The following is a 72,089-nucleotide window of genomic DNA, read 5'->3' as shown; positions in this document are numbered from 1 at the left end:
TAGTTTGTGTACGTAAAGTCTCAATCAGCACCAATAGGCTAGGTCCCTCTGATAATTTAGCTCAAATGTATTTCAGAATCTTATGATCTAATTCATTTACGGGTGAAAGCAAGCACTTCATGTCCATGCTTAATGTGATGAAATATTACTTAATGAGCCAAAATTGAGTGAAGGAAAACTCAAATATCATAACAGGAAATGAGGATGTGGTTAGCATAGTTGCTGATTACCGGACGGCCCCGTTTCCAAAACATGGAAAGGGAAGTGGGCCGAGTTGTGTTTTGACATGTGCACTGAGAAAATCCCCTCAGTCTCTCACTAAACATATTCCTCTCAGACGGAGACTGAATGACTGAATCGCATATTTGAAATATGAAATGATTCATCTGGAATAATAGGGGCGACTCTGGCTCACAATTTGAAGCAGATTATGGAAATGTTCAATGACAGCTGCAAAGAAGACTGCAGGGAAGTTGGCTGAAACATTTGAGAAGTAATACACATACAGGATGACACCAGGGTTCTGCTGTAAAACCACGACAGCTCCGAGTCCGTTTCATGTCTGCTACTTCAGTGAGCTCATTCATTGTGCAGTGTGTGTGTTTTAGAAGGGGTTGAGTTGGCATATTGTGCTTGTCTGTTTCAGATTCCCATAGAGGCATTAGATATAAAAAGATGAGACCATAAATTGAGATTAGAATGACAGGCTCCACAGATATTCATTCACCCTTACATTTAGAACAAGATATAAGCTTGCATTACGTTTTTCTAGGTGTGGATTTTTGGTTTTGGTATTTAGTATTTATTTAGTATTTTATTAGGATTCCCAATTATCTGTAAAACCACGACAAGCTCCGAGTCCAAAGTTTCATGTCTGCTACTGAGTTTATCAGTCACCAGCCAACGGGGCTTGTGGAGATAACGCACAGGGCCGAGAATATACACACTTCCTATAAGATTCTCCAGTGAAACTCAAGTCTCCTCAGTTCTCTCAGACAGTCCATGGCCAAAACATATGCAAAGTAATTGATCAATCACATGTATTTAATATCATTTTATATCAGCAGTTGTCACGAAGTGCTTTACAGAAACCCAGCCTAAAACCCCAGAGAGCAATCAACGCCGAGCAGGGTCGAGGAAGAACTCTCTAGAAGGCAGAACCTAGGATAAAACCTAGAGAGGAACCAGGCTGCAAGGGGTGAAGTAAGTAACATGACTGGGAAGATACGACGAATACACTGTATTCCTAGTAAAACCATGAGAATCTCTCTATGACAAACCCATGAGAATCTCTATGACAAACCCATGAGAATCTCTATGACAAACCCATGAGAATCTCTCTATGACAAAACCATGAGAATCTCTCTATGACAAAACCATGAGAATCTCTCTATGACAAAACCATGAGAATCTCTATGACAAACCCATGAGAATCTCTATGACAAACCCATGAGAATCTCTATGACAAAACCATGAGAATCTCTATGACAAACCCATGAGAATCTCTATGACAAACCCATGAGAATCTCTATGACAAACCCATGAGAATCTCTCTATGACAAAACCCATGAGAATCTCTCTATGACAAAACCATGAGAATCTCTCTATGACAAACCCATGAGAATCTCTATGACAAAACCATGAGAATCTCTATGACAAAACCATGAGAATCTCTATGACAAAACCATGAGAATCTCTCTATGACAAAACCATGAGATTCTCTCTATGACAAACCCATGATAATCTCTCTATGACAAACCCATGAGAATCTCTATGACAAAACCATGAGAATCTCTATGACAAAACCATGAGAATCTCTATGACAAAACCATGAGAATCTCTCTATGACAAAACCATGAGAATCTCTCTATGACAAACCCATGAGAATCTCTATGACAAACCCATGAGAATCTCTATGACAAACCCATGAGAATCTCTCTATGACAAACCCATGAGAATCTCTCTATGACAAAACCATGAGAATCTCTCTATGACAAAACCATGAGAATCTCTCTATGACACTACTATGAGTATAGCTCAAGTGACACATCCTTCAATGAGTAGTTCATCTTCTATGGCTGGTACCTCAGTATCTCTCACCGGCCAATGAGGCTTGTGGGGAGTCTGGAGAACATTCTGTGGGGTTGAGGAGGTAGACAGACACTAAGGCTACTATAGAGTCTGAACTGAACAGTCAGACAGCGCTGGAGTGTCTTCATTTTCCTTCACAGCTAATGAGTCACTGTCTCAGCCTATGTGGCATCAAGAACTTTGGTTGGGTGGGGGGGGGGGGTTCCCCGGGGAAATTTTGAGGTGAGCACCGTAATTAGAGCCAAACAAGGACACTAGTGTCCTGAGACGCTACAGGTGAAACTCAAGACACGAGGGTGAGATCCTGGGATCAACATAGAGAGTTTAGGGACAGATGAAGGACCTGTGGTGTGTTTTGGGTTACAGTGCAACTCAGCGGCCCCCTTGTTAACATCAGCTGGCACTACCGCTTATTAGCATGCCGCTGGTTAGCGAGATGTATTCCTTGGCTTTGGTGGTGGATGGACGACAGAACAGAAACGTAGTAATTTCAGACGTCGAATTAATCGGTGAATGGAATATTTGATTTCCAATGCGCGAGGCTGGACAGAGAGACTCTTGTTTCGTGCTCTGCGGTTGTGTTTTTTTTTTACACTGTGTTCTCAAACGATATCAGTTTACGTCTCTAAGCTCATCAAGGGACTTTTCCCCCCTCAAAGACAACGTCCGACTCAAATGAAAGTCATTGTGAGACGATCATGCATGCAGTCAATTAGGATAATGCGGACGGGCGTAAGTGATATTAGTGAACAGCACCATGTAATCCAGCTTTGTCTTAAATAACATAGGGCATGCTCAATGGAGCAGCTGGTTCAAGTGTAAACAAAGGGGGAAGATTGGAGGGGCATTATTGGTGCCCACAGTCCTGCGTTGCCAGAATGAGATATAGTGTGCCTGTTGATTTGGCTGAGTTTCCCTGTGGCGTTTAGGGGAAACCCCCTTTATAAGAGGGCATTAACTGCTGATCCAGGTTTTAACATTTTGGGTTGCCAGCACTGACTCACTCAATAACCCACATGTGCACCCAATCAACCTCTGAAGTAGTATGGACTTGACCCCTTACGGATCCCAGGCAGAAATATGCTGGAAGGAAGGGATGTTCTCCCCTTACAGGCCCAGTCAGTCTGTGACCACTCACAGCTAAGATTGATTTAGCACTGTGATGGAGGAGGAAGAAGAGGTAGAGGAGAAGGAGGACAGGGAGAGGAGGAGGGCAGGTAGGGCCGGTCCTGATATTTTACTGCTTTAAATTGGTTTTCATTATCATGCCATGAACACAAGCAGATTGGGCAGGTGCCTCTACGGCTACAGTATAATGATGGATGTATTTTTGCTGTACAAAGATGACTCCGTTAGGCTATAAAAGAAATCTAGGTCTGAAATGTAGACCCAAAACACACACCTGAGGTGTTCCAGGGAGCTCTGATTCACTCTTTTCTGTCTGTTGTTTGTGTGAGTGTCCTGGTTACATGCACGCACACACAGTCCCTAAACCTAACCTCAAACCCTTACCTTAACCCTAACTCAAACCCTTACCTTGACTCCGTTAGGCTATAACTCACTGTAACGAGTAGAGTCGTTTTCAGTAGACAGTGAAGCATCAATAAGTTGTGTAAGGAAGCAGTAGACAATGGAAATAATGAAGAAGTCACTGACATCATCTGTCTCACACACACACACACACACACACACACACACACACACACACACACACACACACACACACACACACACACACACACACACACACACACACACACACACACACACACACACACAGAGAAATCTAGGTCTGAAATGTAGACCCAAAACACACACCTGAGGTGTTCCAGGGAGCTCTGATTCACTCTTTTCTGTCTGTTGTTTGTGTGAGTGTCCTGGTTACATGCACGCACACACAGTCCCTAAACCTAACCTCAAACCCTTACCTTAACCCTAACTCAAACCCTTACCTTAACCCTAACCTTAAACCGAAAGCCTAACCTTAACCCTAGCTCCTAACCCTAACCCTCAACCTAATTCTAACCCTAAAGCTAATTCTAACCTTAACCCTCTAGAAATAGCATTTGACCTTGTGGGGACTAACAAAATGTCCCAAATTTGTCACATCTTGGTTTGATTACTATTCTTGTGGGGACTTCCCCACAGGTATATTTACCCCCCCCCCCCACACACACACACACACACACACACACACACTCACACTCACACACACACACACAGGTCAGTCAGCAGCAGACGGGGCCAACAGCAGAGTAAAGCAGCCAGCCTCAGTGGGGTCTGATCCCCGATGACATGCCTCTGGAAAAACACACTGACTATATGAACAGGCTTGGCAGGTCAGTACAGGATGGAAAACTACACTCCCCAAGAGCTTTATCCCATGTCCACTTAGTGGGTGAAACCTACCACATGGAATTACCATCATCCCTGGCAGTCCCATCATCACTAATACTAACGTTAATATGCCAGGGGGTTTCCATATTACTGTATAGTATTCCCCTTTCATACTAAACTGGACAACGTTTCAAGTGGCAGAAATATGGAGTCAGTCAGTTCCTCCGTTGATGGAGGAAACTGTAACAGCAGCCTAAACAACAAGCTAGCAGAACTTAAACCCTGCATTTTAGGGCTCATCACCACATACATCAATATTTACAACCCCCCAAATCCCCATTTGGGTGACCCCCTGTTTAATCCCCATTTGGGTGACCCCCTGTTTATTTCTCATTTGGGTGACCCCCTGTTTATTTCTCATTTGGGTGACCCCCTGTTTAATCCCCATTTGGGTGACCCCCTGTTTATTTCTCATTTGGGTGACCCCTGTTTAATCCCCATTTGGGTGACCCTCTGTTTAATCCCCATTTGGGTGACCCCCTGTTTATTTCTCATTTGGGTAACCCCCTGTTTATTTCCCATTTGGGTGACCCCCTGTTTAATCCCTATTTGGGTGACCCCCCTGTTTAATCCCTATTTGGGGGACCCCCTGTTTAATCCCTATTTGGGTGACCCCCCTGTTTGAATCTCCAGTCATTCAGTCACCGCACCAACGCCCTGTGTTCATTGAGCCGAAGAGAGGGAGAGAGTGAGATATATGCTCAATGTCACGTACAGAGTATACAGCCGTCTTCCCCGGTGATGGTATTTCATCTGTTCCAGGACTCAGATTAGGTTAGCAGTAAACACAGGCAAGAGAGACAACGAGCAGATAAAGGAGCGTCAATACAAGAGATTGTTCCTTGTAACAAGGAGAACGATGACATGTAAATCATCTCCTCCTGATAAGTGCATGGTTAATCTGGTTTATCTCCAACACATTGGGGTTATCCGTCCTGAAATCTATTCTGCCTGCCTTGCCATGCATGGGTAATGTTGCCTGCCTCTCTCAGCTGGTGGGGAGAAGAGAGGAGGGGAAGGGGAGGGGGTGTTTTGGGTACTAAGACTGAAGTTTCCCATCCCTATTGTTTTGTCTGGACAGTGTACTGGAACTGTGAGTTCTCCAGTTAATTTGGGACAAGTTATTAAACAAACAAGAGATTATACCAATTCTTGATTATACAAGCGGCCCTGTCCAACACGTGAACAATTGTTTAGGAGTGGGTCAATGAGCAAGGCCAGGCTCCTATGATTAGGAGCTCTCCAGTGTTCTGAATTCCAGAGCAATAATGAGTCATTTTTATTAAGCTGTAAATCCCCATGAGTCATGTTGTTTTGCAGTGTTTGTACAGCTGTCCAACAAGGATAGCTACAGTAACACGTGTGTTTTCGAGTAGTGCTCAGTGGTTTCCAATCTTTACTCAAGGATCCCCACCGCCCTTTTTTTACTGCATCGCTGTCCTTTGTTCTAGTGCATCACTAACACACCTCAGTCAACTAGCCAACTGATCATCAAACCCTGGTCCTGTATGGCTCAGTTGGTAGAGCATGGCGCTTGCAATGCAAGGATTGTGGGTTCAATTCCCGGGGCCACCCATGCGTAAAATGTATACACGCGTGACTGTATGTCGCTGTGGATAAAAGCATCTGCAAAATGGCCTAGACAGGATAATAGACTCAGGCGTGCTGTTCGTCCCTGGATCGTCCCGAGGAACAGACGGGGGAAAACATCACTGGGGAAAGAATGTCAGGGCTGTCCATGGTTGTGGGAAACACAAAAAGCTCTGCTTTCAAATAACTGTGTTCGTCAGGTGCAATATAGACCTGACCTGTCCATTCATTGTGTAAGGAGAATAGATCACATGGTAATATAGGATTTTTATTGTCACAGTGAGCGGTCGCGTCCCGCGGAGACGCTTGGATAAGCACTGAAGTAACATAGAGGAGGTGTCCGGTTGCAGCCGGGGCTATTGGGAAAGAAAGGAGCGCAAAAGGCATTGTGAAAAACCATTGTTGTTCCCTCTATCTTCTATTCCGGGGGTAACTCTTCTTACAGACCGGACACAGGCCATCATTTCTCCAACAAACACAAAACAACATCCTCTAAGGCCTCCAGACAAAGGGCCAGAGAGGAGACCTGATATAATAATTGGTGCTGGTTGAGTGGTGGATGATGTTTGGCTCGGGAGTAGTCCGTGATCGACGGTGGCCTGGGGAAAAGTCTGGACTCACCGGGGCCTCTAATTGGCTGAAAGGGGCCTGTGGCCAATCACGTCAGCTGATGGTCAATGAGGTCGTGACATGAAGGAGAAACTATGAAAGTAAAGTTGAGAGAGGTCAACTTCAACCATTGTCATCACCCAGGTTACTAAGGCTAGTATCCCAGCAACTCAACTCATCCAAGGCAGAATTGGATGAATAGACCGTCTCAGACCTGAAACTGAAACTGAGCATATCAGTTTCCATTCGAGAGCAATTCTAACTGACTATCCCTCACTATCTGAATCTTTGACAAGGAGGGATCAAATGAAGTGCTACCACCAACAACTCACATCTGTGCTCGGCTGGCTATCTGAGTTTTGTGCCAAAAGAAATGCTATGTCTATGTGGCACTCGCTGGTTGTAAAAACAAGGCCCAAGAGAAGTGCAAAAAGCACAGGGTTTTTATTGGGCCTCAGCGAAATCAGCAGCATGTCGAGAACACTTAAGAGTGCACTACAATGAAAATTCCCCCTCTGAATCAGGACTTAGTCAGAGTTCAGTGCCACACCACCCACCAAGAGTTGGAAAGCAGAATCCAACTGACATTCAGTGTGGTCAAGGACTTTCGGTCGGGGCAGAAATGTACACTTGAGGCCTCTGGAACCTCTAAACCCTGTAGACATTATCATTATCGGTTTATTTCATTTTAAGAGGCAGCCGCCTCGCCACCATACAACATCGGCGGGTGGATTATGAAATTAGGGGAAAACAAGAGAGGAGGAGAGAAGAAGAACAAATGTCCTTCTTAATGTAATAATACAAGTCTCTCTTAATATAGGCCTTTGATGGGCCTAGTGAGTGGAGCAGAGGGAGCTCCCGGCTTACATCTCTGGCCACATGAAACAGGAGTTGTGCCGAAGGCCTACACTTTGTTACGGTTTCATTCTCCTGACGTTCATTTTGCTGCGGCCATCTTCCTTAATGAGTTTCTGTGGAGCGACTAGCACAGAAACATTTTGCTGTTGTTGTTCATTTGTCTTCTTATGAACAATACACATGAAAGGAGTTGTTTTGTTTCCAGTTGTATGTTTGTCGTCACTACAGACAGCAGCCTACTTAGAGGAGAGAAGAAGAGGCCATTTAAGCAATAAGGCCCGGGAGGATGTGGTATATGGCCAATATACCACGGCTAAAGGCTGTTCTTAGGCACGACTCAACGAGGAGTGGTATATTGGCCATATACCACAAACCTCCCAGGTGCCTTATTGCTATTAGAAACTGGTAACCAACGTAATTAGAGCAGTAAAAATAAATGTTTTGTCATACTCAGTTTTTGTCATAAACTGGGCTCGAAACACCCAGTTTATAAACAAGAATAACTAGATCATGGGACATTGACTTGGATGGGGAACCCCATTCTAGTAATTATATTTCTATGGGTATAATATTGAATATCTCCATTTAATCAAGCCACTAATACAATACAAGCCTTGACACTCTTGGCAAAGACTGCCATCCTGTAAACTGGTTCGGTTTCGAGTGGCCCACTTCTTCAATAAAAAGCTGCTATTTGTCACAGTCTGTGACTGCTATCCGAAAAGGAGTATGCTTTGAAGGTCACATGTTTGGTACTTGGAGACTGGAGAGTGTGACTTCGTTAGCCTGGTCACGCACCGTCAGCCCTCTGCAAGCCTCCGATTTCTCATCCCCACCCACCCTGAAAATGTCTTCCCTCGCCGGTTTGTTTTACAGCTGTTGTTCCAATCTCCATGGATACTCTCACACCGAGCCACCATCATTTATATGGTAACAAGTGTTTTGCCATATCCCTGAAAAAACTGGAGTCTTAGGGGAGTGCTACTGCTAATTTCTCATGACAGTGTAAGATCTGTTTTTTTATATAGAGGATCGTTTTACCTGCCAATGACTACATCATACCACCCATGACGGGACACAGACCTACTCTCTCTTTCCCTCTCTCTCTCTCTGATCTGGGTAAACAAATGGTGTCATTTCTGGTGCTGCTGCGCAGGTGGGATGCCTATAAGTGTCATAGGGCTGATGTAGGATCAGTTTTGCCTTTAGATCACGATGAATGACATTACATGGACATGGGGGACCTGTTCCTAGACCAGCATTCCTGCATTGACACTCTGAATACAGGATCTGCTATTCTCTGCAGTGCGGCTGGTGTCAGTGTAGCCCGAGGTGCATCTCAGCCAGACTTTAGATTGAGGGATGACCGCCTAACGTTAGCATGCTGGAGTTTGAACAGACCAGGTGTAAATAAAGGCTCCGTTTCCAATGTCCATATTAGCATGGCCAATACATTGCTTCATTGGAAGCAGTATGCCTGTGTGGACATTGGATCTGAGCCTTTGGCAGCCAGCACATCTTGATGTTCCAAAGGCATTCAAGAAGGGTCAGATATCAGACCATTCTGAAAGAAGTCAATCCAAGTGAAAGGGGATGTTCATGATGCTGGATTTCAACATAATACCACCGTACATGGTCAGAAAGAAATTCAGCATCCGTCCCCTTGAGCGACGTACGTAGGTTTAAACAAATCTAAATAATTCCACTTGATATGAGTATCTCTCCAGAAACATGATAAACGCAGACGTTTCAGAGGCTCCAGGAACGATGGATAAAGGAGGGAAAGAGAGAAGGAAGGATGAAATGTATCTAGTAGAAGACAGATGTTCTGAACATCAAGACACAGGCCAAGTCATACATGCAGAATCATTTCCTGGGCATATGTTTCTCCATTCATTCATTGTGCTATTTCTAATCTAAGATCAATATCATCTTGAAGGTCATAACAGTGTGTGTGTGTGTGTGTGTGTGTGTGTGTGTGTGTGTGTGTGTGTGTGTGTGTGTGTGTGTGTGTGTGTGTGTGTGTGTGTGTGTGTGTGTGTGTGTGTGTGTGTGTGTGTGTGTGTGTGTGTGTGTGTGTGTGTGTGTGTGATTGTCTTCCTCAAGGGATATCACTGTACTGCATGGTTTAATCTGACTTTTCATGAGCTGATGCCCAGAGAAAGCTCTCTGAAAGAGAATGATGAATTAACTCCACCAAAATAGGAGGGAGAGAATATTTTAATCAACTCCTCAGCAAAATCTTTCCAGAACTTGAGCCATTCATTCTAGCCAGCGACTAATCATTCCCTGGATGTATCGCAAATTCACCCTATTCCCCATATAGTGCACCACTTTCGACAACAGCCTTATGGGCCCAGTGCACTTTATAGGGAATAGGGTGCCATTTGAGATGTAGCCCGCGGAACAGAGATGGTGCCATTGGTTCCAGTTAATCACAGAGAAGTGAGGCAGGACGTCACCTTGAGCGCCTGTGAGGAAAGAAAAACAGTAGACCACCGATGAGTGATGGAAAACACACACACACACACACACACACACACACACACACACACACACACACACACACACACACACACACACACACACACACACACTGGTGCTGAAGAAGAGAAAGGAAAGACCAAGGTAAAGCTATCCTGTGGCAGACGCCCTGCCTGTGTGTGATGTGGCCATTGAAGTGGGAGGGAGGGGAAGATAGAGGTGGGAGGGGAGGAGGGGGGAGCAGCCCTTTTCAACGGCCAAAGAGAGGAAGGATGTCTCCTGTCTTGATGAAACTTTGGCGTCCCTTTGTTGTTTGTGAAAACAAAACACACAAAAAGGGGAAGAGGACAGAGGGAGGGAAGAAGGGAAAAAAAGAGGGGAGGGAAAGAGAGCGAGAGAGAAATAAAAAAGGACGTTTGAGCCAGTCACAGACAACAATGCATCTGCTCTCTGGCAGAGACATGATGTCACCATGAGGTCCCTGGCGTGAGGGGGCAGCCGGTGGGGGGAGGGGTGTAGGTAACTGGGTGGGGCTCTCCCTGTCCCTCCCTACCTCTCTAGTGTCTCTGTGAGGGAGGAGAGGGGTGGCCGGTGGGGTGAGGGGTGTAGGTAACTGGGTGGGGCTCTCCCTGTCCCTCCCTACCTCTCTAGTGTCTCTCTGTGAGGGAGGAGAGCGGTGGCCGGTGGGGTGAGGGGTGTAGGTAACCTCTCTAGTGTCTCTCTGTGAGGGAGGAGAGCGGTGGCCGGTGGGGTGAGGGGTGTAGGTAACCTCTCTAGTGTCTCTCTGTGAGGGAGGAGAGTGGTGGCCGGTGGGGTGACGGGTGTAGGTAACCTGTTTAGTGTCTCTAAGATTTTTGTGAATGAACGGCAGGAGGATAATAACACCAAGGCTCACAGCTCCACTTCCACAGCTCCACTTCCACAGCTCCACTTCCACACGGCCGTCATTTGAAACAGTGAGATTTCCAGGTAGCCCATTCATCCCACTTAGTTCCCCACTGAGTATGGTGGGGGTGGGGTGAGAGAGAGAGGTGGGTGGGGTGGTAGTGTGTGTGAGTCTGTGGTGTTATGTAAGGGGTAGTGGGTTGGGGAATAGCCTGGTAAAGGAAACAGGAGAGGAGGGCATATGGTCGGTAAAAGCAGGAGAAGAACGGTTATAAACAGCTCATTCTTAGAAAGTGTACACAGCAACTATAGTAAATAACTACACGGCAGAAATATAACAGAAGGCAGCAATACTGAGGCCAGGATTAAACTGCATACTACAGAAAGTAGGAAGTTTTACTGCTGTTCACCTGTTTACTCTACCCCCACCAACTGACAGAGGAACAGGTGCTAAAAGATGAAAAGAGATACCAACGGGGTATGTACACCCTTCAACCAGGTAGTATAGAAAGTATGTACACCCTTCAACCAGGTATTTAAGAAGTATGTACACCCTTCAACCAGGTAGTATAGAAAGTATGTACACCCTTCAACCAGGTATTTTAGAAGTATGTACACCCTTCAACCAGGTAGTATAGAAAGTATGTACACCCTTCAACCAGGTAGTATAGAAAGTATGTACACCCTTCAACCAGGTATTTTAGAAGTATGTACACCCTTCAACCAGGTATTTTAGAAGTATGTACACCCTTCAACCAGGTATTTTAGAAGTATGTACACCCTTCAACCAGGTAGAATAGAAAGTATGTACACCCTTCAACCAGGTATTTTAGAAGTATGTACACCCTTCAACCAGGTAGTATAGAAAGTATGTACACCCTTCAACCAGGTATTTTAGAAGTATGTACACCCTTCAACCAGGTATTTTAGAAGTATGTACACCCTTCAACCAGGTAGAATAGAAAGTATGTACACCCTTCAACCAGGTATTTTAGAAGTATGTACACCCTTCAACCAGGTAGAATAGAAAGTATGTACACCCTTCAACCAGGTAGTATAGAAAGTATGTACACCCTTCAACCAGGTATTTTAGAAGTATGTATACCCTTCAACCAGGTATTTTAGAAGTATGTACACCCTTCAACCAGGTAGTATAGAAAGTATGTACACCCTTCAACCAGGTATTTTAGAAGTATGTGCACCCTTCAACCAGGTAGTATAGAAAGTATGTATACCCTTCAACCAGGTATTTTAGAAGTATGTACACCCTTCAACCAGGTATTTTAGAAGTATGTACACCCTTCAACCAGGTAGTATAGAAAGTATGTACACCCTTCAACCAGGTAGTATAGAAAGTATGTACACCCTTCAACCAGGTAGCATAGAAAGTATGTACACCCTTCAACCAGGTAGTATAGAAAGTATGTACACCCTTCAACCAGGTAGCATAGAAAGTATGTACACCCTTCAACCAGGTATTTTAGAAGTATGTACACCCTTCAACCAGGTAGAATAGAAAGTATGTACACCCTTCAACCAGGTAGTATAGAAAGTATGTACACCCTTCAACCAGGTATTTTAGAAGTATGTATACCCTTCAACCAGGTATTTTAGAAGTATGTACACCCTTCAACCAGGTAGTATAGAAAGTATGTACACCCTTCAACCAGGTATTTTAGAAGTATGTGCACCCTTCAACCAGGTAGTATAGAAAGTATGTACACCCTTCAACCAGGTATTTTAGAAGTATGTACACCCTTCAACCAGGTAGTATAGAAAGTATGTACACCCTTCAACCAGGTTGTATAGAAAGTATGTACACCCTTCAACCAGGTAGCATAGAAAGTATGTACACCCTTCAACCAGGTAGTATAGAAAGTATGTACACCCTTCAACCAGGTAGCATAGAAAGTATGTACACCCTTCAACCAGGTAGTATAGAAAGTATGTACACCCTTCAACCAGGTAGTATAGAAAGTATGTACACCCTTCAACCAGGTAGTATAGAAAGTATGTACACCCTTCAACCAGGTATTTTAGAAGTATGTACACCCTTCAACCAGGTATTTTAGAAGTATGTACACCCTTCAACCAGGTAGTATAGAAAGTATGTACACCCTTCAACCAGGTATTTTAGAAGTATGTACACCCTTCAACCAGGTATTTTAGAAGTATGTACACCCTTCAACCAGGTAGTATAGTAAGTATGTACACCCTTCAACCAGGTATTTTAGAAGTATGTACACACATTCAACCAGGTATTTTAGAAGTATGTACACCCTTCAACCAGGTAGTATAGAAAGTGTGTACACCCTTCAACCAGGTAGAATAGAAAGTATGTACACCCTTCAACCAGGTATTTTAGAAGTATGTACACCCTTCAACCAGGTATTTTAGAAGTATGTACACCCTTCAACCAGGTAGTATAGAAAGTATGTACACCCTTCAACCAGGTAGTATAGAAAGTATGTACACCCTTCAACCAGGTAGTATAGAAAGTATGTACACCCTTCAACCAGATAGCATCCACTATTTAGATATCTACAGTATCAACAGACGTAACATACTGTAGTTCAGGCTAAAACTACAAGATACGCTACACTACAAAAGTATGTGGACATCTGCCTGTCGAACATCTCATTCCAAAATCATGGGCATTAATATGGAGTTGGTCCCTGCCATTCCAGCCTCCACTCTTCTGGGAAGGCTTTCCACTAGATGTTGGAAGAGAGCGTTAGTGAGGACTGGGCTCTGTGCAGGCCAGTCAACTTCTTCCACACCGATCTCGACAAACCATTTCTGTATGGACATCGCTTTGTGCGAGGAGGCATTGTCATGCTGAAACAGGAACGGGGCTTCCCCAAACTATTGCCACAAAGTTGGAAACACAGAATCTTCTAGAATGTCGTTGTTTGCTGTAGTGTTAACATTTCCATTCACTGGAACTAAGGGGCCCGAACCATAAAAAACAGCCCCAGATCATTATTCCTCCTCCACCAAACTTTACAGTTGGCACTATGTATTGGGGCAGATAGCGTTCTCCTGGCATCTGCCAAACCCAGATGTGTCCGTCGGACTGCCAGATTGTGACGCGTGATTCATCACTCCAGAGAACGCGTTTCCACTGCTCCAGAGTCCAATGGCGGCGAGCTTTGGACCATTCCAGCTGACTCTTGGCATTGCACATGGTGATCTTAGGCTTGAGTGAGGCTGCTTGGCCATGGAAACCCATTTCATGAAAATCCTGACGAAAAGTTATTGTGCTGATGTTGCATCCAGAGGCAGTTTGGAACTCGTAGTGAGTGTTGCAACCGAGAACAGACAATTTTTAAACGTTACCTGCTTCAGCACTCGGTGGTCCCGTTCTGTGAGCTTTTGTGGCTTACCACTTCGCGACTGAGCCGTTATTGCTCCTAGACGTTTCCACTTCACAATAACAGCCCTTACAGTTGACCGGGGCAGCTCTAGCAGGGCAAACATTTAACAAACTGACTTGTTGGAAAGGTGGCATCCTTTGACGGTACCACGTTGAAAGTCACTGAGCTCTTCAGTAAGGCCATTCTATTGGCAATGTTTGTCTTTGGAGATTGGATGGCTGTGTGCTCGATTTTATACACCTGTCAGCAACGGGTATGGCTGAAATAGTCGAATCCACTAATTCGAAGGGGTGTCCACATACTTTTGTATATATAGTGTATCACGGCACGCCATGCAATTAAGTTGCAGTCTCTAAAGTGAGTAAATTATAAACCAGTTTCGAATGGTAAGAGAGGTCACAAATGGACTTGTAATCAATTTCAGCTGTGTTTCGAGTCAGCATTGCTAAATCCTGACTTCTCCATCCCCTTTTCAATACACACTGGATTCATTCAACAGGGCTGCAGTCTGCACTTTTGCTAAAGTTCACTAAGAATTTGTACAGTTTATTTGTGATACAGCACACATTGTCCAGTACATGTAATTACAAGCTCAACACACGTGTCCTGACTCACAGCATGTGGTATTTGCTGCATCTGGGTGGCCATTACATCCAGAGAGCGAATGAAAGAAACATTTGGAATTTTAAAAAACCATTTGGAAGGGCGTCAGATAAACTATAAATACACCATTCACTGTAATACATGATCAGGCACAAACCAAGAAGGAGGACTTCGTGATTGTGAATTCTCTCTAGTGTACGTGCGGCCGTGCACTTCTCCTGAACTGTCTCCCACCGGAAAGTGAGGGAGGAGGAGGAGAGAAGAGAGAGAGAACCTGTTACCCTCAAAACCACCCATCTAGTCTTAAGCAACCTCTAGTGGCGCACAGAGCACTATCTGCCAGATGACCCAAGGTCTCTCCGCAGTACTGGACAAGCTCTCTAGGAGTACTAACAGACTCCGGAATACTCAGCCCAGAACACTCCACTGCTTACAGCATTCCACCCACTGTTCCATTTTCTCCAGCACCAGAACGCTGCGAGTGCCCCAACAAATAATTTGGTGGGGGCTTACATTTGTCCTAATGAGACATCCTCAGAGAGTGTGGTCACAGACAGGGTCAAGTCACCAACGACCCTGGACCAATTAGGGTCAAATGCCTTGCTCATCGACCGATTGTTCCCTCTGTCGGCTCTGAGATTCAAACTAGTGGCCTTTCGGTTACCGGCCCAACACTCAAACCGCTAGGCTACCTGCCGCCCTCGTCATGACAATTATACTAGACTACCCTACTAGGAAAAATGGTCATGTCCACATTGTCCGCTCAATTAGGCATACACTGACTGAAGTGGCTGTTTGGCCGGCGCTGGGCCGGCATGTAAACAATAAACCCAAAAGAATGAGGATTGCATGACTTGTGGCCGAGGCTGGGCCATGTGTTTCTGCCTCTGTGTTGATTGCTTACAGAGACAGCTGGCTCAGAGAGACTGTGCTGCTCAGAGTTAAATCAAAGTAGTGGTGGTGCTGCTGCCTGTGCTATGTGATATATTCCACCTTCCTCTAATGCTTCTCTGTGGTCTGCTCTAGATGTCCTCTATTCCTAGATCTCTCTCTCTTCTCTTTGTCTCTCTATTCTCTTTGATCTCATCTTTCTTCTCTCAATCTCTCTACACTGTAAACGTGGGGTTCTCTCTCTTCTATACATAGGTGTCCTCTGTCACTATATAGAGAAGAGAGAGACAGAGAGGAGACATGGATAGAGGACAGAGAGATATAGAGAAGAGAGAGACAGAGAGGAGACATGGATAGAGGACAGAGAGATAGAGAGAATAGAGTGACAGAGAGGAGACATGGATAGAGGACAGAGAGATAGAGAGAACAGAGAGACAGAGAGGAGACATGGATAGAGGACAGAGAGATATAGAGAAGAGAGAGACAGAGAGGAGACATGGATAGAGGACAGAGAGATAGAGAGAATAGAGTGACAGAGAGGAGACATGGATAGAGGACAGAGAGATAGAGAGGACAGAGAGGAGACATGGATAGAGGACAGAGAGATAGAGAGAACAGAGTGACAGAGAGGAGACATGGATAGAGGACAGAGAGATAGAGAGAACAGAGTGACAGAGAGGAGACATGGATAGAGGACAGAGAGATAGAGAGAACAGAGAGACAGAGAGGAGACATGGATAGAGGACAGAGAGATAGAGAGAACAGTGACAGAGAGGAGACATGGATAGAGGACAGAGAGATAGAGAGAACAGAGAGACAGAGAGGAGACATGGATAGAGGACAGAGAGATAGAGAGAAGAGAGAGACAGAGAGGAGACATGGATAGAGGACAGAGAGATATAGAGAACAGAGTGACAGAGAGGAGACATATGGATAGAGGACAGAGAGATAGAGAGAACAGAGTGACAGAGAGGAGACATATGGATAGAGGACAGAGAGATATAGAGAACAGAGAGACAGAGAGGAAACATGGATAGAGGACAGAGAGATAGAGAGAACAGAGAGACAGAGAGGAAACATGGATAGAGGACAGAGAGATATAGAGAACAGAGTGACAGAGAGGAGACATGGATAGAGGACAGAGAGATAGAGAGAACAGTGACAGAGAGGAGACATGGATAGAGGACAGAGAGATATAGAGAACAGAGCAACAGAAAGAGACAGAGAGGACACATATGGATAGAGGACAGAGAGAACAGAGTGACAGAGACAGAAAGGAGACTTATGGATAGCGGACAGAGAGATAGAGAGAACAGAGTGACAGAGACAGAAAGGAGACTTATGGATAGCGGACAGAGAGAACAGAGCGACAGAGAGGAGACATATGGATAGAGGACAGAGAGATAGAGAGAACAGAGTGACAGAGACAGAAAGGAGACTTATGGATAGCGGACAGAGAGAACAGAGCGACAGAGAGGAGACATATGGATAGAGGACAGAGAGATAGAGAGAACAGAGCGACAGAAAGGAGACATGGATAGAGGACAGAGAGATGGAGAGAACAGAGTGACAGAGAGACCTATGGATGATTCATCCCAGGAAATCTCCTCTTTTTTTTTCCATTACCGAAGAGGAAATTGTACCCTTTGCCACCCACAAGCCCTCAATGGTTCCCTATCAAGTTAAACTGCCAAAGTGAGACATCCTGACAAAGCCTTCCTTTTGCAGATGAGGGATGACAGTGGATGGGGGAATGACGGGGTGGGGTGGTGGTTGAGACCCCCCTCCTGGGAGTAGGAGGGGCAGTGTTACCGTTTGGAGCAGTTGAAAGAAGCACAATAACACAGCGTATCAGGTTTGCCTGTTTGACAAATGGAGCTCCCACAGTCCCGTTGACTGGGGATGTGGGCAAGTGCTAGCGCTCGTATCTAAGTGAGCACAGAACAGCAATGGATGTTGTTGATGATTAAAAAATGCCTTATCATATCCCTACATACTGTATGCTGACTCATCTGAGATTAGGATGATATTGGAAACAACACAGTATTATATACAGTACTCTAACCACATACAAGTTAGGGAAGGGGTTGAATATGGTGCCTAGTGCTCCATGTAAGGCACTATGTCCTCATTTCCCGACATGTGTTTCAGTGTTGGACACAGTGGCAAAACGTTTGGAGTCCTGTTGAAAGATCCCTAATGAAACACATTTGGGAAGATGCTGCTCTGGGAGAGAATGTGAGAACAAGATGGACGCAAACACCCGCCGCACAAACCGCTTATTTGAACCCGAGCGTCCAAAATCGTCACTCCTCTCGACTTCTAAGGGTGCGTGACACAAACACAGGCAGTTGTTTGTTTACTGGCAGACACATTTCAGTCCCGAAACATGTTGAAGATGTAAACAAAATGGAAACCCGGGTTTAGAAGAATTGGAACCGCCACCCGCAAATGAGTTGAAGGGGAGCAATACAGAATGGTTACGTCTCTTCGTATCAACGTCATGAGCCAAGACGAAACACAGATTGACTTAATGGCGAGATATTATGGAGAAACAACACTACTTGGCCTCGTACACAGTTCATTATGAGACAAGGCCTGTTTCACACCTCACCACCAGCTCCTGTGAGTCAGACAGGGGTCAGTCTGTGGGGCCAGTCAAATGAAGTCTGCTAGTAGGTGATATCCTGGTCCCGCATCAGTTTGTAATGTCTTGCCAACTCCTATGGTCAAACATGGTTGGCATGACACAACAGTTCAGAGCACAAACAGGTCTGGGACCAAGCTAGGTGATACATGCATCATCCACATCTACATATTTAGCTGAGGTATTTCTATAGATCCAAACATATAGACGTGATATCAGAGCACGGTGACTTGCGGTAGCATGGAACAGTTGCTACTCCACTAACAAAAAAAGATTGCAATTGAAACTGCAGTAAAAGTTTAGTAACTGCAGGCGACTGTGCTATTTTGGATGCAGTAATTGCAGAATAACTGCACTCTGACTGCAATATATCCTCATAAGGGTGAGCACAACCAAATGCTGTCTACTCGGATAAAACGTGCACGCACGCACACACACCAACACACACACACCAACACACAGCCACACCATTAAAAGGACTCCATAACCTGTTCTGACATACCTGGGCATGAAGGAGGTGTAGCAGTTTGAAACCGTTAACAGTTTTGAACTAGGAGTCCGCTGTCCTCAATTTACTCTCGCCAATAAAGCCACACACAAATCTTCGATCCAGGCCAGTAAATCAGGGGCAGACACTGATCAAAGCACGGTCGTGAATCTTAGATGGCATATCCTGCATTCCTGCCTAAATGCATTCACATGCTGGGCTTCCAATGTGTGCCGCTTATTTGTCGACCCCTCACCCCTGCTCCCAGCTAACAATTCTAGGGAGAGCGAACGTTTTGGTAATGTTACCAGTAATGTTTGAGTGTTCAGTTTTCAGTTAGTTTGTGGAACATTCCATCTACGTTAGAAAAATCCTTCTGGGAAATCTTGAGCATGCTTTGGCACATACCCAAAAGGTGATTACCACGTTCTCAGAACATACAACATCAGAGTTCTAGACACGTTCCATAGGACGTTGCAAGAACATGTATGTGTCCAGTTGTGGGGATATCTTCACATACTGTTTGACTTTATGGATGGGTCAATTCCAATTCGGATAGAGAAGCATTCCACTTCACATAAATCAAAGGTCTGAGACGACTCCTTCGCCACGAGACTTAATGACGTTGGCTCGCAAAAAGTTGTAACTGTTTTTATGGGAGCGGACATATGACAGGCAGCATCACAGTAATTCTCTTGCTCACGCACACATTCGCTTGGCTGCACTCTCTGCGCTCTTTTTCTGATGAGCAAGTCACTGTGTATATTAGAAATGGCTAATCCGCTAAGATTTACTAAAATTCTCGACTGCGCAGCGCTTGGCACCCGGCAAAGGGCCGACTAGGGCGGACCAAAAAATAGATGGGCCATGTTCAAAGGAGTGAGAATCATGAAAGAAAGAGAGAGGTAGAAAGAGAGAGAGAGACCGATAGAGAGCGAAAGAGAGCCAGAGAAATGAAAACCCAACAGGTGTAAATGGAATTAGAATGGAGAGATTCTGACATGGACAATATAAATGGACAAGAAACTCGATCATCTGTATTTATACAGGTGTCCCGAGAAATCCATCTCTTCTTCCTGGTCCTGGTCTATAAAGGATCTGAAATGTGATAACAAGAGTCCCATCAATCTTACTGACAATGGTACGAGGTGTTAACACAGCTACTGGATGTCTGGATGAACCAACTAAAACCCTTTACATGATGAGAAAGGTTAACACCATCTGTTACCTTAGCAGGATGCTACTGAGACCGAGGGAGAGCGCAAAGGGTAGGAATAAGATGCTACCTGGGAACATGAAGCGTTCTTTGGTTGACCCTACCTATCCCACAGATCATATTTTTTCTTAGAATAGCGTTTGCAGGCCAAAGGCCTAAGGGTTGAAGACCCGGCTCTATTTAAACTGTGAATGTGTGGTGTCTGAAGTGGGGGTGTTTGATTTACACCTGTCTGTGAGTGGCACAGTAGGCTATCTGACCGTAAAACAACTGTTAGGTGTACTGAAACAGTGATGAAACCAACAACTTCTGCGAACATGTCTCTAAAGACCGGGGTTTGATTCTCCAGTCTGTCATCACACTGCTAATAGGTCTGCTAGTACGATACAGCAGACAGATGGCCCGATCCTCAAGCACTATATCGATGGGTCTTTCCTCCCAACCAAAGGAGAGGCCTTTGTAACAGAGGTGATTCTGGGAACCACACTCTTATGGTAAGTACCCTTGCCCGGGACCTGAAGACCCAGAGCTAATGCCCAGGCTTCGGCTCAGAGGGCTAACAGTCTTGTGACATGCAGGAGATCTCTTTGTAACGGGCCTCGATAGGCCTACTGGCATGCACTAGTCGGTCACACCTTGATCTGTACAGTATGGTGGAAATTTGGTACTCATGGAGGCAGAAAAACAAAGATGGCTGCCAGGATAAACAGAAAGGAAAAGGAGAGAGTGAGTGCTTTGGCGCCACATCAATAAACCTCCATCATCCATCATGCATCCTCACTCCATTATTTCAACCAGTCAAACCATAACGTTTATTTTCTCGGCTCCTGCAGTTTATCGCTACTCAGCGCGCCCTTCCCAATCTATACATCAGATGATTTCCACTGGGCTGATTAAGGAATAAAATAACAAATCTCTCAGAGATCAAAGTAGGGGTCCAAGTAACAACCTGGGTAGGATCTGTTCTGCCAAGGCATGAGTGTTTCACTGTTGCTCTCCTCCGTTTATAATGAAGCTCCAGTGTGTTCCAGCAGGCCTATCCGTCTTCCAGGTAAAACCCAGTAAAATACACTTAGGACATGATTGCAGACCGGCGGAGCCTTCTTCTGCATTCTCTATACGATAAATAACGTTGCATAACAACCCGCGTTTAGGCTAGAAACGTTTGATTTGAAAGATACGCCGGACGGTCAGTTGTGTCTACGTCACGTTTACAACGAGTCTGTCTCGACTTTGTGTCGACACAGCGCCTTGTATTCATATTCTTGTTTTTAGTGCTTGTCCTTTAAAATTCTAATAGGCACTCGCACATCTGAGCTATCTTGTTGCATGTGCATGGTAACAATTGAATAACATGAAAGAAAAGAGCTTGTCCTTTAAAATGTCTTCAAATAGATAAAATCGGTCACATTTCATCGGTGGTTGTAGAAATTCTGTTGGCTGGAAACAGGAATTTCTATACAATAGAATGGCTGGGTGGGCAGGTAGCTTAAATCAGCAAACCTTGGCTTTTATAGACAGTTAGGAAATATATAGACCATATGGACCCAATGAGGATACTAGTCTATGTAGGGAGGATACAGGGCCATACTCTAAAATAACTATGACGAGAGATAAGGAAATCAAACACAGAGGAAGGCCTCAGCATATATTTATATGAGATCCAGATTCTCATCACAAAATCACGGAACTATACAACATTTATATCTAGTCTCCCTTTAGCATACTTCCAATTCTTCTCTGAAGCCGATGTTACAGTAGATCAGACTGGCCGACAGTTACTACACACAGGATTAATTGGTGATCCTTCACTACACACAGGATTAATTGGTGATCCTTCACATCACAGAGCCCAAGGCCCATGATGTCTGCGCTTGAGCATGGTCTCCTAGATGAGTTATTATGTAGCTATTACATACTTGTTGCATGGCTCTGGGTATTTCCATTAGGCACTAATACAACTGTTTAATCATCGCTGGGGCAAAGTGACTGAGAAGTTGAGAATAGACAGAGAGCAGTGGTTGGACCAGGCAGGGGTCCAGCCAGGAATTGGAAGTTGGCAGTGAGGCTACGCAGCCAGTCTGTTTGGATCACCGCTGAAGTAAGAACGGCTCTTTTCTTGGACTCGGGGCACGCGTCATTTTAGGCTGATTGAAATGATTTGACAATTTGCAAGAGAAAAAATGGATTATTTAAAAAGTGTGTTGCAACAACAAGAGGTAATGGAAAATGTGAGCTTTAGGATGATAAAGCCTTCAGTCTCAGCCAATCGTAGTGACTGCCATGCCCAACGAACAGACTGCAGCTTAGCTGGTGTTGTCAAAAGATTTAGCAATTTAGCAACGGAAAATAATAACTTTAGACATTAATATAATTAATTGTCTGCACCTTTGCTATAACAATGAGTCTATCAGGCTTTTCTAAAAATACTTTATGGCCAGATTACTTTTTTCCCCACCTGGAAAATGACTTGATTTTCTATGTACAAAAACAAAGGCCTTAGACAGAAGACACTGTGAAAAGGTTCTTGGTGTTTGTGAGTGTCCGACCACATATTCTTTGTGGTTACTGCTGACAAGTTATGACTGGAGACTCCAAATGAACAAGTGGAGAGAGTCACCGAGAGACACTGACACATCTTTGTTTAAGCTAACAATACGCTTTTCTATACAGGCGAGCACAGAAGTGACTGTGTCCGCGGTCTGTAAAGTAATGTCAGGTGTATGAACACTGACACCAACCCCGTGGTCAGACGAACACAAAAAAGCATACTGTAAATGCACCGTACACATTTTTATCACATGACTTACTCTTTAGAAGAAGCCTGTCATGCATCCATTTATTTGTGAAGTCCTACAGAAACAGAAAGGACAGCTGTCATTTCAAACATTACTCTTACCAACACAGACATCCAACACAGACATCCAACACAGACATCCAACACAGACATCCAACACAGACAACCAACACAGACATCCAACACAGACATCCAACACAGGCATCCAACACAGACAACCAACACAGACATCCAACACAGACATCCAACACAGGCATCCAACACAGACAACCAACACAGACATCCAACACAGACATCCAACACAGACATCCAACACAGACATCCAACACAGACATCCAACACAGACATCCAACACAGGCATCCAACACAGACATCCAACACAGACATCCAACACAGACATCCAACACAGGCATCCAACACAGACATCCAACACAGACATCCAACACAGACATCCAACACAGACATCCAACACAGACATCCAACACAGGCATCCAACACAGACATCCAACACAGACATCCAACACAGACATCCAACACAGACATCCAACACAGACATCCAACACAGGCATCCAACACAGACATCCAACACAGACATCCAACACAGACATCCAACACAGACATCCAACACAGACATCCAACACAGACATCCAACACAGACATCCAACACAGGCATCCAACACAGGCATCCAACACAGACATCCAACACAGGCCCCAAAAAAGATGACAATATCAGGATACGAATCATTCTGTAGTATGTCATTAGTCTGCTTCTCTCCCATTACCCTCATCAGTTGTATGTGAAGAGACAGATTTCTTACCAGTCCTAAGTGCTAAAGTCGGCCTGTCTAGGCCTTGGATGCCAAAACGAGTGCCAAATAAAAGCATTCTATTAATCATCAAGCGTTTCAGTCTTCTGGAACCTACAATGGCAGCACTAGAACTTTCTACGAGGACGACTCGTTTGTTCCTCTTGCTGATACATTTGGAATCTGTGTACCCAGAGACTTGACGCTGCCTCATTCATCTTGGTGGGTACCGTGGAGTCTGTGGGTGGCCCTACCACTAAGCAAAAGTTGGATATTAGCATTCAGTATCCGACTGCTCTTTCCAGGGAGACCTGAAGTCTTCACACTGTCATGGTACTCCTGGTCTCATCTTCCCTGCGTCTATATGAGTATCACACTCTGTTCGGGTGGCCTATCTCTAAAGAAAAGCTCTACTCAGTATCCAACCGTTCTTTTCCAAGGCGCCCAAAAGTCTCCATACAATCTAATGGTTCTCGTCCCTGTATCTATCTGAGTGAGTAGTATTGAGTCTGAGTAGATGACAACCACTCCAAGGAACAGCCAATATTTCAGACTAGCCTCCAGAACTCTCTCCCAACATAGGTAGGGTAGGGTCATTATTTTATATCAGAAACACATGTGGAATAAATAAATAACGTCTGGACAGTCAGTTAACGGAGAGAAAGCATAACTTTTTTAACCGCCGTGGAGTTAAGGGCTCGCTATTCTGTAATTATGGCAGATTGTCTCTTTGTACTGTCACAAGAAGTGAGAAAATGATTTATTGCATATCTCAGCACCTGAAACGAGGTGGTTGTAAAATATCCATGAAAGTAAAAGTGTAAATTATTGAGAATAGTACTTAGTGTGCTTTACTAATTGCCTCTTCACGGTATAACAATTCTAGTCCACTTAGAATGAAACGGTCATAGCATACCAGCGCTGGCCTGGATATTGAAAATGATATAAATATTTTCATAAAGTGCAGTTTCCATGGAATGTGGCAACAAATTATTATATATTTATTTTTGCAAAGAGAGGTGTTTATAGTTTCAAGGTCCATGGCATCTAGAGAAACTTTGGAGAAACCCTGCTTCATTACCAAGCAGCATGCCTTCTGCAGCTAGCGGTTCATCTGATTTGCTGCTCTTAAGACATTTAAGTTGGGAACATATTCAAACTAAAACTGGACAGTTTTATCTCAATCTCTTCATTCAAAGACTCAATCATGGACACTACTTCTGACAGTTGTGGCAGCTTTGTATTGATTTATTGTTGTCTCTACCTTCTTGCCCTTTGTGCTGTTGCCTGTGCCCAATAATGTTTATACCATGTTTGTGTTGCTATCATGTTGTGTTGCTACCATGTTGTTGTTATGTTGTGTTGCTACCATGCTGTGTTGTTATGTGTTGCTGCCTTGCTATCTTGTTGTCTTAGGTCTCTCTTTATGTAGTGTTGTGTTGTCTCTCTTATTGTGATATGTGTTTTGTCCTATATTTATATTGTGTTTATTTTTTATTTTTAATCCTGGGCCCCCGTCCACGCAGGAGGCCTTTTGCCTTTTGGTAGGCCATCATTGTAAATAAGAATTTGTTCTTAACTGACTTGCATAGTTAAATAAAGGTTAAATAAATACAATTTTTTTTAAAATCCAATCTAATTTTATTTGTCACATGCGCTGAGTACAACAAGTGTAGACCTTACCATGAAATGCAAGCCCTTAACCAACAATGCAGTTCAAGAAATAGAGTTAAGAAAATATTTACTACATAAACTAAAGTAAAAAGTAACACAATAAAATTACATAACAATAACGAGGCTGTATACAGGGGGTACCGGTACTGAGTCAATGTGCGGCGGTACAGGTTAGTCGAGGTAATTTGTACATGTAGGTAGGGGTAAAGTGACTACGCATTGATAATAAACAGCGAGTAGCAGCAGTGTAAAAACAAGGGTTAGGGGGGGGTGGAATTTAAATAGTTTGGGTGGCCATTTGATTAATTGTTCAGCAGTCTTATAGCTTTGGGGTAGAAGCTTGGCGGTAGCAGAGAAAACAGTCCATGACTTGGGTGACTGGAGTCTCTGACAATTTTCTGGGCCTTTCGCTGACACGCCTAGTATATAGGTCCTGGATGGCAGGAAGCTTGGCCCCAGTGATGTACTGGGCCGTACGCGCTACCCTCTGTAGTGCCTTACGGTCAGATGCCGAGCAGTTGCCACACCAGGCGGTGATGCAACCAGTCAGGATGCTCTTGATGGTGCAGCTGTAGAACTTTTTGATGATCTGGGGACCCATGCCAAATCTTTTCAGTCTCCTGAGGGGGGATAGGTTTTGTCGTGCCCTCTTCCTGACTGTCTTGGTGTGTTTTACCATGATAATTTGTTGGTGATGTGGACACCAAGGAACTTGAAACACTCAACCTGCTCCACTACTGCTCCATCGATGTTAATGGGGGCCTGTTCGGCCCTCCTTTTCCTGTAGTCCACGATCATCTCCTTTGTCTTGCTCACATTGAGGCAGAGGTTGTTGTCCTGGCACCACACGGCCAGGTCTCTGACCTCATCCCTATTGGATGTCTCATCGTAGTCTGTGATCAGACACTACCACTGTTGTGTCGTCATCAAACTTAATGATGGTGTTGGAGTCGTGCTTGGTCATGAGTGAACAGGAAGTACAAAAGAGGACATAACACGCACCCCTGAGGGGCCCCAGTGTCGAAGGATCAGTGTGGCGGATGTGTAGTTGCCTACCCTTACCAACTGGGTGTGGCCCGTCAGGAAGTCCAGGATCCAGTTGCATAGGGAGGTGTTTAGTCCCAGGGTCCTTAGCTTAGTAATGAGCTTTTTGGGCACTATGGTGTTGAACGCTTTGCTGTAGTCAATGAACAGCATCCTCACATAGGTGTTCCTTTTGTCCAGGTGGGAAAGGGTTGTGTGGAGTGCGATTGAGATTGATGTTGTACAGCTGATTCATCATAACCCAATTAAAATTTTCATGAACATTTGCAGATTCTCCAAATTAGCAAGACTGTCCAAAGACAGGGATAAAAGGTCAACTAAAATTACCCAAATAATTGAGGATTTTCTGTACTACTAGTCTACACACCCAGACCTGCATTGCCGACAGGGCCTCATTTTAAAAGCGCCCATAGTGTATAGTAATAATCAATTTTAATACCAATATCAGTACTGACATTTCCATTGGAATATGCCCAGTCATATTACACAATATGTTGATCTGCCGAATTGAAAAAGAACAGATTTCACTTTGGCATGGAAATAGTGAAAAACAAGCTCATTCAAACATTTTCAGGAACCTATTGATGGTTTTTCAAGGTTATTGAACATCTGTCAAACACATTTCCAACAAAAAGTCACTTTCCGAAAAGTATAATTTTAGTCTGTAAAATAGTTTAATAACTGAGGAAAAAAATATATATGTAGAAAAATGTAAGGTTTCCAAGCGTGGAATGCCACAGAAAATAAGTGATACAATTAGGAGGCTACTGTATAGCTACTTTACAGTATGTATTCAATTTCGGTTCTACACAGTGTGTATCATGTTAAAAACGTAGAAACATCTCCAAGAATATAAGCCCACTGTACACTATCAATGCAAATGTCGGTCTTTGACTGTTCAATGTGGCTGTGTAATCCCAGACTTTAATGGAAAAAAATCTGAATGTGGACGATAAATCTCAATGATTTGGCTGCAGACAAAACAGGACTCAATAAAGTCATATACAACCATTGAGAACAAACTTGATGGTTTTTAGAGTGATCTTTGGAGGGGCTTTGAGTAAAGCAATGAGGGATTGTTTGGTTTGTTCCAGCCTTCCAGGCCTTGTGAAGTGCTAAGTAAGAGTAATGATCCTACTGAAAGATGTCTTTGTTTGTTTGTTTTGGTTCATTTCAAAGACAAACCGAAGATTTGACAGTGGACAATGCCAATCATGCCACTCTCAATGAGCACATTTAGGCTACAGCTTCATGGTTGTTGCAAATGAGTGAAAAATGGAAGGCCTACTTGACTTGTTGGTGTTTTGTCATATTTATAGTCTTCAAATGAGAGAGTAAGTTAGTATTTGTGCATTCACTCCCTTGATAAAGTGCCAGATGCACCATAACTCATAGTTGTTTCGCCAACTTCCCAGCTGGACATTTCAGAGTTTCCTATTACCGACAAACACATGAACGTAGCATTTCTCCTTGCGTGCAAAACACACAATAACTCAGCATGGCTTTATATTCAGCATTAGGCAATTGATTATGATAAATCGTTGACTATTAACTGTAGAAAGGAAACTGGAGGCAAAATGCCTCTTGTTTTCAGCCTCACAAACGTACAATTTCATGTAGCCAATATTTCAAGAACATGTTCTTGTCTTTGGCCGCCACAGCTTGTGCCTTGTCCAATGAGAGACCCATACGAAGGTTTCCACTGTCTCGTAAGCATGAGTGGAGAATTGTCAGTGGCCAGAAGACAGTGTCCTCTTACCTAGTCCATCTAGTTCTTTATTGTTGGACTTTGAAGATATGAACATCTACTGAAATGACTGGAGTAAACTGTAGCGAACAGTTTCCCAAACCTCTCCTCGATTACCCCCAGCCAACTAATGAAGAGCCTGGTGATAAGCTGTACTAATAATAATATATGCCATAAGCAGGCAGTTTTTATCCAAAGCGACTTACAGTCATGCTTGCATATACTGTATTTTACATGTATGGGTGGTCCTGGGAATCGAACCCACTATTGCAAGTGCCATGCTCTACCAAATGAGCTACAGCGGACCACTAATGAAGGGCCTGGTGATTAGTTGGATATTTGAATCAGGTGTGCTTGTATTGTATCAAATAAGGAACCAGATGGAGGTTTGGGAAACTGCAGTAACCTATACACTCTTAGAAATAAAGGTTCAAAAATGTTATTCGTCTGTCCCCATAGGAGAACCCTTTTTGGTTCCAAGTAAAACCATTTTGGGTTCCATGTAGAACCCTCTGTGGAAAGGGTTCTACATTGAACCCAAAAGAGTTCTACCTGGAACCAAAAGCATTCTACCTGCAACCAAAAAGGGTTCTTCAAAGGGTTCTCATATGAGGGCAGCCAAAGAACCCTTTTAGGTTCTAGATAGCACCTTTTTGTTGGCCTACTAAACAGTGTTCAAAGTGTTCTGGTATCAACTATTGATAATAGTAAAGTAACAAGTCGTTTGTAATACAAAATACATTCTTTATTTATTCATCCATCACTGTAAATGCACCGAAAATATCTGCTGAAAACAGTAGGACAGTGACATTTGCCTCAATGCGGTCATATTCGTGGCTTTCAGTTACTTATTTTTGGCCACCCATCCCATGAAAGTGAATGTCATTCCAGTTCATATGAATGTCATTCCAGTGCACTGCTTGCTGTGAAGTCTATCTGATGGTGTTCGCATGTTTAGGTAAAAATACCAATAATGTCCCGTTTGGAACACTGACAAGTAGAGAGCCTATAAACACCGTACAATCTGATTGGGCCCAAGCCCACCCAGGGCCACCAGTGCCTACTCGACAGACTTGAACTAACCTTGCTGCAATGTCCCCTTTTAATCATCTCACCCAGTCCTTTTTGTTGTTACCTTAATATCTTTCTAATGTTTATTATTATCTGTACATGATATACATTGATTCTTAAATACAATTTCAATCGTTTCCACATTATATACAATATAAGAGCTTATTGACGTTAGAAAACTGGTGGAAATGGTGCCTGGAAAACAAATGTAAAACAAAATGGAGGTACATATTATTGCATTGACTATGTACTGTAGTGAACAACTGGTTAAGTTTAACATTGAAAATCATCTAATATGAAAAACAATGAGCAGGTAGGTACACTGTACATCCAGTAAGACGTGTAAAAAGTAAGCATTTTCCCAGACTCATGAGAAATAAAAAAGATTAAAACATTCTAGAAGGTGCAGGTCACATTTCATAGGTATTGTATAGTGAATTATATTATCATTATCAATTGAATACAGATCGCAAATGTGGGGGAAAGAGCAAAGGTTATTGGGCATATTTGCAATTACGGTAATCTTTTCAGAAATTGTAAGTAGTAGTAACAGATAAAACCATGTGTTCAATATGTCCTGATTGGATTCCTGGATTCCTGCTTGTGGTCTCAGCTCCAGTCATATGGATGTCATTTGGGGACTGGAGGCACTTTGGGGTCTGGTATCAGTTCTACACAACTGACCCTCCAGTCCTGTGGTTGAACCAATCAAACTGAATCTCTTTGGATTCTAGCCTGCAATCAAACTGAATATGTTTGGATTCTAGCCTGGATTCCATCAAAATCTAGAAAACTAAACATGTTTGGATTCCAGGCTCTTAATAATAGCCTTACTATGGCATACGTCTACACTTATACTCAAATGAGACAAATCCAGGCTAGTTCTCAACCCAAATGAACACGAATGCGAGATTCCGGAGCGGTGCCTGAGACAGCATTTTCCACCACCATCAACAAAACACCAAATGATGGAAATTCTTGTGGAAGACTCATCTCTCATCCCTCCAATAGAGTTCCAGACACTTGTCAAATCTATGCCGAGGTGCACTGAAGCTGTTCTGGATCGCGGTGGCCCAACCACCTGTTGAAACACTTTATGTTGGTGTTTCCTTTATTTTGGCAGTTACCTGTATATCTATGTTCATAATCTATACAAAACGTATATTCTTTTTGTTCTTTACTAGCATGGTTGAGCCTACATGTTGGTTTGAGAGTCATTGTTATTGTAGGCGGCTATTCTTTTGGAGATTCCCACATTGGTTACACTATTGGAGTGAACGCTACAAATATAATCAGAATAGTGAGATTACAATAGCGCTTGTATCGGTTAGCTGGGGTTCCCTTAGTGTGAAAATATCCTATGTGAAATATGTGCCAAAAACAAACATAACTAGTAAACCAAGGGTGCATCACAGCAGTCTTGCCTTCATAAGGATAGATGGGAAGAGGATGATGTTTCTATGCCGTTGGTTAATGATGGTTGTAATAAAGATATGTCTTTTCTTTTCATGATGTGAAAATATATGCAACATTTTAAGGAACTTGTACATAAACCACATCCAACTTTGTGACGAGCCTTCGACATAAAGACGTTATTTTGCATAAAGTCCTCGAGAACCCGCTGCACAACTTAACGATGAACGCAACATTCTCAGAACTGTGTGGGAATGTTCTGAGCTGGAACACAACCAAACAGGAAGGATCATACATGGAACGGTGCCAAATGTTCTCAGAAGAACCTTCGTCTTCGCTTTAGTTTGCTGGGTATCAACCAGCCCTTAGCATCTTCCATTCTCTCTCTTAATCTCTCTTTCCAAGTCTCTCCTCTCATGTCATCTCCTGGTTCTCCTCCCCCGAAAGCAGGTCGGAGGAAGACAAAGAGAAAGGCCTCGGCGGACAGCCCTGCCTCACCCTTCAGATCCTCTGGCACATGTGAAGCCTGGACTTGGAGGAGGAGGTGGCGTCCTTCCAGACCTTGCAGGAGAGGCCCTTGGCACAGTCGCAGCGCTGGAAGATCTCCAGGCCGTGGGAGCCCTTCTTCCTCTGCTTGGTGCACACCTCGCCCTGCCGCAGCACCGGCTTGCAGATCTTGGTCCAGAAGTGGCGAGCGCAGCAGTAGCCCACGGAGCAGTCCGACGAGCGCAGGCACGGGTCGCCCTCGTGTCCTGGTCAAGGGAGGGAGAGAAAGGAGTCTTAACATGGACTAGTATGAGGGAATACATAGGGTGCACATGCAAAACATAGACCTTTTCTTACTTCTCAGCATGTATTGATATACTCGGACCCTTTACTGCATGTACTAGTATAGAATACTATATAATCTACTGTGTATTCTATTACCATTCCTTATTTAGACCAGGGATGGGCAACTGGCGGTCTGCGTGGAAGGCCCTCGGACTCAGCTATATATCAAGGTCGAATTAGAGCCCAGGGGGCCCCATTGATGGGTGGAGAAACTGCAGCCCCTCATGATGAACTCAGATTGTTTTGTGGCCCTCACCACCATCAAAGTTGCCAATCCCTGTTCTAGACTGTGGAATGTAAAACATGTAATCTATGTGTGGTTTGGAGCAGGGTTTTCCAAACCCTCGCACTACACAGCTGATTCAAATAACCAACTCATCAGCAAGCTTTGATGATTTGAATTAGCTGTGATGTGCTAGCGCAACAACCAAAACGTCCACCAAGGGGTGGTGGCAGGACCAAGTTTGGGAAACCCTGGTTTAGAACATGGACAATTCGTGGCCATTCCTCAATATGTAGAGGGTAATCATGCTCTTACATGTGAAATGTACAGTACACTCTACAGGGAAGATCCCCCAACTACTAGCCACAGGAAATGCCCATTATCTTTGTTTTGACTTCCGTAGGAAAGAGCTCAAACATATATCTAGCTTTCTTTTCATCTCAATTCAAATTACATTACAGGGCTATTATATTAGTGGACTGGAAATGTCTTTAGATTTATCAACTAAATGAACCTATTTCGGGTAGAACTTGATGTTCTTGGCAGGAGGTTTATATTACAGGTTTATATAGTCTTTCAAAGGATGTAATTAGTACGACAAATATTTATGATCCATGTTATTTAGTCATGCAAGTTTTCTGTGAAACAACCCAGTTTCCCCTGTGCCAGACGGGTTTCTCGACACACACCAGCCGTCCTGTAACTCTGGCAAAACCTCCGTTTCTTGTAAGGGGTTTGTTTTTCGAAATGAAATTCCAATCAACAGCATGAAGTTCCCACTCAGTGTTCTTCCTGAATGGAATGTTTAATATGTTGTGTTGATCTCTCGACTCTCCCTCCAAAGTCACTGCAATTGAGTTGCAGAGGCGATGCAAGATGAGAGTCAGACGCAAATGAAAAAGTGAATAGACCTAGCGTTTACTCAAAATGACCTCAAATACTGCACACATTTTATACTGGCATTTTAGCATTGCGGCTATTCATTTCTCCAGAGGGCATTTACTGCACCGCCATTAAGGTGTCTCATTAGAGGTAGAACTTTATTGACAACAACACTGCTTATACGAAGTGTAGGCCTATTCACTTGTTGAGTCCGGCTAAAACGAATGCCAAACGGGGATTCAATAATAACTCCAGTTATTAATACCACTACGAACCTCGCCAACTCGACATTCTGTGGTTTCACAAATGTATATGAGACAGCGTGGTGCTGTCAGCGAGAGTGTTTGTATGCCTGGTTTATGTAGGTGCCGTGGGGAACAGCAAGGGGCCACTGTGGTTTGGTTTCTCTCAGCCAGGCCCCCATGCTGAGCCGTGGTCTCTGAGGTTCGCAGCTGATATACGAGCCAGCGGGTAATTATAGCGGTCGTTTGCGGACTGGCGTCTCTTTAACTTCGTGTGACTACAGACAAGTAACAGAGAACCGGGACAACAGAGATTCAGAGCTGTGGACCAGGATCAGCGAGAGATATTGCGATTGCAAAATCGGAAAAGGAAACAGAGATCCCTTCATATGACTGTATATCTTCTCCTAGGCCAGGCCGAGAGGCAGTCGTCAGACCTGGGTTCAACTGGTATCGAAGATCTTTCAAATACTATAGCTGTGCTTGACTAAGCTTGCCTGGTGCAATTGAACCAATGGAGTAGTTCCAAAAGTACAAACCCCACCCATCTCTCCAGGCAATCTCAATCGAACACTCAAAGCATTTTAAGCAGATTTCAAATACTATTTAAACCCTGGTCTGTTTACAGCTGTATAAGAAGTAGGTGAAATGGCTACCTTTAATAGAGTGTTTGGCCTGCGCTGCTTTGCCACTCTTCTTCCAGTCGACAGTGCTGTCCTTGGTGGAGAGCTTGTTGTGGTCGTCCAAGGCTGAGATGTGAGGTGAGAGGACGCTCTCCGAGATAGGGACACAGATATCTACATGGATATGGCCAGCGGAGAGAGAGAAGTTAGAGGGGAGCTCAACCACCACATAATAATGATTGATTGATATCATTACAGCTAAAGACAAGACAGGGTTTGATAGATACAGTGTCATATTCCGTCTTCTATATGAATTTCTGATCAGGTTGGTCAACGACAGTTGTTTAACTTGTGTTATTAGGGATCATATTGCCATTACAGCTACCCGGTGACTAGTACATGTGGTTATCATTCATGTCTATTGCAGTTCATCTCTCAGAGGACACAGAGCGGAGAGAGAGGAGCATTCAGTGCTGACCTATGGGTAGAAAGCATGTGTTCAATATGGTTTAAATGTAATTGCTCCCTCATTTTTATTTAACCTTTATTTAACTAGGCAAGTCAGTTAAGAACAAATTCTTATTTACAATGATGGCCTAGGAACACTGCCTTGTTCAGGGGCAGAAAGACAGATTTCTACTTTGTCAGCTCGGGGATTCGATCTAGCAACCTTTCGGGTTACTGGCCCAACGCTCTAACCACTAGGCTACCTGCCGCCCCATTTAAATTTCCTCTGTACTAGATAGATGTCCCTCTCTGTTGCATGACACCCATCCAGTATGTCTGTTAGGAATGTTCTTGTAATATGACAGAGACGTAGTGTTCTGACAAGTGTTCACTTCACACCGACTTCAGAAATGCTGACTTAAGAAGTAAAAGAGGTCCGTCAAGACAACGTACAGTTGCTGCAGCGGTTGCTGGGGCAGCACATGGCGTCTCTATGGCAACGCTTCTTCCTCCGTCGGCAGGTGAGACAGCGGGAGGGTGCTTGCTGAGGGCTGTGGCAGTAGCTTCCTACAGTGCACTCCTTATCGCTGCTGCATGGGTACACCTGTAGATGTCAAAACAGACACATTCAGAATCATGAATAATGATCACATGTATGTATCAATTAGTGTCTTGTTAGCCCAATAAATCAACTCATAATATCGGTGGTTTATTAGGGTGGTGACCCCCGACCGGGACTCGAACCCTGGTCCCTGCATGTGACTGCTAGTCACACATCTAAGCGGTTATGCCAAGAGGTCTGAAACCTCTGGACGAGGTCACTAGGTATTGGACTAAGGGCACTAATACGGTTACGTACAGTCATTAGTTAGGGAACAGTGACACTGCGGTTCAACTCAGGCTAACTAGCAACAAACCTGTCACCAATAACGTTGCCCTTTTTTATAATTGCATCATAAAAAACATCATGTTTTGTGGGTAATGGTTACCAGACATGACGGAAAACGGTTTTGGTTCCACTTACAGTCATATAAACCCCACTCCTAGACTCCATTACTTCTCCTAACCGTCACTAATTTCCCTGTCTCCCATGGCATTTTTATGTGACGGCTTTAAAAAGTCCAACAGAAATTGCTCAAGACAGTAAGCAGATTAGCAGAGTGTGTTCTGTATGAATTCCTTCTGAAGAACCAGACCTTTTTCCAACGGTGGAAAACAGTCCGTAGACTAGAGAGAGAGAGAAGGGGGACTGCTGCCTCTCGCTCAGCTTCTACGTGCCAACCTACGGCCAGGAATATCTTCAGATATTCCAAACAATGGAGCCATGACCGGATCCCCACCCAAGAAAAACACAAGTCATGGTTCACTCTATATCGAGATGGCTTTTAGAAGCCTAAATAGTTCAATGAAGCAGTCATTGGATAATAGAAACACTTGGCTATGGAGTTAGTCCGTTCTGCGACCAACCATTTTTCTAATTGGGTACCTGGGGATTTGAAAAGCAAGTATTTGGCATCCGTGGTTCTTTTCTTACTTTTCCATCTCATAATTCCACCGATTGATTCTCTAAGATCACTGAGGGTACGTCTGAAATGGCACCCGGTCAAAAGTGTACTATTTAGGCAATAGGATGCCATTTCAGACAGTGCCTGAGACATAGGCCGTAGTCTGGAGAAGCTATGGCGACATGATAACAATTCAATGTGATTTCCTTCAGTCCTCAGCCACCAACCGGGTCTGCTGAACACATTGATTTAGGTGAGCTGAGATGACCGAGGTAGAACCGCAGTGTGTCCATAAACATAGCAACCATTCAACCACAGTCCACAGGGCAGCCATAATGAAAGGGCCCGGCTCACTTTTTCCACCACAAGTGCACACAGCAATGCACACAACCACGGGATTGTACTTTTTTTTTTACACATGGCGTACCGTCTGGTAGCCCCCAGCGTCGCACGAGTATGAGGGCAAACGAGTTCAACTGAAATAATATCATAGTCAGATGATATAGTGTTGTGAGAGTATTTTGAACATGTCGAGTGAGAGGGGACACTGTACTGTACACAAGCAACTCCTCCTTGGACAAGGTCCAGAGTCGGTCGATGAGGCTGTTTCAGTCTTTTGCTGAGGTCTGGCCACTCCAACATCAGCCACCAGGCAACAGCCACCAGGCACCAGCCACCAGGCACCAGGCAACATGCCACCAGCCAGCATGCCACCAGGCACCAGCCCCCAGGCAACATGCCACCAGCCAGCATGCCACTAGCCACCAGGCACCAGCCACCAGGCAACATGCCACCAGCCACCAGGCAACATGCCACCAGCCAGCATGCCACCAGGCACCAGCTGCCAGGCACCAGCCACCAGGCACCAGCCACCAGGCAACATGCCACCAGGCACAACCACCAGGCACCAGCCACCAGGCACCAGCCACCAGGCAACATGCCACCAGCCACCATGCCACCAGCCACCAGGCAACATGCCACCAGCTACCAGGCACCAGCCACCAGGCACCAGCCACCAGGCACCAGCCACCAGGCAGCATGCCACCAGCTACCAGGCACCAGCCACCAGCGACCAGGCAGCATGCCACAAGCCACCAGCCAGCATGCCACCAGGTAGCATGCCACCAGCCACCAGGCAACATGCCACCAGCCACCAGGCAACATGCCACCAGCCACCAGGCAACATGCCACCAGGCAACATGCCACCAGGCAGCATGCCACCAGCCACCAGGCAACATGCCACCAGCCACCAGGCAGCATGCCACCAGCCACCAGGCAACATGCCACCAGCCACCAGGCAGCATTCTACCAGCCACCAGCCACTAGGTAGCATGCCACCAGTCACTAGCCACTAGGTAGCATGCCACCAGCCACCAGGCAACATGCCACCAGCCACCAGGCAACATGCCACAAGCCACCAGCCACCAGGCAACATGCCACCAGCCACCAGGCAACATGCCACCAGCCACCAGGCAACATGCCAACAGCCACCAGGCAACATGCCAACAGCCACCAGCCACCAGGCAGCATGCCACCAGCCACCAGGCAACATGCCAACAGCCACCAGGCAACATGCCAACAGCCACCAGCCACCAGGCAACATGCCACCAGCCACCAGGCAGCATGCCAACAGCCACCAGCCAACATGCCAACAGACACCAGGCAGCATGCCAACAGCCACCAGGCAGCATGCCACCAGCCACCAGGCAACATGCCACCAGCCACCAGGCAGCATGCCACCAGCCACCAGCCACTAGGTAGCATGCCACCAGCCACCAGGCAACATGCCACCAACCACCAGGCAACCTGCCAACAGCCACCAGGCAACATGCCAACAGCCACCAGGCAACATGCCACCAGGCAACATGCCAACAGCCACCAGGCAACATGCCAACAGCCACCAGGCAGCATGCCAACAGCCACCAGGCAGCATGCCACCAGGCAACATGCCAACAGCCACCAGGCAACATGCCAACAGCCACCAGGCAGCATGCCAACAGCCACCAGGCAGCATGCCACCAGGCAACATGCCACCAGCCACCAGGCAACATGCCACCAGGCAGCATGCCACTAGCTACCAGGCAACATGCCAACAGCCACCAGGCAACATGCCACCAGGCAACATGCCAACAGCCACCAGGCAACATGCCAACAGCCACCAGGCAGCATGCCAACAGCCACCAGGCAGCATGCCACCAGGCAACATGCCAACAGCCACCAGGCAACATGCCAACAGCCACCAGGCAGCATGCCAACAGCCACCAGGCAGCATGCCACCAGGCAACATGCCACCAGCCACCAGGCAACATGCCACCAGGCAGCATGCCACTAGCTACCAGGCAACATGCCACAAGCCACCAGGCAGCATGCCACCAGCCACCAGGCAACATGCCACCAGGCAGCATGCCACCAGCCACCAGGCAACATGCCAACAGCCACCAGCCACCAGGCAACATGCCAACAGCCACCAGCCACCAGGCAACATGCCACCAGCCACCAGGCAGCATGCCAATAGCCACCAGCCACCAGGCAACATGCCAACAGACACCAGGCAGCATGCCAACAGCCACCAGGCAGCATGCCACCAGCCACCAGGCAACATGCCACCAGCCACCAGGCAACATGCCACCAGCCACCAGGCAGCATGCCACCAGCCACAAGGCAGCATGCCACCAGCCACCAGGCAACATGCCACCAACCACCAGGCAACCTGCCACAAGCCACCAGCCACCAGCCAACATGCCACCAGCCACCAGGCAACATGCCACCAGGCAACATGCCAACAGCCACCAGGCAACATGCCAACAGCCACCAAGCAACATGCCACCAGGCAACATGCCAACAGCCACCAGGCAACATGCCAACAGCCACCAGGCAGCATGCCAACAGCCACCAGGCAGCATGCCACCAGGCAACATGCCACCAGCCACCAGGCAGCATGCCAACAGCCACCAGGCAGCATGCCACCAGCCACCAGGCAAGATGCCACCAGCCACCAGGCAACATGCCACCAGCCACCAGGCAACATGCCACCAGGCAGCATGCACTAGCTACCAGGCAACATGCCACAAGCCACCAGGCAGCATGCCACCAGCCACCAGGCAACATGCCACCAGGCAGCATGCCACCAGCCACCAGGCAACATGCCACCAGGTAGCATGCCACTAGCTACCAGGCACCATGCCACCAGCCACCAGGCAACATGCCACTAGCCACCAGCCACCGGCCACCAGGCACCAGCCACCAGCCACCAGTCACTAGCCACCAGCCACCAGCCACTAGCCACCAGGCACCAGGCACCCGTCAACATGCATTAGTGTCCACTTTGTATGAGCTACACAATACCAACCCCAAAACTGCACAACATTGACAACAGACATTGCTACAAACAGCCTATTTAGGATTTCTCCATCCAATGTTAGATTGAAGTGATAGCAACATGTTTGGGCTGCTCTACGTCGGGCTGGTGCTGTACTGACAGATCTGCATCAGAACTGACCACCATTGCAAAGCATTGAATAATAAACATGTGAATACTAGAACAGAAAATCATCACAGTCACGATAATGGACGTGGATTAGGATTCAGAAGGGTTACAGTCACGATAATGGACGTGGATTAGGATTCAGAAGGGTTACGTCACCATGAAAGGCCTTGTTGCTAAATCAAAATGTACACCACATGTTCGAGCGGGCTCTCAAAATACCGAATATCTCAATATCTTCAGATCAGATGTTATTTAATATCCATGTGCTTAAATAAACTGAACAGGCTTAGAGGTATTTGGACCTTGTGTGAGCAATGTCGAGTTTGTCACATTGAAAACACATGGAGGAACTAATAAACGTCCGTCCAGTAATACAATGAAAATAAGAGCAAACAGAAAAAGAATAAGTCGCAGCACGGTGATATCCTAAATGGTGCCACAGTTGTTATTGAAGCTCAGGTCAACCTTTTATGTTTGGAAGGACTTGCTTTTCTAAGACTTATCAAGACATTTCCAAGAAGGTATTATTGATTAATAACCATTAAGAAATAATACGTTCTTGGAAGTGAAACCATTAAGCAATAATAATAATAATAATAGGAAATGTCTTGATAAGTCGTGGAAAAGCAAGTCATTCCAAACATAAAAGGTTGACCTTAGCTTCATGTTTCTGAACTGGGCTTGTGCCCAAATTCTCCTGCAGTGAAGCGAGGCGAATGTAACGTAGAGCTAATAGGGTATTTTACATGCTAGCCTATGTCAACAATGACATCATCAGAGCCAAGAGTTTCAGATCATGTTCGTGTTCTCAAGTTCAGTGGTGTCAGCTGAGGCCTGTGGCCGCCCATAACCTAATGTAGCAGGCATAAAAGAAAACGCCTGAGCAGAGTTCCCACATCGGGTCTTCAGCGGAAAAGGAAGCTAGGTTGTATCCCTATATCTATATCTACCTATATCTATCCTACCCTGTCTTTCTAAGGTCTTCAAAAGCCAAGTTAACAAACAGATCACCGACCATTTCGAATCCCAGAGACATTACTGTGCAGCCATATTCATCGACCTGGCCAAGGCTTTCGGCTTTCGACTCTGTCAATCACCACATTCTTATTGGCAGACTCGACAGCCTTGGTTTCTCAAATGATTGCCTCGCCTGGTTTACCAACTATTTCTCTGATAGAGTTCAGTGTGTCAAATCGGAGGGCCTGTTGTGGCAGTCTCTATGGAGGTGCCACAGGGTTCAACCCTCGGGCCGACTCTCTTCTCTGTATACATCAATGATGTCGCTCTTGCTGCTAGTGATTCTCTGATCCACCTCTACGCAGATGACACCATTCTGTATACTTCTGGCCCCTCTTTGGACACTGTGTTAACTAACCTCCAGACGAGCTTCAATGCCATACAACTCTCCTTCCGTGGCCTCCAACTGCTCTTAAACGCAAGTAAAACTAAATGCATGCTATTCAACCGTTCGCTGCCCGCACCTGCTCGCCCGTCCAGCAGGACTACTCTGGATGGCTCTGACTTAGAATCTGTGGACAACTACAAATACCCAGGTGTCTGGTTAGACTGTAAACTCTCCTTCCAGACTCACATTAAGCATCTCCAATCCAAGATTAAATCTAGAATCGGCTTCCTATATCGCAACAAAGCGTCTTTCACTCATGCTGCCAAACATACCCTCGTAAAACTGACCATCCTACCGATCCTCGACTTCGGTGATGTCATCTATAAAATAGCCTCGAACACTCTACTCAACAAACTTTATGCGGTCTATCACAGCGCCATCCGTTTTGTCACCAAAGCCCCATACACTACCCACCATTGCGACCTGTACGCACTCGTTGGTTGGCCCTCGCTTCATACTCGTCGCCAAACCCATTGGCTACAGGTCATCTACAAGTTTCTGCTAGGTAAAGCCCCACCTTATCTCAGCTCACTGGTCACCATAGCAGCACCCACTTGTAGCACGCGTTCCAGCATGTATATCTCACTGGTCACCCCCAAAGCCAATTCCTCCTTTGGTTGTCTTTCCTTCCAGTTCTCTGCTGCCAATGACTGGAACAAACTGCAAAAATCTCTGAAGCTGGAGACTCATATCTCCCTCACTAGCTTTAAGCACCAGCTGTCAGAGCAGCTCACAGATCACTGCACCTGTACATAGCCCATCTGTAAACAACCCATCTATCTACCTACCTCATCCCCATACTGTATTTATTTCTTTATCTTGCTCCTTTGCACCCCAGTATCTCTACTTGCACATTCATCTTCTGCACATCTACCATTCCAGTGTTTAATTGCTATATTGTAATTACTTCGCCACCATGGCCTATTTATTGCCTTAACTCCTTTATCTTACCTCATTTGCACACACTGTATATAGACTTTTTGTTTTCTTTTGTTCTACTGTATTATTGACTGTATGCTTTGTTTATTCCATGTGTAACTCTGTGTTGTTGTATGTGTCGAATTGCTATGCTTTATCTTGGCCAGGTCACAGTTGCAAATGAGAACGTGTTCTCAACTAGCCTACCTGGTTAAATAAAGGTGAAATAAATAAAAAATTCAATAAAAAATAAATCCCTGAAAACTGGATGCATCCAGCTCTAAGAGACGGAGAAATTAGACTTGGTTAACCCCACAATGCTCTGAAGCATTGACCAATGAGATCAACACCACAGGAAAGTGTGTAGCTATGTTCTGATGTTGAAAAATAGCCTTTAATCTTGAAATGTGAAGATAAATATCTTGGCCCTACAGTACCCTATACTGTCTCTCAGATTTTTAGCAGGTGGTTCCTGGCTATGCAGTCTAGGATTGATTAGAGTGGAGCTGTACTGTACTCTGCTGTAGGAAGGGCCCTCCTCCCTTCCCACCCTCCCCTCACTATCCTCCCCTTCCTCCCTCACCTCTTCCATTAAGCCTCCATCATTTCACAGGAGCCCTTTGAAATCCAGTGACCGATAATCTCACTTTATCTTGCCATGTTTCAAAACACCTCATTGACGCCACGGTCCTCTGAGGGGAGGCGGCGGTTTCGTTTGGATGCGTCTCATTTGATCACGACTCCACTAGCTCACTTTATTGGCCACTTTTTTTTGGCCGCCGCCACTCCCGATCCCCTATTTTCCCTAGACACACCATATCACATGAAAGCAAGAGGCTATCCCTGTTAGAGGAAGTGGGCTGTGTACCTCTCTGGGCATGCAGGCTAGACCATAAAGAGGGAGACAGACGCGGAGCGATGAGGGAAGGCCCCTGGCTCCCCAGTCCTGTCTCGTGCTGCTCTCGTGGTGTTATAAGTGGCCTGGGCTTTGAAGGTAAAGGGAGGGAGGGAGGGAGGGAGGGAGGGAGGGAGGGAGGGAGGGAGGGAGGGAGGGAGGGAGGGAGGGAGGGAGGGAGGGAGCATACACCAGTTTTACTCCAGGATACATGAGTCTTTGAACCTGTCCCTTACTCTGTATTTGCCCGTATTTACCCAGCATCAGTCATTCCTAAGGACTGATATCATAATATGATAGGAGTGTAACACATGTTCATAACACCACAACACAAAGTTAGTGGAGTGTTATTTACCTCAAGTCTAGTCACGGCAGATGAGGCAGCTACTGTACTTCAGGGCAACTGTGACACAGAAGATTCTGTCATTTAGCCAACTGTCAAAATGTATATTCAAACCGTTCAAACATCAAAAGTCTGGTTAGAAAGGCGAGCTCTGCTCACTATTCACTTAAGAAGATTAAAAGAATGGCGTTATAACAGTAATATACACACACACACACACACACACACACACACACACACACTGTTAAGAGAACTTGGAAGGCAATTGAACTTGACCTTGGACAATCAAGCATGGAAACCTGAAACTGTGATTGGTAATCATGGTCAGCAGCACCGAGCCTCACTGAGTCTAATAAACTATGTCACCAAGTAAACAAACGTCCTCTGCCCTCTAAGGAGAGACGGTCTCACAGTATCAGATAACAAAGAGACAGCATCAAACACATGCGCGCCATAAGAACCTTAAGAATACAACTTTGGCTCTTTCATCACTCAAAACACAGGTCTTGGATGGGTTAACTCCTGGATTCTGTCCGTCTTTGACTCTGGTGACAGAGTCTCCGTATAGGCTACACCATGTGCTGAATGTGCTGAATTTAGAGAGTTGGGTCAACTTGGAACATGTTCTATCTTGTTCTAATTCCAGACATTCAGTTACATAAATGTGTTTAAATATTCCCCCTTGTAATGTTAATGGAGAGCGAACATGGCTGCCATACACTGACTATACAAAACATTAGGAACACTTTCTGCCCTCAGAACAGCCTCAATTAGTCAGGGCATGGACTCTACAAGGTGTCGAAAAGTGTTCCACAGGGTTGCTGGCCCATGTTGACTCCAATGCTTCCCAAAGTTGTGTCAAGTTGGCTGGATGTCCATTGGGTGGTGGACCATTCTTGACACACACGGGAAACTGTTCTACATTAAAAACCCAGCAGCGTCACTGTTTTTGACTGAAACCGGCGCGCCTGGCACCTACTACTGTACCATACACCGTTCAAAGGCAGTTCAATCTTTTATCTTCCCATTCACCCTCTGAACGCCACACATTCACAATCCATGTCTCAATTGTCTCAATGATTAAAAATCCTTCATGAACCTGTCTCCTCCCCTTCATCTACACTGATTGAAGTAGATTTAACAAGTGACATCAATAAGGGATCATAGCTTTCACCTGGATTCACCTGGTCATGAAAAGAGCAGGTGTTCTTAATGTTTTGTACACTCAGAGTAGAATGTTAAAGTGTCATGGAAACGTATCATAATGTAGAAACCTCAATGTCCTAACTCTTTAAATACACTCAGAACCATATTGGCCCTACACCAGCGATCAAAAGAAGGGCACATGACTGAGCCGGAAACCCCAGTCAGAGCTGGGTGTAGCTCAGTGAGGTGTTAGCCTGTGGATAGAGAAGGGCTCTGTGTCTCCTGACTCTCATTAACAGGTCTAAGTACAGAGGTAAGTGAAATGAATTCCCCTCAGGAAACTCTGCTGGCCTGCTAGGGCCCCTGATATCCATTATGGCCCATCTGGGGCCCACACTCGTCCCCCAGGGCCTGCTGACTGGAGGGGTGAGAGACAGCCAGGAGACCCGCTGGGCCCCCCTGACTGGAGGGGTGAGAGACAGCCAGGAGACCCGCTGGACCCCTGAGACGGAGGAGACGGAGCCTTGACGGCGGCTAGCCTAGCGCTAACAAGCACTCACACCTCGGCCTGCTTTGTTTCCCCCTCTCAGATCGTTAAGATCACTAAACAGTTACTTAACCCTGGAGGGGGTAGGGAGGGGTGCTGGCGGGGCGAGAGGGGGGAAGAGAGGGGAGAGAGGGGACCTAGCGCTCAACTTTTACTGGGGGAGCCTAAGCGATTCGGTCCTGGCTTGTTAAAATAATCTCTGTGTTGAATTAAACACAGTTTTAAGACTACTTAAAACTGTATGGATGTCCAGGCACTGGTAGGAACAGCCAACCACTGTTACTGTACGCATGACTCCACTTCCCCTTGTGGGTTCAGAGGTTAGGGTGGTGAACGTTCCCTGCCCATACCATCCATCTGTACTGGTTCTCTAACTTACTGGGAACCAGTGGCCACCCAGGAGCATTGGGTCTGAACATCTCCCAGTCAAGAGGGCCTTTTACTTTGCGTTACTTCGGTTTGGTTTCACGCAAGTCAATTCAATGTGAGGGGGAATAGGGGATGGAGCCACACACTCATGCAGCTTGTCTTAATTGTAATGATTGAATCACTTGGGACTGTCACAACCTGACCTTGAGGTTGCAGCACAAAGTGATTCATGTGACATTTATAGTCAGCGAGAGCGGAGAGCGGCAAAGTCAGTGCAAAACTTTGTCAACCGCCGAGGGAAACAAAAACAAATTAGTCTGTCATGGTACTTCCTATATAGATCCACCAATAGCTTTGACATGTTGGATAGAGCCCAATTTTACTAATCTGACAATTTAAACACCAAATGACACCGCGGTTTCCTGCAGGCTTCTCTGGGTGGCCGCGGTGCTCCCCTCCCCGACTCCCCGTCTCTAATTTGTGACTTTTGAAAGTGAGCCACTGGGGGTGATTTATTGAGAGCTTATGTTGCAATCCTTCGCATATCCCTTCATGTCGGAGAATTGGAGGCCCTGAAGGAATACATTTCAACAGCTTGAATAATGCTGTATAAAAATGAACACCCTTATTTTGAGGAGGTCTGCTGTTGAAGGAATCTGACGGAGAAATGTGGGAACGTGACTAAATGGATGTGATGGTGAATGATGGCGATAGTCTCTCAAACTGTGAAGTTTAGAAGTGTTATAAGCAGACTATCACTCATGTCCTGATCCACTGCCTCTATGAAGGAAGGTGTAATATTCTGCCAACGCTTCATCACGAATTATAACAACCTCAACATTACACCAACGTCTTCATAAATCTACAGGGTAGAGAAGGCCAAGGTTCAGCCAGAAGAGATTGGTTCTAATATTTGAGGTTTCACACCACCGCTTTCCACTGATGCCCCCACGCAGCTCTAACCCACCGCATGTCTCTGACCCACCGCATGTCTCTGACCCACCGCATGTCTCTGACCCACCGCATGTCTCTGACCCACAGCATGTCTCTGACCCACCGCATGTCTCTGATCCACCGCATGTCTCTGACCCACCGCATGTCTCTGATCCACCGCATGTCTCTGACCCACCGCATGTCTCTGATCCACCGCATGTCTCTGACCCACCGCATGTCTCTGATCCACCCCATGTCTCTGACCCACAGCATGTCTCTGATCCACCGCATGTCTCTGACCCACCGCATGTCTCTGACCCACCCCATGTCTCTGATCCACCGCATGTCTCTGACCCACCGCATGTCTCTGACCCACAGCATGTCTCTGACCCACAGCATGTCTCTGATCCACCGCATGTCTCTGCCCCGCCGCATGTCTCTGATCCACCGCATGTCTCTGACCCACAGCATGTCTCTGCCCCACAGCATGTCTCTGACCCACAGCATGTCTCTGACCCACCGCATGTCTCTGATCCACCGCATATCTCTGACCCATCGCATGTCTCTGATCCACCGCATGTCTCTGACCCACAGCATGTCTCTGATCCACCGCATGTCTCTGACCCACCGCATGTCTCTGACCCACCGCATGTCTCTGATCCACCGCATGTCTCTGCCCCACCGCATGTCTCTGTCCCATCGCATGTCTCTGATCCACCGCATGTCTCTGACCCATCGCATGTCTCTGATCCACCGCATGTCTCTGACCCACCGAATGTCTCTGACCCACCGCATGTCTCTGACCCACCGCATGTCTCTGACCCACCGCATGTCTCTGATCCACCGCATGTCTCTGATCCACCGCATGTCTCTGATCCACCGCATATCTCTGACCCACCGCATGTCTCTGACCCACCGCATGTCTCTGATCCACCGCATATCTCTGACCCACCGCATGTCTCTGACCCACCGCATGTCTCTGACCCACCGCATGTCTCTGACCCACCGCATGTCTCTGACCCACCGCATGTCTCTGACCCACCGCATGTCTCTGACCCACCGCATGTCTCTGATCCTCCGCATGTCTCTGATCCTCCGCATGTCTCTGACCCACCGCATGTCTCTGACCCACCGCACGTCTCTGACCCACCGCATGTCTCTGACCCGCCGCATGTCTCTGACCCACTGCATATCTCTGATCCACCGCATGTCTCTGACCCACCGCATGTCTCTGCCCCACCGCATGTCTCTGCCCCACCCCATGTCTCTGCCCCACCGCATGTCTCTGACCCACCGCACGTCTCTGACCCACCGCATGTCTCTGACCCGCCGCATGTCTCTGACCCACTGCATATCTCTGATCCACCGCATGTCTCTGACCCACCGCATGTCTCTGCCCCACCGCATGTCTCTGACCCACCCCATGTCTCTGCCCCACCGCATGTCTCTGCCCCACCGCATGTCTCTGACCCACCGCATGTCTCTGACCCACCGCATGTCTCTGACCCACCGCATGTCTCTGACCCACCGCATGTCTCTGCCCACCCCATGTCTCTAACCCGCCGCATGTCTCTGACCCACCGCATGTCTCTGATCCACCGCATGTCTCTGACCCACCCCATGTCTCTAACCCGCCGCATGTCTCTGACCAACAGCATGTCTCTGACCCACCGCATGTCTCTGACCCACCGCATGTCTCGGACCCGCAGAATGTCTCTGACCCACTGCATGTCTCTGACCCGCCGCATGTCTCTGACCCACCGCATGTCTCTGACCCACAGCATGTCTCTGACCCACAGCATGTCTCTGACCCACAGCATGTCTCTGACCCGTCGCATGTCTCTGCCCCACCGCATGTCTCTGACCCACCGCATGTCTCTGCCCCACCGCATGTCTCTGACCCACAGCATGTCTCTGATCCACCGCATGTCTCTAACCCGCCGCATGTCTCTGACCAACAGCATGTCTCTGACCCACAGCATGTCTCTGACCCACCGCATGTCTCTAACCCGCCGCATGTCTCTGACCAACAGCATGTCTCTGACCCACCGCATGTCTCTGACCCACCGCATGTCTCTGACCCACCGCATGTCTCTAACCCGCCGCATGTCTCTGACCAACAGCATGTCTCTGACCCACCGCATGTCTCTGACCCACCGCATGTCTCGGACCCGCAGAATGTCTCTGACCCACTGCATGTCTCTGACCCGCCGCATGTCTCTGACCCACCGCATGTCTCTGACCCACAGCATGTCTCTGACCCGCCGCATGTCTCTGCCCCACCGCATGTCTCTGACCCACAGCATGTCTCTGACCCACCGCATGTCTCTGACCCACAGCATGTCTCTGACCCACCGCATGTCTCGGACCCGCAGAATGTCTCTGACCCACAGCATATCTGTGACCCACCGCATGTCTCTGATCCACAGCATGTCTCTAACCCGCCGCATGTCTCTGACCCACAGCATGTCTCTGACCCACCGCATGTCTCTGACCCACTGCATGTCTCTGAGCCGCAGCATGTCTCTGCCCCACTGCATGTCTCTGACCCGCAGCATGTCTCTGCCCCACCGCATGTCTCTGCCCGGCAGGCACCCTGATCACCGGACAAGTGTTGGTGCAAATCAAAAAATTGAGGCAGGTTCACTTCAGAGTCAGGCCATTCTCTATAGAGTCAATTGTTCATTATGAGTATATAATCTAACATAAAAAGCTAGTGAGGACCTTTAGTCGCAAAAAAAGCAATCACCATGACCCACTATTTGCATGGTTGACTGCTCAGTATCATCCACACTATAACAAAAGCTCCTGTAAGCCATCACAAATCGATGCCACACGTTGCCAATTAAAAGCCCGTGAAGACTTCAAGGTTCGTTATCTTTGATTTACATCATAAACAACCACTTCAGATGCCACACAGCAGGTCAATAGAGTTTGCCTGTGGCCGGTGATTCATGTCTGGCTGTTGTTGAGCGCTGGCTGTAACATTACAAGGCTGGAAACCATTCTAGCAGACAGGAGAGACGGGGAGACACAGCAGCTCCCATTGAAACCATTAGCCATCTAAATGTGCCGTGGCGTTTCACTCTTATAACAGTACGGTGGTGGTCTCCACACATACACACACTCATCCCCAGTGGTCCTTTCTATCCAAACCACTCCAGTTTATTGCAATGGCAAAGTTGTAAGCAGACATTTAAACAGAGGTCTGGCAGAGCTCTGGTGGCTGGAACGGTTCCCACTACACAGAAGAGACTGAAGCTAGTCCCTTTAATCCTCACTCATCTGAGTGGTAGGATCTCAGAACAGTGCTCTCAGCAGTAGGGAGCAGCTCCCACACTACAGTGTCCACACACACACACACGCACGCACGCACACACACACACACACACGCACGCACGCACGCACGCACGCACACACACACACACACACACACACACAGGCTACAGACAGGCATATCCCCTTCATCCACTGGTATCATTACAAGTGACATTCTGGAGACCTGTATAAGCCTACAGCAGACACTAGTCCAAGCCAAAGCTAAACTGCAGCCAACCAGTAGTTACACTGGTATAAACACTTTGATTGTAAAAGACAAAGAGAATCAACTGTTTCTTCTCTGTTGAGTTGAAATGATGATTTTTTTTAAATGTGAAACGCTGGCTTAAATGTATAGCAGGGGAAACAGAAATGTGGCGCCATCTACTGTTCAAGAAGATGCCAGAAATCACGTAAACAGTGTTTCCTTTTACATTTGATAACAAAGAAAAAAAAGAAAAGAAAAAAGATCTAAACTAATTTTGTCAACTTTCATATTAATTTACTTTAGGAAAAACTCCCTAGAAAGGCCAGAACATAGAAAGAAACCTAGAGAGGAACCACACCTCTTCTGGCTGTGCCAAGTGGAGATTATAAGAGTACATGGCCATTAAGGCCAGGTCGTTCTTCAAGATTTTCAAACGTTCAAAGATGACCAGCAGGGTCAAATAATAATCACAGTGGTTGTAGAGGGTGCAACAGGTCAGCACCTCAGGAGTAAATGTCAGTTGGCTTTTCATAGCCGAGCATTCAGAGGTCGAGACAGCAGGTGGGGTACAGAGGGAGGGAGGGAGGGAGGGAGGGAGGGAGGGAGGGAGGGAGGGAGGGAGGGAGGGAGGGAGGGAGGGAACTATTTATATATGTATCCTATTTTTTTTAACTTCACCTACAAAATATGAACACATTATATACCTAAACATACAGTATGAACACATTATATACCTAAACATACAGTATGAACACATTATATACCTAAACATACAGTATGAACACATTATATACCTAAACATACAGTATGAACACATTATATACCTAAACATACAGTATGAACACATTATATACCTAAACATACAGTATGAACACATTATATACCTAAACATACAGTATGAACACATTATATACCTAAACATACAGTATGAACACATTATATACCTAAACATACAGTATGAACACATTATATACCTAAACATACAGTATGAACACATTATATACCTAAACATACAGTATGAACACATTATATACCTAAACATACAGTATGAACACATTATATACCTAAACATACAGTATGAACACATTATATACCTAAACATACAGTATGAACACATTATATACCTAAACATACAGTATGAACACATTAAATACCTAAACATACAGTACAGCACCTGAAACCTCCAGTTTCAATAAAATAATTGGAGAACTAATTAGGTAGAATGCTTTTTTACAATTCACACATGAACCAAACTATAGCGTAGCTCCAGTGGTATAAAGTACTAAAGTAAAAATACTTTAAAGTACTATATAAGTATTTTGGGGGATATCTGTACGTTACTATTTATATTTTTGACAACTTTTATTTTACTACATTCCTAAAGAAAATAATGTACTTTGTACTCTGTACCTTTTCTCGTTACATTTCGAATGCTTAGCAGGATAGGAAAAATTATCCAATTCACGGACTTATCAAGAGAACATCCCTGGTCATCCCTATTGCCGCTGATCTGGCAGACTCACTGAACACATATGCTTACTTTGTAAATTATGTTGAGCTATTGGGATGTGCCCCTTGTTATCCATACTTTAAAAACATTTAAGTGGCACCGTCTGGTTTGCTTAATATAAGGAATTTGAAATGATTTATACTTGTACTTAAGCATATTTTTGCAATTACATTTACTTTTGATACTTAATTATACTTACATTGAAATACTTTTAGACTTTTACTCAGTAGTATTTTACTGGGTGACTTTCACTTTTACTTTAGTCCTTTTCTATTAAGGTATCCTGACTTTTAGTCAAGTATGACAATTGGTTACTTTTTCCACCACTGTGTAGCTCTTTACCCCGAGGCACCAGGCCCATGCAGACAGCCAGGCTAATTCCCCACTGTGTTGAAACAGCAGGAACTGATAACACTTGGAGTACATATTAAGTGGTCGGTAAGAGTATCCTTCACACTCAGCCCACAGTTCCGTCTAATAATTCCAGAACGCGTCTGGAGCGGTTTAATGACATTAAGAACCAGACAGAAAATAATCCCCGGTGTTAACTTACTTTCTCTCACATTTCTACTGATCGTGTTAATGATTTGCCTTGGAAGCGTGTTGGACCCGACGGTGGCGTCAAGGTCTGAGATGCAATTAAGGTTTATGAGGGGTCCAATCCCTGTAATTTCCAATAACGATTCACACATGAGAGAAGTTTTCATGGTATAGGGGCTGATACCGCTATTTTAGTTCTCGCCACTTCCGTGGGCAGTTGGGCACCACGCGCAATGTTTGGGGGCTTGCGTAAAGCAAAAACGCATGTATTGGAACAGTTGTAACCAGCCATTTAAATGCAAAACGGAAACATCTAAAATACTTATACCAATACGATTATTCAAAACATGAAAAGGGATGACAAAACAGTAAATTATTACCAATGTCCTCGCCATAAATTGTTACAATCAAATCATAACTACAGTAATATGTGTGTAAATCAAAAGAGAACGATGAGATTACCTGCGCAAGGATGTTGCCTTTCTTGGTGATCCCGGGTTGGAGGGTGGCTGAACGGTTCGTGGCCGGCGTGGGCTCTCCCATCAGAGCCGCTTTGATGGAGTTTGGCTTGGAGCGCTCTGCTCTCTGCGACTCTCCCATCCTCAAGGCCGCGACAAGCAGCGCGAAAACACACCAGAATCTATTCCGAGTCAGGACGAGCATCCTTGGGAAACAATTGTTTAGAAATGTTGCCCAAAAAATAAAAATGGATTAGAATAGGATAAAGTGGGCGACCCGGACCTAGCCAATTACGCATAAAAGTATCACAGAAACGCGCGCTCTGTTACACTGTGTCCATGTGTTAAGTTGACCGCTTGAGAATAAAGTCAATAACGGTAAGTGTTCTCTTTTTAACGAATCAGAAAAGGAAACGGGTTATTGCCATCGACAGAAATGCCACTTTTATGACAACACCAATAGCTCAATCTAAAAATCAAATCAAAATGATGAGCCTCAATGAATAAAAAAAACGCTGACGCTCACAAGGTCAGGGTGAAACTTGACAAGCGACTTCCAGTCTGTCTCTCTGGCAGTAAGTGAATGCTTAGTGCGGCAGCCTGATATTTTATGATCTCGGATACTTTCTTTTTATAGGATTCTAATGGGTTTACTTCCTCCGCCCCCATTCAGAACTGACAAAGACTGAAACCGATCTGTACGTGCGCGCTGCGCATTGTCGTCTCGAGCCCCCGTCCCAGACTGGTCCCAGACGCCTGCACCAGAAGCCCTGTTGGGGAAAAACCTATACAATTATACACTGTATATTTGAACTGTGTGTGCTGACCTTTTTTATAACGAGATGGTTGGGGGCAAAGGAAATGAAAGAGGGGGGTGAATACAACTTCAGATAGTTTGCCACTATTTTTCTTGGTCTATAACCGCCATCACACCTTCATGAAATGTACAAGTATCTAATTATTATTTAAAAAATAAAAACACAACAAAACACATTTATTTTCAATAGGCCTATAGTCATAATGTGCTTATGTACTTGTATTGAGGTATGACATTGGAATTTTAATCTATGGTATGTGGATCTGGTTGGAATAAAAATGTTGCCTTCTATGACATGGTTCATGAGGTTCAGGTTGGCATACTAACTTATCTTTCCCATCTTAATTATATGGGGTGATGTGGCTTGGACTCATTGACACCACCAATTTAAATCGGTATTCACAAAAATAGCTTGTATAAGACAATCAGATAACCATTGTTTTGGCCGATGGGAAAGGCTTCCCTCATGATGCGAGGAATGTTCTCAGTGATATGGTTAGTGATATACCTAACATATAGAGACTCCTTTGTTAGATATCTGGGTTTATGGTCCATGCATCAGAATAAGTTATGTTCATGATGGTTCGAAAACATCACAACAGTATAATACCTTCTTGAAGTGGTAAGGTAAGGTGCCTATATGATTTTGGAGTGCTAAGGCACATTGTACTGTGGTGAAGGCCATCGGGAATACAAACTTATCTAGAATTATGCAATCGAGGTTTGTGAGATCTGTAGAATTAAGAATCATTGTGCTGATCTAGCATCAGTTTTGCATTTTAGATGACAATTAATAGGATTATATTGACAGGGGAGACCTGATCCTAGATCAGCACTCCTACTCTGAGATGCTTTGTGAATACGGGCCCAGAAACCAAATATTCATAATCATTCCTGATAAGGGAATTTGTAGAAATCAGTCAAACGTCATCAACCAGACACTCCTATATCTATCAGTGACCTGGATGTTTTTCTGGCACTAAAGATAATTAATGGAACATATGATTCACCAGCAGAAACCACAGTGCATGTTAATCAAGAACTCCAGCTGCCTTATCAACATAAACGATGAAGAGCCTGTTACCGAAACCAGCATGCTGCACCCACAAAGTCTCTGACTCTATGGTGTGTGTAATGCTCTAGTACACACACACACACACACACACACACACACACACACACACACACACACACACACACACACACACACACACACACACACACACACACACACACACACACACACACACACACACACACACACACACACACTTCTGACCTTAAAAGTGATCCGTCACACGCCTCAAACCAGTGTGCCAACCTCTTTTGTTTGGGCAAGCAGCCAATCAGGGAAGTGTATTGTATTGTGCTTCTATGATGTATTACAATAGTGAATACTTCCTGTGATGGGCCTGTACTCTAGTTTGATTGAATGAACAAATGCATTTTTGTACACGCCTATCATAACAGTGACATTGAGGCCCTTGAATGGTGTGATGGTTACAGCACTATTCACTACTCTCTTTATACTCAGGGAAGTTGTAAAAGAAAAAGACATTGTTTGACAAGAGGCGTCAATACCATCAGCTTTTAATAGAGAACAGGAAGGGGAACCAACCAGAACGTAGACTTTTGCACTTTGAAGTAACACTATCCCTGCAGTGTAGATTTTATGAAGTTATTTTTGTGGTTTGAATTAAAGGCAGATCACACTCAAACATCCAAGTGAAGAACACAAAGTTTCACAACATCAACTGTCTGTAATACCAATATGATTTATCCCATAAATCCAAAGCACTGCTCAGCTGGAATCTGTCAGTTTCTCTAGGCTTTTGTTTTAAAAGCCCCAGCAATGTTTTGCATTGAAACCGTTTAAAAGGCTCCCGGGGACGAGAGACACGTGGCCCAGAGCACCAGGAGGATTTCAATCACAAACATCACCATGAATGAATGACATACAGTGCATTTGAAAAGTATTCAGACCGCTTGACATTTTGTTCCGTTACAGCCAATCGTTTTTTCCCCCTCATCAATCTGCACACAATACTCCATAATGAGAAAGCCAAAACAGGTTTTTAGAAATGTTTGCAAACTTATTACATATAAAAAACGGAAATATCACATTCACATGAGTATTCAGACCCGTTACTCAGTACTTTTGTAGGGATTACAGCCTTGAGTCTTCTTGGGTATAACGGTATAGGCTTGGTACACCTGTATTTGGGGAGTTTATCCCATTCTTCTCTGCAGATCCTCTCGAGCTCTGTCAGGTTGGATGGGGAGCATCGCTGCACAGCTATTTTCAGGACTCTACAGAGATGATTGATCGGGTTCAAGTCCGGGCTCTGGCTGGGCCACTCAAGGACATTCAGAGACTTGTCCCGAAGCCACTCCTGTGTTGTCTTGGCTGTGTGCTTAGAGTTATTGTCCTATTCAAAGGTGAACCTTTGCCTCAGTCAGAGGTCCTGAGCGATCTGGAGCAGGTTTTCATCAAAGATCTCTCTGTACTTTGCTCCGTTCATCTTTCCCTCGATCTTGACTAGTCTCCCAGTCCCTACTGCTAAAGAAAAATCGCCACAGCATAATGCTGCCACCACCATGCTTCACCATAGGGATGGTGCCAGGTTTCCTCCAGATGTGATGCTTGGCATTCAGGCGAAAGAGTTCAATCTTGGTTTCATCTGACCAGAAAATCTTGTTTCTCATGGTCTGCATCCTTTTAGGTGCCTTTAGGCAAACTTCCAGCTCTAGGGAGAGTCTTGGTGGTTCCAAACTTCTTCCATTTAAGAATGATGGAGCCCACCGTGTTCTTGGGGACCTTCGATGCTGCAGATATTTTTCGGGACCCTTTCCCAGATCTGTGCTTCGACACAATCCTGTCTCTGAGCTCTATGGACAATTCCTTCAACCTCATGGCTTGGTTTTTGCTCTGACATGCACTGTGGGACCTTATATAGACAGGTGTGCCTTTCCAAATCATGCCCAATTTACCACAGTTGTAGAAACATCTCAAGGATGATCAAGGATGATCAATGGAAACAGGATGCACCTGAGCTCAATTTCAAGTATCATAGCAAAGCGTTGACAAATAAAACAAAAAATACCTTATTTACATAAATGTGCTAAAATTTCTAAAAACCTGTTTTTTTCTTTGGAGGGGGCTATCTGGAAGTTATTTAGAGGTTTTGGAGAGGGCTATCTGGAGGGTATTTAGAGGTTTTGGACAGGGCTATCTGGAGGTTATTTAGAGGTTTTGGACAGGGCTATCTGGAGGTTATTTAGAGGTTTTGGAGAGGGCTATCTGGAGGTTATTTAGAGGTTTTGGAGAGGGCTATCTGGAGGTTATTTAGAGGTTTTGGACAGGGCTATCTGGAGGTTATTTAGAGGTTTTGGACAGGGCTATCTGGAGGTTATTTAGAGGTTTTGGAGAGGGCTATCTGGAGGTTATTTAGAGGTTTTGGACAGGGCTATCTGGAGGTTATTTAGAGGTTTTGGACAGGGCTATCTGGAGGTTATTTAGAGGTTTTGGACAGGGCTATCTGGAGGTTAGTTAGAGGTTTTGGACAGGGCTATCTGGAGGTTATTTAGAGGTTTTGGAGAGGGCTATCTGGAGGTTATTTAGAGGTTTTGGAGAGGGCTATCTGGAGGTTATTTAGAGGTTTTGGAGAGGGCTATCTGGAGGTTATTTAGATGTTTTGGACAGGGCTATCTGGAGGTTATTTAGAGGTTTTGGACAGGGCTATCTGGAGGTTATTTAGAGGTTTTGGAGAGGGCTATCTGGAGGTTATTTAGAGGTTTTGGACAGGGCTATCTGGAGGTTATTTAGAGGTTTTGGACAGGGCTATCTGGAGGTTATTTAGAGGTTTTGGACAGGGCTATCTGGAGGTTATTTAGAGGTTTTGGACAGGGCTATCTGGAGGGTATTTAGAGGTTTTGGACAGGGCTATCTGGAGGTTATTTAGAGGTTTTGGACAGGGCTATCTGGAGGTTATTTAGAGGTTTTGGACAGGGCTACCTGGAGGTTATTTAGAGGTTTTGGAGAGGGCTATCTGGAGGTTATTTAGAGGTTTTGGAGAGGGCTATCTGGAGGTTATTTAGATGTTTTGGAGAGGGCTATCTGGAGGTTATTTAGAGGTTTTGGACAGGGCTATCTGGAGGTTATTTAGAGGTTTTGGACAGGGCTATCTGGAGGTTATTTAGATGTTTTGGAGAGGGCTACCTGGAGGTTATTTAGAGGTTTTGGACAGGGCTATCTGGAGGTTATTTAGAGGTTTTGGAGAGGGCTATCTGGAGGGTATTTAGAGGTTTTGGACAGGGCTATCTGGAGGTTAGTTAGAGGTTTTGGACAGGGCTATCTGGAGGTTATTTAGAGGTTTTGGACAGGGCTATCTGGAGGTTATTTAGAGGTTTTGGACAGGGCTATCTGGAGGGTATTTAGAGGTTTTGGACAGGGCTATCTGGAGGTTATTTAGAGGTTTTGGACAGGGCTATCTGGAGGTTATTTAGAGGTTTTGGAGAGGGCTATCTGGAGGTTATTTAGATGTTTTGGAGAGGGCTACCTGGAGGTTATTTAGAGTTTTTGGACAGGGCTACCTGGAGGTTATTTAGAGGTTTTGGAGATAGCTGTGAGGTTGATCTGGTGCCCTGGCTCCTCTTCGACGCAATGATGGGCAAGTCCCTAGGGAAAAAAAAAATTCATGAAGATTTCATGCCCCCAAAAATGGTATTTTAAGGAAACAGCAGGTTTTGGAGTGCTTCACAGCAGCGACGATTGACGAGTATGCAGTGTAAAAGCAGTTGGCCGGTGCTAACCGGGGTAATTGTTTTCTTGGCCTGTTGATTTGGCCAGACGGAATGTTTGGACCAGTGTTGGTGTTCTGAGATTCTATCATCACCCCAGCGATCATAAGGTCATTGAGTTTTGACCACCATGTTTATGCGCTCACATAACGAAAAGTTATTTAGTCCTGGCGATTTATCGATTGAACAGATTCAAACCATCTGTAAAACGATAACAGAGAAGGCAGGCCTCGTTGTTTTTGATTACGATTTGGAAGTCAAAGATTGAAGGAAGAATCCAATACCAGGTAGAGAGTCCCTCTCTCTCTATGCCAGACCATAACTGGACCAGCTCCAGCCCAATGGAGTCATGGCAACATGAGAAACATCGGCCTTACAGTCCATGACCAAGGTGGCCATATCTGCCAATTAATGAGGCAGGTGCAAACTTTCCCTCGGGGGTCACTAACAGTCACAAATCACTTCTCTCAGCATTATTTTCCATCCTCATTTGAATCTGTCTGCTGAAGTCACAGGCTATACAGTAAAATCCATATATATTCCAAACAACAACATAAGGGTACGTACATAATGTATACCCAGAGACTGCCGGCCGTTGTGTTGACTTTTTTGATTTACAGCAGGCTGCCTCTTCTCTTTCACAGCTGGTTGTCAGTCTGTGGTTCTAAACAAACAATATGTCTCCAATCTGTAATCATCATATGGAAATAAGCGTTACCATGTATGGGTGGGGGGAGGGGTTGAGGAAATGAATGACATGATGCTTTTATGTTTGCTTTTAAAGCATTCCACTGACTGGGAGATTCAAATACTGGGAACTTGGTTAAGTAATTGTGGTTAAGGTCTTGGATGCAACCCATGTTGTTGTAAACCTTCTCGACCCAGGACATCGGAACTGGTTCTTATTAATGGATCACACAGCATGTATTGCCTTGGGTTGGGTTGGGTTGGGTTTCGCCTCCCCCACCCTCCACGTCGGACACAATCACCCACGTATCAATCCCAAAAACGTCAGGGGGCAAGGGCAGGTCGACTGGCCCAGTGTGCTGCCTGGAGTCCACCCTGACTATCTCTGACTTGGATTGAGGGGAGTTGAATCAGAAGGCTTGTGACCTGTGCAGTTGTAAAAGCAGCGTTCCCCATCCCCACAGTTGGGTCCAGACTAGACGTCTATAAATCATGCGTGGTGACGCTGGGGTTGGTCGCCGGTGTGGTCAAAGTCAAACCCAGAGAAAATGTAGCTCTCTTTTTGATGTATGACTTTGATGTGAGTCATTGAATTTCCTGCAGATGGGCTGGCCACACCCAGGCCAGCTAGACGATAAACAAGTGATCCAAACGGTCTGTCTGTCTCCTGTAGTGTATACACCACCACCTCTGTGGTCCAAGCAGACGGGATGATGATGACGCGGTTTGAACCGTTTGATGGCCGAGTCGTTTCAGCAGGTGGCTAAACATTTGTAGCACAGTTGGCCATTAAAGGAAGGACAAACATGTTTGATTCCGGAACGGGAACCATAATGAGATCCTGGAAGAAGAAAGACATTATCCCATGTAATTCCAATAGAGAATATTTTCTTAAGTTTAATTGCAGATAAAAAAAATGTTTTTTGTATTTCTATGAGTGGAGTCAAATCACTTATTCCGTTGTTGACGGCCTGTCTGGAAATGTCTTTCCATAAAAAGTAGGAAAAACCAAGCATGTGGTTTCCAGTATTATTTGACTGAGTTATTCATTTTTCTTGTGAAATCCAGATAAGAACTACATGATGTGAAATGGGTTTTGTTTCAACTCCTGCCAAATGAAAAACAATAAGCAACAACTACGTGCGTCAGCTGCAACATACATCCCTTACTAAATGTAGCCTATCAGGACCACAGAATAAGACAAATTATTAATGAATCATTGAAATTGGCAATATTAAGAGGGGAAAGTCAAGTGCTCCGTTTTCTTCGCCAACAGGAGAAAAGGAGAGTGGGCAGATGGCAGTTACAGATGTAGGATCTTAAATTTGAGCCAGTTTTCTACAGCAGGAAAATAATCCTGTAGCGACAGTAAATGGGAACTATTATGTGGATTATAATTCATGGAGATTGTTGTAGAGGACAAAACATTTTCGGTAAGAGAAAAACAAGAGGAGATTACAAACTTCCGAAACCTTTTTAAACCTCTAATACACTACAAGTTTAAAATGTCCTGTATTACAGGAAAGTTCTCCTGCAACAGGGTGATCAAATTAAGATCCTACATCTGTAGTGAAGACGACATCCTGGAGAGAGCATCAAAAGGGTCTTGTTCATACTTGACTATTATCACCAAGAAGACAAAGACGTAGACGGATTAGACAGAAACACATTGTGTTTTTGGAGAGGTACCACCACTTCCTACTACATCTGCGAGCCATCTTGTTAAGGCTTGGCACTCAATTCCATTTAAAGCCCACAAGGACTGATAAACCATGAGTCAAATGCTTTCTATTTCTAAGTGAATACTGTCTGTTTATCCATAGGCTACGTGGACGCTGCTACTGTACATGTGCTGCATGTTAGGCTAAGAAAGCTGTTATCTCATGCACTTCCAATGGAAAATTGTGTTTTGTTTAATTGTGGAAGATAGTGCTGTTATTTTTTGTATTTCTATGGCTGGTAACTGATATCATGTCCTATATGTTAGCCTATCCATAGGCTACGTGTTTACAGTAGCTGTACGTTCTAAGGCGATTGAGCATCTCAGTGGAACTACAGTACAGTTCATTCAAACAGGTAATTGTTCCAGCCTCTGCATGGCTGTAACCCAGACTACATACGTCCTGCCGTTCCTCTGATTTGCATCGTTAGCCTCCTCCACTCTAATCAAAAACTGGGCGACTTCTTGCGCAAGCTCCGACTTCTCACATTGTGGAGCACATTCCAGGAAGTTCAATTGGAGGCATTTTGAAAAGGAGTGTGTGTGTGTGTGTGTGTGTGTGCGTGCGTGCGTGCGTGCGTGTGTGTGTGGCTCTGTTTAAAGAGATGCTGCTGCCTACCTATCGGGGCTAATTCCTCTGATTTGCCAGGAAGATGGATTAGGTCTATTTGCGAAGAGTCAAGCCTTTCGGAAACAAGAATGCCGCCCTGTTTCTCCCTTTAAATGCCTCAGATTATTGAATTGATAACAGTGACCCCTCTGACCACATGAAAGCTGGGCTCTGATAATCAAGTGTCCCGAAAGGCCGTCCCCTGACTCTAAATCAAACGGCTGTCTGATGATGCCCTCTCCTCTGCCTTGCCTGGGGCTGTGCAGACACACTGACATACCACCATTGTGGTCAGCAGTGTGACATTAGTGAGTCGCAGGTCTCTGAAGAAGACACCCCACTGCGCACAGACGTCAGTTCAACTTCTAGTTTTCATTTACATTTGGTTAAAATGATAACGTGAATTCAACAATGTTAGGTTAAAAGTTGGGTGAAAAAAAAGACGGAATGCCACGTTGATTTTGCCTCAGTTGGAAAGATCTCCTCTTACTGATACGCTCCTACAGACGATTGATATGAGAGATTAAAAGACGTTTGGAGACTGGTATTATTCCATGATGATGTCTCATGCGTTAGAACACTAAAGCCTTACAAGAACATGAAACCTAAAGCCTCATGGTATCTGTCTACAGATGGAGTATAGAGAGCAATGATAAATAGAGATACTAGTAAGACTTTTGTTCATCTCCACAACCAAAATAAGTCATACTGTTCCGCACCGTGGCTGTCTGACATATCTAAGCAGAGCATTTATGCACGCCTGTCTATTGACTACACTAGCCAGGTATGTATAGTATTACAAGATCCCAGCATGCATTGGGGGGGGGCAACGCTTTGGGAGAGATTTACGAAGTTCTTGACCAAAATAGAGAATAAATACCATGTTCTCATGGTAAACTGTGATTTTCCAAATATTCCATTGAATCAATGGTCGACATCGAAAATGTGACGATACCGTGCTGTGGTATTGTTAATGGAAGACTTACAGGCAGGCAGTGTGTGGACAGCTGCAGATCAATGTAAGGGTAATTATTGTTGTGAAGAGTGTTGATTGGGTAAGAAAAAAATCGATCTATCTATCTGTGTGTGAGTGTGTGAGCGTGCATGCATGTGCGTGTATGCATGTACAGTATGTATGCATGTACAGTATGTATGCATGTATGCACACATGGTGGTATAGTATAGATGCTGGTCCTGTGTTATTATACACACTCACAACCCTTTACTGTAGAGGGCTTCTGTAAAAATGTCCACAACAATTACCAAGGCATGCATTTTGTTACTCCCTGTAGGAGAAAATGTACAACTACTTCGTTTCCATCTGAGTCCAGAGACATTTTTCAAATCAGCAGGCAGAAATAATGCAGTATTTGTGCCATGAAACAAAACAAATAAACCATGAAGTAAATGATCGGCCTCTTTACAGTAAGCTTACTGAGGGACAGTAAAGATAGAGTACTCTGGGAGTGGTACTGTACATCAGAGGAGGCTGGTGGGAGGTGTTATAGGAGGACAGGCTCATTGTAATGGCTGGAATGGAATTAATGGAATGGAGTCAAACATGTGGTTCCCATATGTTTGATGTGTTTGATATCGTTATATAATATTCCATTCAAGCCATTACAATGAGCCTGTCCTCCTATAGCTCCTCCCGCCAGCCTCCTCTGCTGTGCATGTCACATTGAGATACTAAATAAGCAGATGTCATCCCTCAGCTCAGAAGTATGTAAACTAAAGTCATTCTGGAGCATCTTGACATGAGGCGGCGAGGGGTCAAACCCCAGAAAGAGTCAACAAAATATCTTTGCCACTCCGTCACTCTAGAGGAGAAGTTGGAGTCCCTTATTGCTGTGTATGTTATTAGGGTCTCTTCCTAGTGATCCATACAGCTTTAATCTGACCACAGATCAGATTGTCTTTACTGTAGGTAGGTCTTTCTTCTTCCCAGTGATCTCTGGCTTTAATCTGACCACAGATCAGACTTGTCATGTCTTAAGTTAGGTAGGTCTTTGTTTTTCCCGAAGGCAGCCACGGTGACATCATTTTTATGCCATCACTCAGTGTCAATGTTACGGCATGGCAGCGCTGGGATTGAATGACGACCACACAATGTGCCATTGTCCCCAAACCTGTGATGTTGGCAGCAGACAGGAAAGTCACAGAGCGGGACCCATATACTGATTTCAAGTGTCGGTTTCGATAAGCTAAATTCCCCTTTAGATCTTCCCCCAACACATTAGTGACCCCTTAGCGTTACTTAAGTACTGTAGGTACACTATATGAAATAGTTGGCATTCTATGGCTGATTTTCAAAGAGGTGACTAAGTAGTACCATCACAATAAATCCATTAGTTATTTTAGACAGGTCTAAAGAAATATGATATGAAGAAAATGTAGTTTATTTCAGAAGAACAGAATAGCATACTCTGAGTTGTCCTTATGTTAGGCCCTGATGTCTGTGGGCTACACTAGTTCATTTAGCAGACAAGACTTGCTTAGAATTCCGTGACATTATTTTATATTATTTTATAGTATGAAGAATACAATTGAACAAAGATGAAAGAATAGAAAGGATATTTTCTCCAAACGATTTGAGGGAGTGCGCACATGGGGCGATTCTGTGTTGAGCGGTTAACAAAGAAGCAGGTCCAACTATATGCTTCATTTAGAGCTATTTATCCAACTTTAGTTGTGATACAAATGTTGGACTTTTAATACATTCTAAGGCTGCATGATGCAACTCTAATGATGATTTGAAAAAAGCTGCATGAAAGGGATGAGGTCTGGTCGTACAATGAGTCAATGCTTAACTTCATGATCACCCACTACTGAGAACATTAGCCTACATTATATCCACCAAAAGCGATTTACTGTCACGCATACATTTAGGGTGGTCCCGGGAATCGAACCCACATTCCTGGAATTGCAATCCCCATGCTCTACCAACCGAGCCACAGAGGTAATAATCATTCATTTCTATTAAGTAACATTCTCTCAATGAGTGAATGTTTGTACCCTAGCCTAACCGCCACTCAATGCCTGAAGCCAGGACAGTTACTATGGCAGAAGAAGCTACTGTGGGTTTATTGAGAGTCTTTCTTTGAGAGTGCTGACACTTTGTTGAGGCGACAATTGACTCCAGAAGACCTTCAGGGTGTCAGGGGAAGAATTGTGAGACACATTTCAAATGAAATATACCCACAATTCACTCTCTACCGCAAGAATCCGTGTGTGACTGTGAATACCCTCTCTGTTACTTCAATGTGTATTTTGATCCAGTTCAGTCATGGGTCACCGAAATATGTCGGTGTTGGGATATTTTGAGGTTTGGACAAAAAAATGTGAAGAACTTATACTTGGGGAAAAATGTCCTAGAAGATATGAACAATGATATATCTTGGTGAAGGGGAGGGGGAACAGTCAACTATGAGTAAGCATGCAATCAACACAAACCACCATTTAGCCAAAAGAGGAATTCCACACCCCATTTTGAGGCTTTGGCCACAGCCTCCTTAGGACCGAAGTCATACTGTTATCTCCAACACGCACACAAGACGGTCGTATCCCATGATGCATGCTATAGCCAGGCCAGAGAAGATAGATCACACTGCCTACCAAAGTCATTGAGGTCAGTTACAGACACTAGATCCAGGAAGTGATGCGGTCGGGCGACTGGGAAAATGTGAGTCTTTGGGTGTGACCATGGTTAGGGACATACAGGAAACAGATGCAGCGGTAAACAACACATTTCAGCCACCTGTGACCACACACACACACACACACACACACACACACACACACACACACACACACACACACACACACACACACACACACACACACACACACACACACACACACACACACACACACACACACACACACACACACACACACACACACACACACACACACACACACACACACACACAGTAAAGACAAAAACATGTTGAGGAGGTACTGTAAAAGGTAGTGTGTTGGTGAGCTGAATCTCCTCACTGGGATTCATTAATATAGGCTGCAGTGCGTACAGGTAACTGCCAAAATAATGGAACACTTGAATAAATGAGGGATACAAAGTATATTCAAAGCAGGTGCTTCCACACAGGTGTGGTCCCTGAGTTAATTAAGCAATTAACATCCCATCATACTGGGCAGGCCATTATTTTGGCTACCATGGCGATGCCCCCATAGGATGATAATACCCCCATCCACAGGGCACGAGTGGTGACGTAATGGTTTGATGAGCATGAAAATAATGTAAACTATATGCCCTGGCCGTCTCAGCCACCAGATCTCAAAACAATTAAACACTTATGGGAGATTCTGGAGCGACGCCTGAGACAGCGTTTTCCACCACCATCAACAAAACACCAAATGATGGAATTTTTCATGTAAGAATGGTGTTGCATCCCTCCAGTAGAGTTCCAGACACTTGTAGAATCTATACCAAGATGCTATTAAGAGTTTAATAGCATCTATACCAAGATGCTATTAACCCTATTAAGAGTTTATGTTGCTGTTTCCTTTATTTTGGCTCTTACCTGTGTCTATATAATCATTTGAAGACGGCATCTAGTATGTCTAGTAGGAAAACATCCATACAAAGATAAATATACTGACGCAAATGGACACTTCACTCTTCAAAAAAACACCTTTCAGTGAAATGCCCACTCTTACTGTTCGTTCTCTATTTTGTCTATATTCCATGGGTCACACACACACACACACACACACACACACACACACACACACACACACACACACACACACACACACACACACACACACACACACACACACACACACACACACACACACACACACACACACACACACACACACACACACACACACACACACACTAATCCTCCTAACAGGGAGGTGGGTTGTTTTTACTACAATCAGACTATAATCCCTCCTGGGCCTTGATGTATTTATTGGTTGGATATGCTCTCTGTCCAGATGGTTCAAGGTGTTAACTTTGACCTGCGGACGCCTGTTATGTCTTCTCCCCTGGAAAGCCCACATTAAAAAGGAAGGAGGAAGTTAAAAAGAAAGAGAGCGGCGTGCCCAGCGACTAGAGGTATGTTTCCAATATCACCATGGTGAAGCCGAAACCTACGCAGTTCTATGCTAACGCTGGTAATGGAAGATGAGGTAAAACTGGTCTTTGAGAGGAGACTATTCCAAAAGATAACTTCCTGTTATGTGTCTTCGGTCCAACATCCATTACTGTACACAGAGACATCAAAGAAGTTTCCGGAACAAACGAGAGACTAAAGAAAGAGCAGTCCTTTCAGTTCTAAGCCCTTCCGTTCAATTAGCCAAAGACTTTATCTTGGCCACAGCATGAGCTCATCATGCAAAAATCTCAATCTTCTCTTCTTTACCATTGTGTGGTGACTGGTGAGGTAGTCTCTCTCTCTCTCTCTCTCTCTCTCTCTCTCTCTCTCTCTCTCTCTCTCTCTCTCCCTCTCTCTCCCTCTCCCTCTCCCCCTCCCCTTCTCCCTCTCCCTCTCCCCCGCTCTCTCTCTCCCCCTCTCTCTTTCTTTCACGCCACTTACATCTAATCAGTGGCTTCTTTGTGTCTCAACTGACCAATGATGCTGCTTGGGATGATTAACATTATAAATCACTCATCCTTTTTCCTCCGCTTTATGTATCATCCATCCATCCAATCTCCATCATTCATCCATCCATCCATCCATCCATCCATCCATCCATCCTCTGCAGCGTGATCACTAGCTGGAACAGGTTTTAAGTCATAAAAGATTATGTTAAACCTAACCTTAACCACACTGCTAACCCTAATGCCTAACCTCAACCTTAAATGAAGACCTGAAAAGCATATTTTTGTTTTCATTAATATTTACAATATTTTGACTTTGCAACTGGCCCATCTAGTGAAAATCGCTCAGTTCTGCCTCCAGGCCAAGATTCAGGACAATAAACATCAACCTGTAAGCAATGCAGATACAGAAGCACAGTGGCTAGGAGAAACTCCCTAGAAGCCAGGAACCTATGAAGAAAGCTAGAGAGGAATGGAGCTATCCATTCCATTTCATTTACCTATGACAAGATAATCCGCGGCATGAGGGCAGATATTGTCTTCGCTAAATCATTCAACTACAGTATGACTGCAGATTCTGCCTTTAATATTGTTTGAGGTAAACTTGGCATCGACCATCAACTGATTTATTTCTGAATTCCAACCTGAAATAATTGGCCGGAGATTGGGAGCTTCAGGACAGTAGAAAACTAAAACACAACGCCCCAGGAACAGGTAGAGGCTGAATATATTAGTTATAAAAGGGGATATACAAAGCACACGTGTTATTTTGCTGTTGTTCTTGTCTCTTGTTGTGGTAGAATTATGCTCCATATTGGTACAGTGATTCAAATACACTCACTCTCTAGAAAAGAGAAGAAGAACCCTCTCACTCTCTAGAAAAGTGAAGACGAACCCTCTCACTCTCTAGAAAATTGAAGAACAAGAACCCTCTTACTCTCTAGAAAAGAGAAGAAGAACCCTCTCACTCTCTAGAAAAAGAAGAACCTTCTCACTCTCTAGAAGAGAGAAGAAGAACCTGTTCACTCTCTAGAAGAGAGAAGAAGAACCCTTTCACTCTCTAGAAAAGAGAAGAAGAAGAACCCTCTCACACTCTAGAAAGAGAAGAACCTTCTCACTCTCTAGAAAAGAGAAGAAGAAGCTTTTCACTCTCTAGAAAAGAGAAGAAGAACCCTCTCACTCTCTAGAAAAGAGAAGAAGAATTCTCTCACTCTCTAGAAAAGAGAAGAAGAACCCTCTCACTCTCTAGAAAGAGAAGAACCCTCTCACTCTCTAGAACAGAGAAGAAGAACCCTCTCACTCTCTAGAAAAGAGAAGAAGAACCCTCTCACTCTCTAGAAAGAGAAGAACCCTCTCACTCTCTAGAACAGAGAAGAAGAACCCTCTCACTCTCTAGAAAAGAGAAGAAGAATCCTCTCACTCTATAGAAAAGAGAAGAAGAAGAACCCTATCCATCTCTAGAAGAGAGACGAAGAACCTGTTCACTCTCTAGAAAAGAGAAGAAGAACCCTCTCACTCTCGAGAAAAGAGAAGAATCCTCTCACTCGCTAGAAAAGTGAAGAAGAACCCTCTCACTCTCTATAAAGAGAAGAAGAAGCCTCTCACTCTCTAGAAAGAGAAGAAGAACCCTCTCACTCTCTAGAACAGAGAAGAAGAACCCTCCCTGAGAAACACACCAATCCCATATGGACGTAAGATGTTCAGGTCAGTTGGCACCTACAGTATAGCCTACTTTTTCGGTCATTTATTTGAACTAGATCCATCTCAGCACAGCAGCCATGCACATGCAGCGAGGTGTCTGTTTTTCTTGGTCTGACAGACACGGACAAAGAATTCATCAGCACCAACAACGCCACTGGTTTGGAGCGATGTGTCACTGACAACGAGACTGAATTAAAATTATTCATAAGGAGATACAACTAGAGGGCCCTGTTGGCTCCAGCTTTACAAATAGGATCCATGTGCAAGCAGGGATCCCACTGTCATTCTGACAGGGTTATTTAACCACACACTGTGTCTACCTACGCTATAATAGTGTGTGTGTGTGTGTGTGTGTGTGTGTGTGTGTGTGTGTGTGTGTGTGTGTGTGTGTGTGTGTGTGTGTGTGTGTGTGTGTGTGTGTGTGTGTGTGTGTGTGTGTGTGTGTGTGTGTGTGTGTGTGTGTGTGTGCACTGTGCATGCATGTGTGTGTGTGCACTGTGCATGCATGTGTGTGTATGCAAGCATTTGCGTGTGTGTGTGTGTGTATGCAAGCGTATGTAAGCCAATGTTATAATGCATGCCAGCTGGGAAGTCCTGGGTATAACCCTCCACTATGCACTATGAAGACTGATTAGGTGTGAAAGACTTGAGCTGTAGTAAATCTCTTAGTCCACTTGTACAAATGAGAGGCTATACTGATGGAGGATGGGCTGATGGTGTATTGACACATGGTTGGCTAGACGCTGTGTGAGAGAAGATAGTTATCAGTGTTTCCCAAACTCTGTCCTCTGGGGTTCACACTTTGTATTTTTCCGTAACACTACACAGCTGATTCAAATGATCAAAGCTTGATGATTAGTTGAGTATCTCAATCAGCTGTGTAGTGCTAGGGCAAACACCAAAACGTGCCCCTCTTGGGGTCCCGAGGACCGAGTTTGGGAAACCCTGGGTTTAGGTGACTGAATGAGATGGCACCGATGAAGGGTGAGTGATGAGAAATGTAGGCCTGTATGGGACAAGTGTATTTGCATAACAGACTCCGATCCATTTAGTTTGTTGACAAGTACCTTGGTTCACGCACTTGCATAACTATTTCAACATTCACAAAGTAATCTAACGTTAACTATGTGAGACTAGAACAGTACCAGGTGCTAACATAGCTAGCTTTCAATGTCACTAGATGACTAGCTAACTAGATACTAAGAATGGCTAGCCAGCTCCACCACTAGTCTAGTTTTCAGACGGTCCTTGCTATCCGGGATCCTTTGGACGTCCCTACTCCATTTAGACTTCATGGAGGTCTATTGGTCTGTCAGCACACCCATGCTTAATGAACTCCAGTAGGTTAACCCGAATAAAAGTGGCAACAATGTAGAGCCGTTTATTTAAGTGTAAGCCAAAGCCAAATCAGGATATGTAAACTCTAATTTAACAGAACGTAGAAGGCTCATGATGTCCTTCACAATTGCACTTCAAGTCTCCAGCCACAATATTTAGTTGGAAATTGCAGTCTGAGGCCTAATTGTGGTACAGAGAAACACATTTGTTATGGCGTTTTGGGCTACACTCACAAGTTGAGAAGCTAAGACCAGGTCTGGAGAACGTCATCTCCAACTGAATCGCCAACATGCCGTCCCCATGGGAGTTGTTGGGGGCAGATGTGATGCATATTGGGCATGTTTTGATGCTCAGTCACTATGCGGAGGAGGCCTTGGCCGCTGGGCCTGGAATTCCGCCTTGAGAAAGTGAACAAAGTGTCTGTGGTCAACGGGGGGAAACCGAAAACCATTGTACTGAGCCGCCACAAAGAAAAAACCATCTCCCCAAGCGACGGTGAAGAACAAAATGTCCCCTCCTTCCCATGTAAAGTGCAGCTCTAAATATTTCCCAGAAATGTTGACTCTGAAGAACATAAGAGCTACGGGCCATGTTAAAAACAGATCTGTGCACCTATGACATGGGAGTCCGACTAACAACAAATGGGCACGGAAATTGTTTTAATGAACTGTTACACAGGGGGAATATGAGATAAACAGGCAATCTAAGACAGTTTGATATTGACTTGAACAAACAGTCTCCGATTGAGTACACTGATACCGTTACAATACAGGCTGAAGCATGTCCTTTTACATAACCGTCCCCCACCAGGGGCGCAACTTTGGTTTTAGAAGTGGGGGGGACATAATCATTTTTGTTCATTTTTTTGTTGTCCAGTCGGATAAACACTCCGAACAGCGTACCCGACCGCTCGGAGGCGTCCGCATGGTCCTAAAAACACACTTTTGCCTGGTTTTGTATCACATTCCAATGATAAAACTGGGGGGGGGACAAAAATGCAATTTCAGAATGTGGGACATGCCCCCCCCCAGTGAAAGTTGCGCCCTTGACTTCAACAATATTGACTTGAATTGATACCGTTACAATACATGCTGAAGCATGTCGTCTTACATCGCCGTCCCCAAACAGTCCCATCGTGTTATCTGGTGTGGTTTCATCTAGTCAACAGACCCAACACACCCACATGTTACCTGAGCTTACCAAAGCCAACCAGCAGCAAGCAGATTACAGTGTTAACATAATTAAGCAACAACCTTTTCTCGATGACAGTAATTACACTTGTGTGGAGACGATGATGATCCGTCAGTGTTTTGAGAAAGAAGACCAGCTTCAGATCTCATGACGGTTCCAATGTACAGGTGTGCATTGTCACAGGAAGCCTGATCCTAGATCAGCGTACTACTAAATCCTTTAATTTAACCTAACTCCTGAGAAAGGTTGAGTTTCTGTACACCAGCCAGGGCTTTAGGCAGTCAGACTGTCTGCTTCGCTGTGATCTACAGTAGAAACATCTCAGAGAAAGCTGGGAGCTGCAGCCAGACAATCGAACAGATAAACAGCTAAAGCAGACAGACAGGAGGAACAGGGTTCAGTAAGGATGAGCGGCAGATATAGAGGTTAATTAACAAGTTTAAAACGTACCATAAATCTTCCTATCTCAGCACTTTATGCTATTACAAGTACATTTGATTTGACTAATCGAAGGAGCTATTGCCTTTATATATGTCCGTTAGATACAATTTCTGATTATTGTTCATGGCCAACCAGTTGCATTTGATTATTCAAAATGTTTACAGAGCCTATCATTTCAAAGATAATTGTAGTGTCCAATTCCACCACAAAATTATGAAAATTCTCAGAGCTTTATGGAGGTGCTTTTGAGTTTCGTTGTATCAAATGTTTGTCTTCATGTGGTTTGGATTAAGATTATTTTTTAAATTGTTGTATGCCAATAAAAATACTTTTTACCTTCTTTATTTTTAAAAATAATTATTCAAATAAATGTTTGTTATTGCAACATAAAAAGGTGAAAATACATAATAAAAGTCTGGAAATAAATGATTGTGGCTCTTTATGAGTCGCTTTAAAGTATTGCATCTAGGCAGAAAACAGTAGTCATTATACTGTTGGGTTTTATATTTGACAGCTTAATAGCACAGGGAGCCAAAGGCTGAATTATACTGTACCCAGCTAGTGTCTTGGCAGTATGGTGTATTTCAGCAGTGTTGGAGGGAACGAAGCTGTTTGCACTTGTATTTCTCACTTTGGTGCCTCTCAACGCTGCAATTTTTCAAGAGTGGGAAAAAGTGGAGTAACACTACTCTAGCTAATGTTAGCACCATGTTGCCACAGGGGAGACAAACACCGCAGACCTGTCACATGCCAGATGACAGGTCACATGTAGGTTGGTGGCTGGACGTTTGTTGGCAAAAGTGGGTGTCAGGCAGTGTGTCTGTAAACAGCTTTTGGTATCCCAATCAACCTTTTACATAGTAAAAATAACAAATAACTTACGTATATGGGAGAGTGGGGTATATTGAACAATTCTTTACATTCAGCCTTATTATGTCAAGGAAAATATAGTATTCTTTCTAACAAAGATATCTACATATATTTCAATATGTTGTGTATCCCTGGAAATAATCTGAATAAATGTAAACATTACAGCTTTGAAACTTAGCTTGTCCATAAAAAGGGTAATGGGGTAAATTTTGCTCATCCTTGAAATGTTTCTACAACTTGACTGGAGTCCCTGTGTTAAATTATATTGATTGGACATGATTTGGAAAGTCTATATAAGGTCCCACAGTTGACAGTGCATGTCAGAGCAAAAATTAAGCCATGAGGTGAAAGGAATTGTTCGTAGAGCTCTGAGACAGGATTGTGTCGAGGCACAGATCTGGGAAAGGGTCCCGAAACATTTCTGCAGCATTGTTGGTCCCCAATAATACACAGGCCTCCATCATTCTTAAATGGAAGAAGTTTGGAACCACCAAGACTCTTCCTAGAGCTGGCCGCCCGGCCAAACTGAGCAATCAGGGGAGACGGGCCTTGGTCAGGGAGGTGACCAAGAACCCGATGGTCACTCTGACAGAGCTCCACAGTTCCTCTGTGGAAATATGAGAACCTTCCAGAAGGACAACCATCTCTGCAGCACTCCACCAATCAGGTCTTTGTGGTAGAGTGGCCACACAGAAGCCAATCCTCTGTAAAAGGCACATGACAGCCCACTTGGAGTTTGCCAAAAGGCACTTTAAGGACTCAGACCATGAGAAAAAAGATTCTCTGGTCTGATGAAACCATGATTGAACTCTTCGGCCTGAATGC

General features: G+C 44.8%; 1 protein-coding gene across 1 annotated transcript; it reads right to left on the bottom strand.

Annotated features, from left to right (window-relative positions):
* Positions 1–28,926: 28,926 nt before the first annotated feature.
* Positions 28,927–53,366, bottom strand: dkk2 (dickkopf WNT signaling pathway inhibitor 2). Its single transcript, XM_055924046.1, has 4 exons — positions 51,522–53,366; positions 34,389–34,539; positions 33,522–33,662; positions 28,927–31,439 (listed from the first exon to the last, which is right to left on the bottom strand). Exons 1-4 carry the CDS (start codon positions 51,720–51,722, stop codon positions 31,189–31,191), a joined length of 744 nt encoding a protein of 247 aa, XP_055780021.1. The 5' UTR covers positions 51,723–53,366; the 3' UTR covers positions 28,927–31,188.
* Between the last annotated feature and the right edge of the window lie 18,723 nt (positions 53,367–72,089).

Source organism: Salvelinus fontinalis, chromosome 5, assembly GCF_029448725.1.
Source record: "Salvelinus fontinalis isolate EN_2023a chromosome 5, ASM2944872v1, whole genome shotgun sequence".
Lineage (NCBI taxonomy): Eukaryota > Metazoa > Chordata > Actinopteri > Salmoniformes > Salmonidae > Salvelinus > Salvelinus fontinalis.
Note: the sequence above shows the minus strand (reverse complement) of the source record. Positions and strands in the feature narration are given on the sequence as shown.

Bases quoted from the DNA above. Each gene is read 5' to 3' on its own strand.
- dkk2 (XM_055924046.1), bottom strand. From the start codon at position 51,722: ATGCTCGTCCTGACTCGGAATAGATTCTGGTGTGTTTTCGCGCTGCTT. The intron at 34,540-51,521 runs GTAATCTCATCG...TGACATCTACAG, and splicing joins AAGGCAACATCCTTGCGCAG to GTGTACCCATGCAGCAGCGA. The intron at 31,440-33,521 runs GTAGCCATTTCA...TCCCTTGACCAG, and splicing joins GGCCAAACACTCTATTAAAG to GACACGAGGGCGACCCGTGC.